The sequence below is a fragment of the Bufo bufo genome, chromosome 7, assembly GCF_905171765.1.
Source record: "Bufo bufo chromosome 7, aBufBuf1.1, whole genome shotgun sequence".
NCBI lineage: Eukaryota > Metazoa > Chordata > Amphibia > Anura > Bufonidae > Bufo > Bufo bufo.
Genome location: NC_053395.1, coordinates 214,615,006 through 214,687,094, shown reverse-complemented (window position 1 = coordinate 214,687,094; position 72,089 = coordinate 214,615,006). Strand labels below are relative to the sequence as shown.

The 72,089-nt window shown below is 46.6% G+C and overlaps 2 protein-coding genes across 3 annotated transcripts; both read left to right on the top strand.

Moving 5' to 3' along the window:
- Positions 1 to 16,556: 16,556 nt before the first annotated feature.
- Positions 16,557 to 39,835, top strand: LOC121008826 (histamine N-methyltransferase-like). Its single transcript, XM_040441524.1, has 7 exons — positions 16,557 to 16,693; positions 25,792 to 25,844; positions 26,531 to 26,638; positions 27,463 to 27,593; positions 29,323 to 29,437; positions 30,744 to 31,053; positions 39,640 to 39,835. The coding sequence occupies exons 1-7, from the start codon at positions 16,557 to 16,559 to the stop codon at positions 39,833 to 39,835; spliced, it is 1,050 nt and encodes a 349-aa protein (XP_040297458.1).
- Positions 36,155 to 63,723, top strand: LOC121008099 (histamine N-methyltransferase A-like). Of its 2 annotated transcripts, none has more exons than XM_040440445.1 (9): positions 36,155 to 36,440; positions 39,970 to 40,114; positions 43,093 to 43,145; positions 44,841 to 44,948; positions 45,092 to 45,222; positions 47,074 to 47,167; positions 47,649 to 50,504; positions 51,293 to 51,538; positions 62,734 to 63,723. In XM_040440445.1, exons 2-7 carry the CDS (start codon positions 39,978 to 39,980, stop codon positions 48,011 to 48,013), a joined length of 888 nt encoding a protein of 295 aa, XP_040296379.1. In that variant the 5' UTR covers positions 36,155 to 36,440; positions 39,970 to 39,977; the 3' UTR covers positions 48,014 to 50,504; positions 51,293 to 51,538; positions 62,734 to 63,723. The 2 variants fall into 2 exon arrangements, with proteins under 2 accessions (XP_040296379.1, XP_040296380.1); XM_040440446.1 differs by lacking the exon at positions 36,155 to 36,440 and adding an exon at positions 37,469 to 37,557.
- Positions 63,724 to 72,089: the final 8,366 nt, after the last annotated feature.

Sequence of the window (72,089 nt, the reverse complement as noted above, 5' to 3'; positions counted from 1 at the left end):
TGAAAAACAACGCTCATGTACACAGACCCATTTAAATGAATGGGTCAGGATTCAGTGCGGGTGCTATGCGTTCACGTCACGCATTGCACCCGCGCGGAAAACTCGCTCGTGTGAAAGGGACCTTAGGCAGTCTCCTGCTAATTAACACACCTGGGTTGAATGGGAAGAGAGCTGATACCTTACAAGCACTTGGTCTCAATCTGGTTTCTGAGAGCACATGGAGGGGTGAGCTTTTTACATCTGTTCACATTGTGCAGTGCTGCCTGGTGGCTGTTGCTGCTGTGCCTGTGGGGGGCTTAGCCTGAGAGCAGGGGTGTTGTTGGGCTGCGGGGTCTTTCTACTGGGACTAAAAAGCAGCCCTGGCACACCAACCCCATTAGCCCACATACAACATCAGGGCATCCCCCAAAATGCTTAAAAAGGAATCAAAACAATATCCTAAGGGTGGCTGCACATGACGCAGATTTGTGTGGAGAAAAACTGTATGAAATCTGCACCAAAACAACCCAACACTACTTATTGCGGTTTTGGTGCAGATTTTCTTTTTACGTTAACAGCCCTATTGAAGTCTACGGGGAAAACCAGTCTACACAGGTACGGAATCGCACAAACAATTGAAATTGGTGAGGGTTAATGGGCAGCTCTAGGGAAGTTATGGTACAGTTGAGGTAATGGATTTTTGAGTAGATCTAGGGTAGGGATCAGCAACCTCCGGTACGCCAGCTGCTGTGAAACTACAACTCCCAGCATGCACACTTACTCTGCTATTCTTGTAACTCCCATAGAAGTGAAAGGAGGATTCTGAGAGTTGTCGTTTTAAGAACAGCTGAAGTGTCAGAGGTTGCTGATCCCTGATCTAGGGGGTCTAGAATAGTGGAAAGGATAATGGCCAAATATCAGATTGTCTAAGGCAGAGGAGGGGTCGACAGGCAGAGCCTTGTTGGTCTTGGGCAGGCAAAAAGTTAAAGGGCTTGTCTCATTAGAGAAACTGGTGGCAAATCGCTAAGTCCCACCTCTGGAACCTGCACCTATCTTCAGAACGGGCCCCTGGAAGTTTCTCTATTCATTTCTATGGGAGTTCCAAAAATAGCTGAGCGAGCAGACTTGGCTATTATCTGGACGTCCACCACTCCATTACCATTTATGGGACTGCCAGAGAAAGCCGCGCCCGAGCTGCTCTCCATTGACTGTCCCATTTTGAAGACAGGTGTGGATCCCACCTCTGAAACCTGCACCTATCTGACATTGGTAACATACCCTAGTGATATGCCACCAATGCCTCAGATGAGACAACCCCTTTAAGGGGCAGATACTTAGTGGTCTAGAACAATGAAGGGGTTAATAAGAAGATCCCTGGTGGTCTCAGCAGTTAATGGGCAGATCCCTGTAGTTCTCTTCTTTAGCGCTCAGCAGGGGGTAGGTTTGTCCTCTCTTTGCACTGATCTTCCTGGCCTCTGTTGGAGGAGAACATGGCTGCAGAACTGCTTAAGTCCATACATATCCCTTCGGTCCTGAGGTGAGAGAAAATCTCCCATGAGCCATCAGTGCAGAGCATGCACAGACCTGTTCACTTGCATCCCTTCTCCTGCTGGGAGCTGATAAAGCGACTACACTGGGGGAGATTTAGCAAAACTGGTGTAAAGTAGAACTGGCTCAGTTGCCCCTAGCAACCGATCAGCTTCCTCATTTCATCTTCCAAAGGAGCTCTGAAAAGTGAAAGGAGGAATCTGATTGGTTGCTATGGGGAACTAAGCGAGTTCTACTTTACACCAGTTTTGATAAATCTCCCTTTGCCTGTACCACAAGCTTCAAGGAAAATTACCATCAATTATAGCATCAGAGCAGGCCACGCGGTGAGGGCTCATGCACATAACCGCATATTGGGCCTGCGTCCAATCCGCAATATTTGCAGATCTCACACAAACCCATTTGTTTCTTATGGCCTGCAAAAAAATTTAGACAGGACACGGATGTCATCCGTTTGCTGTCTGGATCCATGCCGTTCCGCCCACTGAGAAAACATGTCCTATTCTTGTCCATTTTGTGGGCAAGAATAGGCATTTCTACAGTATAGCCCGCAGAAAGTGCGGGTACACGGTCGGTATCCGTATTTTGCAATCAATGTTTTGCAGACCGCAAAACTGCAACAACTGTGTGCATGAGCCCCTATCAGGCAGTGCGGCCGACCGAGAATCTGCCCGGCAAGGCAGACCGGGTGCTGCAGTGGTAGCATTGTGCCGATTTAGAGTAGAAGCCACCTTGACGTGGTGAGTGGGACTATGCATTCAAAATATATACTAAGGCCTCTTGCACATGACCGTGTGTTCCCCGTGGCCGTATTGCGGCCTGCATACGGCAAATCCGCAATACACGGGACACTGGCCGTGTGCATTCCGCATCACGGATGCGGACCCATTTACTTCAATGGGTCCGCAAATCTAATAATGCGGAACGGAACCATGAAGCAGAAGCACTACGGAGTGCTTCTGTGGTGTTCCGTTCCATGCTTCTATTCCGCAAAAAGATAGAACTTGTCCTATCTTTTTGTGGAGCGGACGGATCGCGGACCCCTTTCAAATGAATGGTGTCGCGATCCACATGCGGCTGGCCCACAGTCGGTGCCCGTGCATTGCGGACTGCATTTTGTGCTCCGCTGCACGGGCAGCATACGTTCGTGTGCAAGAGGCATAAGGCGCACATTTATTAAGACCGGCGTTTTAGACTCCTGTCTTAATAAAGCCCTATAGCTGGAGGTGGATCCGCCAAAGTTATGAAGAGGCATCGGTGGATCAGGCAGTTGTAAATGTAAGACCGCTTCTGAACTGTCTTACACTTAGACCTTTTTCTACATCTGAAACAGGCATAGAAAATGGTAAATGAGGCAAGTGTGCCGGCCCTTCCCCACCCACACCACGCCCACAATTTTAGACCTGGTGTGAGCAGGGAAAAGTCGCAGATGGCAACACAACTAACCATTGCGCTGCCATCTGCGCCTGAAATACGCCTAAGGCTACTTTCACACTTGCGTTTGGGGTTCCGCTTGTGAGATCCGTTTGAGGGCTCTCACAAGCGGCCCCGAACTGATCCGTTCATCCCCAATGCATTCTGAATGGATAAGGATCCGTTCAGAATGCATCAGTTTGGCTCTGTTCCGCCTCCATTCCGCTCTGGAGGCGGACACCAAAACGCAGCTTGCAGCGTTTTGGTGTCCGCCTGGCCGTGCGGAGCCAAACGGATCCGTCCTGACTTACAATGCAAGTCAATGGGGACGGATCCGTTTGACGTTGACACAATATGGTGCAATTGCAAACGGATCCGTCCCCCATTGACTTTCAATGTAAAGTCAGGAGTCCCTATTAACCCCTTAAGGACCGGGCTCATTTTCACCTTAAGGACCAGGCCATTTTTTGCAAATCTGACCAGTGTCACTTTAAGTGCTCATAACTTTAAAACGCTTTGACTTATCCAGGCCATTCTGAGATTGTTTTTTCGTCACATATTGTACTTCATGACACTGGTAAAATGAAGTCAAAAAATTTTTTTTTTTTGCACAAAAAAATACCTAATTTACCAAAAATTTGAAAAAAATTAGCAAATTTCAAAGTTTCAGTTTCTCTACTTCTGTAATACATAGTAATACCCCAAAAAATTGTGATGACTTTACATTCCCCATATGTCTACTTCATGTTTGAATTGTTTTGGGAATGATATTTTATTTTTTGGGGATGTTATAAGGCTTAGAAGTTTAGAAGCAAATCTTGAAATTTTTCAGAAATTTACAAAAACTCAATTTTTAGCGACCAGTTCAGGTCTGAAGTCACTTTGCGAGGCTTACATAATAGAAACCACCCAAAAATGACCCCATCTAAGAAACTACACCCCTCAAGGTATTCAAAACTGATTTTTCATACATTGTTAACCCTTTAGGTGTTGCACAAGAGTTATTGGCAAATGGGGAGGAAATTTGAGAATTTCATATTTTTGTCAAATTTTTCATTTTAACCCATTTTTTCCACTAACAAAGCAAGGGTTAACAGCCAAACAAGATTGTATCTTTATTGCCCTGACTCTGCCGTTTACAGAAACACCCAATATGTGGCCGTAAACTACTGTACGGCCACACAGCGGGGCGTAGAGTGAAAGGTGCGCCGTTTGGTTTTTGGAAGGCTGATTTCTATAAACTGGTTTTTTGACACCATGTCCCATTTGAAGCCCCCTGATGCACCCCTAGAGGAGAAACTCCCTAAAAGTGACCCCATCTAAGAAACTACACCCCTCAAGGTATTCAAAACTGATTTTACATACGTCGTTAACCCTTTAGGTGTTGCACAAGAGTTATTGGCAAATGGGGATGAAATTTGAGAAATTCATTTTTTTGCCTAATTTTCAATTTTAACCCATTTTTTCCACTAACAAAGCAAGGGTTAACAGCCAAACAAGATTGTATCTTTATTGCCCTGACTCTGCCATTTACAGAAACACCCCATATGTGGCCGTAAACTACTGTACGGCCACACAGCGGGGCGTAGAGTGAAAGGTGCGCCGTTTGGTTTTTGGAAGCCAGATTTTGCTGGACTGGTTTTTTGACACCATGTCCCATTTGAAGCCCCCCTGATGCACCCCTAGAGTAGAAACTCCATAAAAGTGACCCCATCTAAGAAACTACACCCCTCAAGGTATTCAAAACTGATTTTACAAACTTTGTTAACCCTTTAGGTGTTGCACAAGATTTAATGGAAAATAGAGACACAATTTCAAAATTTCACATTTTTGGCAGATTTTCCATTTTAATTTTTTTTTCCAGTTACAAAGCAAGGGTTAACAGCCAAACAAAACTCAATATTTATGGCCCTTATTCTGTAGTTTACAGAAACACCCCATATGTGGTCGTAAACCGCTGTACGGGCACACGGCAGGGTGCAGAAGGAAAGGAATGCCATACGGTTTCTGGAAGGCAGATTTTGCTGGACTGTTTTTTTTTGACACCATGTCCCATTTGAAGACCCCCTGATGCACCCCTAGAGTAGAAACTCCAAAAAAGTGACTCCATTTTAGAAACTACGGGATAGGGTGGCAGTATTCTTGGTACTAGTTTAGGGTACATATGATTTTTGGTTGCTCTATATTACACTTTTTGTGCAGCAAGGTAACAAGAAATAGCTTTTTTGGCACGTTTTTTTTTTTGTTATTTACAACATTCATCTGACAGGTTAGATCATGGGGTAATTTTATAGAGCAGGTTGTCACGGACGCGGCGATACCTAATATGTATACATTATTTTTTATTTATGTAAGTTTTATACAATAACTTCATTTTTAAAACCAAAAAAATGTTTTAGTGTCTCCATATTCTAAGAGCCATAGTTTTTTCAGTTTTTGGGCGATTATCTTGAGTAGGGTCTCATTTTTTGCGGGATGAGATGACGGTTTGATTGGCACTATTTTGGGGTGCATATGACTTTTTGATCGCTTGCTATTACACTTTTTGTGACGTAAGATGGCAAAAAATGGCTTTTTTTAGACTGTTTGTTTTTATTTTTATTTTTTTACGGTGGTCATCTGAGGGGTTAGGTCATGTGATATTTTTATAGAGCCGGTCGATACAGACGCGGCGATACCTAATATGTATACTTTTTTTTTATTTATGTAAGTTTTACAGAATGAGTTCATTTTTAAAAAAAAAAAAATCATGTTTTAGTGTCTCCATAGTCTAAGAGCCATAGTTTTTTCAGCTTTTGGGCGATTATCTTGAGTAGGGTCTCATTTTTTGCGGGATGAGATGACGGTTTGATTGGTACTATTTTGGCGTACATGCGACTTTTTTGATCACTTTTATTACCTTTTTTGGAAAGTAAGGTGGGCAAAATTTCAATTTTCTCATAGTTTTTATTTTTTTATTTTTATGGCGTTCACCGTGCGGGGAAAGTAACATGACCATTTTATAGATCAGGTCGTTACGGACGCGGCGATACCTAATATGTGTAGTTTATTTTATTTTTTTAATTTTTATTCAGTGATAAATGTTTTTTTTTTTATCTTAACTTTTTTCACTTTTTTTTACATTTTTTTGACCCAGACCCACTTGGTTCTTGAAGATCCAGTGGGTCTGGTGTCTGTATAATACAGTACAGAACAATATATATTGTTCTGTACTGTATTTTACTTACACTGAACAGATCTATGCTTTCAGCACAGATCTGTTCAGCACCATGGACAGCAGGACGCCTGAGCAGGCGTCCTGTTGCCATGGGAACCCTCCCCGTCTGCTCAGAACTTCGCAGACGGGGAAGGGTAAGCACAGGGCTGAGGGGGGCTCTCTGGGGGCTCTCTCCCTCTCCATCGGGGGGCTGCAAAGGCACAGCAGCCCCCCGATGGAGAGGGAGGGAGCTCCCTGACCGATGACAGTTAACTTTTTCCATACAGCGGTCCGTACGGACCGCGGTATGGAAAGGGTTAAACGGCTGACATCTTCACACATGTCAGCCGTTTATACCAGGGTGCCAGCAATGTGCTGGCACCCTGGTACAACCACTAGAAGCCAACGATCGTTCATGGGGAGGCGGGCGGGGGATCGCGATCCCGCCTGCCGCACCGCCCGCCTCCCGCACCGCCCCCACCGCATGCGACACCCCCCCCGCACCACCCTCCGGCATAAAATCGTGCAGGGGTGCAGGGGGGGGTGAAAAATATTTATTTTAGCCACGCTAAAGTTTCTGATCGCCGCGGTCAGGGACCGCGGCGATCAGAAACTGCAAAAAGCGCAGCAAACCGCAGGTCTGAATTGACCTGCGGTTTGCTGCGATCGCCGATACGGGGGGGTCAAATGACCCCCCCTGGCGTTGTCACAGGATGCCGGCTGAAGGATTTCAGCCGAAATCCCGTTCCAATTAACCCCTGGGGCGCCGGAATACAGATTTTAAGTCAGGACGTACCGGTACGTCCTGGGTCCTTAAGGACTCGGGAAATAGGGCGTACCGGTACGTCCTAGGTCCTTAAGGGGTTAATATACCATCGGATCGGAGTTTTCTCCAATCCGATGGTATATTTTAGCTTGAAGCATCCCCATCACCATGGGAACGCCTCTATGTTAGAATATACCATCGGATTTGAGTTAGATAGTGAAAACTCAGATCCGACAGTATATTCTAACACAGAGGCGTTCCCATGGTGATGGGGATGCTTCAAGCTAAAATATACCATCGGATTGGAGAAAACTCCGATCCGGAGTGATTGGGACGCTTCAAGTTAGAATATACTAAGAACTGTGTACATAACGGCCCCCTGCTGCCTAGCAGCACCTGATCTCTTACAGGGGGCTGTGATCCGCACAATTAACCTCTCAGGTGCCACACCTGAGGGGTTAATTGTGTGTATCATAGCCCCCTGTAAGAGATCAAGTGCTGCCAGGCAGCAGGGCCCAGACCCCCCTCCCTCCCCAGTTTTAAATTCATTGGTGGCCAGTGCGGCCCCCCTCCCTCCCCAGTATTAAATTCATTGGTGGCCAGTGTGGCCCCCCCTCCCTCCCCAGTATTAAATTCATTGGTGGCCAGTGATGTTAAAACTTCCGACCACCGCAGTAGCTGGGCGTACTGCAGCGGTACATCAGAAGCTACGCCCTATGCGTGAGGAACATGACCTGTATGCCAGCAGCCCCGTTATGGAAGCCGAGTTGGAAGGCCAGAAGGTACGCTGCCTAGTTGATACAGGGTCAGAGTGCACCCATATGCCCCTGGAGTTCTTCGAAAGGCACTTCCGGCATATGATGGAGCCCAAAGATGGGAGCGTCATCAGGCTGACGGCTGCCGATAACAGAGAGATGGATGTCCGAGGGATAGTCTGGATGCGGGTCTGACTGTTTGGGCAAGACGTCGGCAAGAAAGGGGTCGTGCTGGTGGACCATTCGTCCCGGAAAGGAATAGACATGAATCTGGGCATGAATGTACTGAGAGACCTAGACCATCAACTCTATGCCAAGGAAGGGCCGAAGTATTGGCAACGGACCACCACACACCGGCCTACCCAGAAGGTCTTACAACAGATGGTGAGGAGCTGTAGCCTGCAAAAGAGCAACCTGTCTGGACGGGCCATTGGAGCCATGAGGGTGCTATGGAGGACTCAGTTGAAGATCCCACCTCGACAAGAGCGAATATTGATGACTCGCCCACTGGTAGCCTGGGCCCCCTCGCCATTGTGTAGGATGGATGTGTGCCTGTACGCTGCTGTAATGTTGAGGACTGTGAGTTAACCGTCCCCAGAAACACCCTGCTGGCCAAAGTTTGTGTCTGAAGGGGGTATCGCCCCCAGCAAGGTTGAGTCCGTTCAGAAGTGGCTCCGGCCAAGTACACTACGAGAGTAACGGCGTTCGTGGGACTGGCCGGCTACTACAGGAGGTTTATACCCAAATTCGCTCATCTGGTGGGCCCGTTAAATGAGTTGCTAAGAGGCACGGCTGGGGGCCCGAAGAAACGTCCCGTTGACTGGGGGCCCCGGCGAAAAAGGGGCCTTTGAAGCTGTGAAAGAGGCGCTGACCAGTGCCCCGATCCTGGCTTAAGCACGGTTTGATACCCCATTCTGCTGTATACTGACGGAAGCCTACATGGTCTGGGGCCGAACACTATCCCAAGTCCAGGATGGACGGGAGAGAGTCATCCCTAAGAGAGTCAGAACGCAACCCTGATAACTATAGCTCCTTTAAACTGGAACTACTGGCACTGGTGTGGGCCATGACCGAAAGGTTTGCGGAATATCTGACTGGTGCACAAGTGACCATGATGACGGACAACAACCTAGTGGCACACCTGGAGAATGCCAAGCTCGGTGCACTTGAGCAAAGATGGTTGGCCCGCCTCTCTAAGTACCAATACCGCATCAAGTTCCGGTCCAGTAGGGAGAACGGCAACGCCAATGCGCTCTCTCGAGTTCTAGTAGGACAGTCGACTCAGAGAGCCGATGAGGAGTTAGAGGACACTGAAACTCCTGACCTTGGTCGCTTACCTCTATTCTCGAAAGTGGCACATTCAAGTGGGGCAGCGTCTGGAATGACCCTGGTGCTGGGGAAAACGTTGGCTGATTGGGAGAGAGTCCAGAATGGCTGCCAGGATTTGTGGAAAGTGAAAGAATGGGTTCGGAGCAAGATCTGGCCTCGGCCAGAAGAACGAGCCCGTCTGACCCCAGAGGGTCAGAAGTTGTTGAGGCAGTGGGACAAGCTGACAATTACCCAGGACCTCCTGTGTCGGACCATATACTTACAGTCAGAGCTGCAGTACCGGCAACAGATTGTCTTTGGGACTGGAGGCTGCCAGGGAAGCTCATGAAAAGGGAGCTCATTTCGGTAGCTACAAATTTTCAAGTGGCTCCAACGGCTGGTATACTGTCCAGATATGGCCGACATGGTGGCCGCGGCATGTCTTAAGTGTCAATCCTGCGGGCTGAGTAAGAGTACTGAACAGCGGGCTCCTGTATAAACCATCCGCACCTCAGTGCCCCTAAAACTTCTGATAATTGATTATGTACAGATTGGATACTCTACCTCGGGACACTCATACTGTCTAGTCATGACAGATCACTTCACCAAGTATGCGGTGGCCGTGCCCACCAGTGACCAGACCGCAGAGTCGGCCGCTGAAGCTGTCTGTAAACACTTTATACAGGTGTTCGGGTGTCCACAGATGATACATTCTGACCAGAGCGCATGCTTTCAGGGTACTCTAATGAAGGAACTGTACCAGCTGTATGTGATTGAACGCTCCCGCACCTCTCTGTATCACCTACAAGGAAACAGGGCATGCGAACACTTCACTCGCACCTTGCTTCAGATGCTGCAGACTCTGGAAGACAGTCAAAAAGCCCAGTGGCCCGCGTACCTACCCGAATTGATGTGGGCCTAAAACAGGGTACACAGTACCACCGGATACTTTCCACATATGCTTATGTTTGGAAGAGCCGGACAGGAGATTGAAGACCTCCACATGCCCAACCCGATGGATCCCCCAACGAGAAGTACCACCGCATGGGTGCAGGAACACCGCCACTGGCTGAGAGCGGTCCACAAGGTTGTGGGGGAGCGCCTGGGACAGGTGGTAAACCCTAACCCAAGACCAGTGCAGAAAGATGGGTATGCCCCGGGTGATGGTCAAAGCCAAACTATGGTCTGGGAAGTTGGATGGACAGTGGGAGGCGGTTCCATACACGGTGAAGAGAAAGGTAGAACCCGCTATTCCGGTCTATGAGGTAGAGCCAGTAGGGACAGGGGGACCCTCACGAAACTTGCACCGTAGTATGTAGAGATGCTGCAATTTTAATGAGCCGGTGTGAGTGGAGGGGGTGCCTCTCCCCTTGTTTAATATGTGTCGGCCTCGACACATTCAGGACAAAACGAGATCTCCTGAAAAATATAAAGGGGAGAGCATGCAGGCAGGTATATTAATATAAATACAAAAAACAGTATGAAAATACACATTATTAAAACATATATTATGTGGATCACGACGCAAAAAGGGACACTGCTCGGCGTAATTTCTAAACTTGCTGGTGACAAAAATGGGCGTTGATCTCACAAATGGGGTACAAACTCCATGGCAAAGTCCAACCAAATCTTTAGAGTACACTGCGTGCAGAATTATTAGGCAAATGAGTATTTTGACCACATCATCCTCTTTATGCATGTTGTCTTACTCCAAGCTGTATAGGCTCGAAAGCCTACTACCAATTAAGCATATTAGGTGATGTGCATCTCTGTAATGAGAAGGGGTGTGGTCTAATAACATCAACACCCTATATCAGGTGTGCATAATTATTAGGCAACTTCCTTTCCTTTGGCAAAATGGGTCAAAAGAAGGACTTGACAGGCTCAGAAAAGTAAAAAATAGTGAGATATCTTGCAGAGGGATGCAGCACTCTTAAAATTGCAAAGCTTCTGAAGCGTGATCATTGAAAAATCAAGCGTTTCATTCAAAATAGTCAACAGGGTCGCAAGAAGCGTGTGGAAAAACCAAGGCGCAAAATAACTGCCCATGAACTGAGAAAAGTCAAGCGTGCAGCTGCCAAGATGCCACTTGCCACCAGTTTGGCCATATTTCAGAGCTGCAACATCACTGGAGTGCCCAAAAGCACAAGGTGTGCAATACTCAGAGACATGGCCAAGGTAAGAAAGGCTGAAAGACGACCACCACTGAACAAGACACACAAGCTGAAACGTCAAGACTGGGCCAAGAAATATCTCAAGACTGATTTTTCTAAGGTTTTATGGACTGATGAAATGAGAGTGAGTCTTGATGGGCCAGATGGATGGGCCCGTGGCTGGATTGGTAAAGGGCAGAGAGCTCCAGTCCGACTCAGACGCCAGCAAGGTGGAGGTGGAGTACTGGTTTGGGCTGGTATCATCAAAGATGAGCTTGTGGGGCCTTTTCGGGTTGAGGATGGAGTCAAGCTCAACTCCCAATCCTACTGCCAGTTTCTGGAAAACACCTTCTTCAAGCAGTGGTACAGGAAGAAGTCTGCATCCTTCAAGAAAAACATGATTTTCATGCAGGACAATGCTCCATCACACGCGTCCAAGTACTCCACAGCGTGGCTGGCAAGAAAGGGTATAAAAGAAGAAAATCTAATGACATGGCCTCCTTGTTCACCTGATCTGAACCCCATTGAGAACCTGTGATCCATCATCAAATGTGAGATTTACAAGGAGGGAAAACAGTACACCTCTCTGAACAGTGTCTGGGAGGCTGTGGTTGCTGCTGCACGCAATGTTGATGGTGAACAGATCAAAACACTGACAGAATCCATGGATGGCAGGCTTTTGAGTGTCCTTGCAAAGAAAGGTGGCTATATTGGTCACTGATTTGTTTTTGTTTTGTTTTTGAATGTCAGAAATGTATATTTGTGAATGTTGAGATGTTATATTGGTTTCACTGGTAAAAATAAATAATTTAAATGGGTATATATTTGTTTTTTGTTAAGTTGCCTAATAAGTATGCACAGTAATAGTCACCTGCACACACAGATATCCCCCTAAAATAGCTAAAACTAAAAACAAACTAAAAACTACTTCCAAAAATATTCAGCTTTGATATTAATGAGTTTTTTGGGTTCATTGAGAACATGGTTGTTGTTCAATAATAAAATTAATCCTCAAAAATACAACTTGCCTAATAATTCTGCACTCCCTGTATAAAACCTTTATAGTGCAATGTAACGGTTTCACTTGTCTGGGTACAGTGCTTGCACTGTGCCTTTAAAAATTCTCCTCCAACCTGGATGGCTCTCTGTATTTCTTCTTCCTTGGTTAGCTCTCTTAGGATGAGCCAGTCTGGATCCCTGCTGTAATGATTCAAATAAGTGCACACGACTTCCTTTGTTCGTTGAATCAGACAGAATGCTCTCCTTTTATTAAAAACCACACATCTTATATACCCCTGGACACAAACAGATAGAACATTGTAGCCACTCCCAGGTGCCTCTGAGTCTGAAGGATAAGGAAGTCAGAAATCTGAAGCTTCCCGATCTCTCAGATATGTGAGGCCGCTGGGGCGTGGGGAATACACAGAAATACAACACATTTCCCTTTAGGTGGACAAGTAACATGGTCCTGGGACAGGGGGACACAAGGGAGCACACAGGGCAAGTCAATGGGGGGGGGGGGGCAAAGGGCAACCAACAAAGTCTTAAAGTCACAGAGCTCCGTGACATGCAACATAGTAATTCAAGTGTAAAAGTCTGTTGATGTAAACATGGGTATTACTTAAAAACAGACACAGAAAACATTCTTCTGGGTACACAGCTTAAAATGTTATATAACCCAATGTCCTGAGTTGAAGTTCCCAGTCAACCTGAGAAGGGGGTAAAATTTGGCGCAAAAACAGGCGCAACTGGGATAAGCAATAATTGTCCGGCAGGGAGTCCTGAATTTTTTTTAAAGGGGCCAGTAGGTTTTGGAGTGGCCTTGTAACTACCACTTGCTTTGGGGAACTGGCATCAGTCCATACTGGACTCCTTTGTGACACAGTCAGTAGGGGATGGCCTACATGCCTACTCACAGGTAGGTGTCCTCTTCCTCCTGATCCTCAATGGGTCCAGGCCATAGAACTCGACCGTCAGGGGACAGGATTTGCACTGGGACTCCCCAAGGTGTAGGCTCGATCGCCTCAGCCAGGATTTCCTCCTGTGCATAGATCCTTGATCGGGTGTAACAGTCTCTCTGGAACATGTGCAGGCACGGTGTAGGCTGACTCCGCTGCACCACCTTGTGTTTCAGGCGCCGGCTCATGGGCAGCAGAGGCAAACTCTGGGTTTTAACACTCACGAAGGGCATTCATCCGCTGGTGTGCAGTGATCTGGCGTTGGCCCTCCAGGTAGGCCTGAAACCTTGCTTGCACCTCCATCTCGGCTATGTCTTTCGCCCGTCAGTGTAGATCAAAGGAGGGATAGGGATTGGCATCTCTTTCCAACACAGTCGGCTGCCAGAAGATGTTGGGGCCTATGACGGAAGATTCCTGTTGGTAGGTAGACCGGGCAGGCCCTGACAGGGATTCAGACGCGCTTTTCGCTTTTGCGGCATCATGCGCCCACTCCCAGTCCTCTGGTTCGGGTCACGGTCTGGAGACTGCAGTCGCATACGGACCTCGCAGGCCCTCGGCAGGAGTGAATTCCACCCTTTCTCCTTTTGCCAGATTATGCAGGCGGCCTGGCAGGTAACTCTGTTTCACGGACTGGCGATTTACATAAAAGTCTCTGCCAGTTTCATGATCCTTTATAAAGCCATAGCCCTTTTCCTTATCGAAGGACAGTACCGTCCCTGTTCTCCATTCTAGTCGGGGCAGGCTGTCCTCTGGGTGCTCAATTAACCTTTTTGTGAGCCCCTCAAAGTACATCTTGGTGTGATTTGTTTTCTTTATCGCAGCTTCGCGAATTTCAGCCATAAGAGCAGGCCATAAAGGGTTAGGTGGGGCAAACCCTCCTCGCGGTCGTGGTGACGGCGGTTCTCCTACAATAGGCTCATAGATGCCTTGGTGATAGTTCCAGGGTCCTTCACGCAGCCATGGGCAAGGGTAGGGCAGCAGTCCTTAACCTGGTGTGTATGCAGGCAGTGCACCCATCTCGCACGCTGGCCCAGGCTGTGTTGACATATCTGCTGGCACATCGTCTCTCTTCATGTCTGAAAACAGCAACTCCTCTAGCAGACTGATCCATTGATCACGCAGGCTCCACCTTTCCTCTGGCATGCCCCCTAGGTTCTGAAGCATAGGGGAGGCGGCGCCCATATGGCAATTCATGTTAAACAAACGGTGACGCAGCAAGAATACTTTTCCCGCACTTTTTAAAAAGGGGTGGCACCTGATTTTCCCGCCAAGCAGGGCGTTTTGCACAAAGATGGCGCAGTAGATTATACAAGAAGGCCTCTGCCGGCCATTTTGAGTTCAAGGGAAAAATCTATTCAGTCACAGCAAGCAGGGCTAGTGACACAAAAGTCTGCAATTTCATCAGTTTTAACGGTGCAATTTCAACGGTGCACATCCATGCACTTTTTAAGTAGTTTAAAAAGCTCTTTAGCCCAATAAAACGGTCAAACAAATGGGTCTGATTCACATAAGGCAGTCCACTATGGCGCACAGTTTTATTCTGTTTTCGCCGATTTTTGTAACACACCGGCCACAGGAGAACTTTACTGTAAGCAGGGTCTTGACAGCAATTTACATCAAGATATAAACAGTCTCTCATGTATATGGAGCTTGAATACTGTAAATCCCTTTTAACAGGCTTTATGTGTGGTCCTGTATCAGGCTCAAGTCTTGCTACAGTATGAAAGGTATCTTCTCACTGGTACTTAGCTCTTTGCCTTGTTCTAATCTCAGTAAAGGTGGTTTAGGTCCTTATCTTCTACACGCCTGTCTGTCTTTGAAGTAACGGTGAGGCTGCCGGAAGCTAATAAACCTTCACCTTGGTACAAAGGCGCCTAAAGCCTAGTCTAATGGCTATTGTCCTTCCTTTGTCTTTTACATAGAAATGATGAAGTCACCTGGCACTCCAGGACAATCCTTCCTTTGTCTTTTACATAGAAATGATGAAGTCACCTGGCACTCCAGGACAGTAGACGGTAGAAGAAGGTCCTACCTCTGCCTGTTTCTTAGCTTGACAACTGAGACAACGAATTGGCTTCTCTGGCCCGTGGAGCCCTAGAGAGAGCTGAGAGGAGGGGGGTTCTCTCCTTCCCCCTGCTCCTCACTCCAGCTACTCCAACCAACTAACCACCCACTAACTAGGCATGAAATGGGGTATATATAGACTATGGTGCTATCCCCATCTAGTGGTGGAATAAGTGTAGTGCACCTGACAGCCTGTTAACAGAGATTTTACTGCTAAATCACAGAAATATGCAAATAACATGAATATGACAAACTTTGCAGTGCCCACGTACACGAGTGCTGCCAAAGATAGGACATGTCTTATACAGGATTCACATGGCCAGCGCACATACATTGCGGACCGCTATTAGCAGTCCACAGCACGAGCACAGAGCCCTTACAGTCGTATTATTAAAATTAAGCCATGTACTGTAACAGTGTGCACCAGCCCCTGTAAATGTGGCAGATGACCTGGATTATGACCTTTGCCTAGATACAGGGTGTAGAAGTAGTAGCAGTCCAATCTTAAAGGGGTTGTTCAGTTAGGTTTGTGTTGAAGACCTAACCTCAGGATACATCAATAATATCAGATTGGCGGGGGTCCAACACCCACCAACACCCTCCCCCCCAGCAGTTAATTTTGAGGGGGAAGCAGCGCTCGCACGAACACCGCCTCCTCTTCCAACAGCTGATCGGCGGGAAGTCCTAGGAGTCAGACCTCTACCAATCTAATGTTGATGACCTATCCTCAGAATTAGTCCTCAATATGTACCCTCTGCACAGCACCTTTAATAAACCCAAAGGCTCAGGAAGACACCAGTTTTATAAATGGTACATGTTCGGTGGAGGATCTTCTTATAGATTTTGTATTGGCGCCTGGGAGCTATTAGTTAGACCTCTGGGCCTTTTTTGACACAGACTCTATGAGGGTCATTTATCATTTCAGATCATTTTCAATGCACTTTTAAGTCTGGTTTTGCATTGTGTGGTTGCACCAAATTTCTGAAATGACACACAGCAATAATATATATGGTTTGAGTGTAGACCGGGGGATGCCTGGTGTAGGTTGTCACTTTTGCAAAAGTCGCACATAGTAAATGAGCCATAATCCAGGTCTAATCTTACTTTTAGCTCTCAAACATAGACCACTTTTAAAAGTGGCGAGGAACACGAAATGTCGCAAAATTGACCAATTGTGAGGGTTGCCATGACTTGCAACTTTTGCGCCACAAAAATGGCATTTGATTTGATAAAGGTCTCCCTATATCTATACCCATGAAATGCTTGATTTAATGGAATGTTGCCTGTTTACAAGTGACATCTCATCACAGAGCTGCCCATCCCCTGGAGGAGAGATCAGACAGATACTTGTACTGAGGAGAAGAAACTCAAGAACAGCTCATTCACTGCTCTCCTTCTCGCTGCTCAGGAAGAAAGATGGAGACTGCAATGAGGAGCCTTCTGTCAGATAACAGCAGATACGTCGAGTCCTTCCGCCTCTTCCTTAAGAACTCCACCGATCACCAGTGCATGCAGCAGTTTATAGAGACCAGGCTGCCGGGCATCGTCTCCAGGTAAGTCACTCTCACTTTATAGACAGGCAAGTTCCATTATTCTTGCGGCGACCGGACACCCTAGGGGTGATGTGCCTGAGCGTACTAGTGATAAGGTGCCAAAGATAGTAGTACTCACAGTTAAGTTGTCCCTTGGGGCCGGCGTGCAGTGGATGGGAAGACAGCATGAAATCTTCTGGGGCACACTCGGTTGCAGGGAACGCCAGTCAGATGGAAGTTGAGGTGGCCTTGATGGTGGTGGTGTTTAGGGTGCTTTTGGTGGCTGGGCCCCTGGTTTGTGACACCAGCACTGATAGGTGCAAAAATTTGTGGTAGTAGTAATGATAATATAGAAAAGGAGACTAGAGCTTTTAACAAACTCCTAGTACTTTACTTTTCAATGTATGCAAAAGTCAATTACATCAATTCAGCTTTTACAGTGTTTCACATTAGTTCCCAGAAGTTGCATAAGGAATTGTCCTCTATGACAATCAGTCTTTCTCTTTCTCTCTCTTTCTCTCTCTCTCTCTCTCTCTCTCTCTCTCTCTCTTATTTCTCCAGGTTGGAGGGTAATTCTGTTTTTACTGTACTGTATAATCCTATACTTCAGTATCCTTTTCTAGGAATACTATATTCAGACAAATGGCCTTTTTGTCTTTAACTATGGTGGGTAGCTGGTAGCTGATAATCTCTCCACCTGATGCAAAGGAGTCTGGAGTCTGATAAACAGCTACCTTCATTTTTCGATATTCTCATGCCCTCTCTGAGTTGCCTGGAGATACTGGAGATATTCCCTTCTATGGGCTGGTAAATGAAACTAAGTATGGAGTTTTTATAACTCTGCAAAATGGCAGCTGAGGTTCAGCTTGTCCTCAGACATCACACAATAACCTTCTTCTTCCTGCACTGTGCACTGAGTGTAGGGTGGAGTTAACCCTGGGAGGCTTGTTAGAACCTACCCCTCCCTATGCAACTTTATGAGAACACATTTACAAGGACACAGTTTCAGGACACTGCATTCTGACCACCAGATAATATCTAGAGTAACCACTATATGCAGCATGGACAGCAGCTAGACGGGGTGGGGGTGACTCCATAAGGTTCTGGTAGGTTGTCACAAGTATCTGGAGCCAAGCTGACTGCAGAGCATCCCACAGCTGCTGGAGGGGACGTGGGGGATCGATAGAGAGAATATGACCATCCAGGTGGCCCGACAGATGCTCAATTGGGTTAAAGTCTGGAAAGGGGGCTAGGGAAGTACCTGGAAGTCTTGGTCATGTTCTTCCAACCAATATCGGACATTTCTAGCCGTGAGACATGTCGCCATGTCGCCTTGTCTTGCTGGAAGATCCTATCCACCCCAGGGACAACAATGAGCATGTATGGGTATACGTGATCTGCAAGGAGGGATTCTTACCCAAATCAGTTGAGAGTGCCTTCCACATGGATAACTGGCCCAGAGAATGCCATGAAAATCTTCCCATCCCCAAACCATGAAGCTGCCCCCACCAGCTTGTGCTCTTCCAGTAATGGGTGCAGGGTATTTGTTCTCTAATATTTCTCTCCTGATACTCCAACGTCCATCCGTTCCATGAAGCAGAAAATGTGACTCATCGGAAAAGACAACCCTTTACCAATCAGTGGAGGTCCAATTCTGATATTACCATGAAAAAGGAAGCCTTTTCTGTTGATGCAGCTTCGTTATCAGAGGTGCAGTGACCGTCCGTCTGCTCTGGATCCCCATACCCAGTAGGGTTCACTGAACTGTTGTGTTAGACACACGTCTGGTGGCCCCTATTCATTTTGGTGGTGAGATGCTCCACTGTAGCGTGTCAGTTCCACATCTCCATTGTTCAGTCCAGGGCTTGTTTACTTCCTTCCTGTTACGGGCATCATCACCCGATCCTCTTCAGCCAACCGCTGACTTCAACTACTATGTGTCTTTCGTGGACAGGGGTTGGCTGAGGAGGTGTCACGGCTGAGGATGGGGAAAACCCTCAGCCGTGCGATGACGGAAGATGGTGGTTGCTGCTTGACCAGGACGACAGAATTAGGTAGCAGGTCACCTCCTAATCTCATCCCTACTTCTGACCCTGTCTCCTAGCCGTATGAGCCGACCCTGATGGTGGGAGGGCTCATACACTGGAACCTGTAATTCCTACTAGCCCTCAGGGTGGCCCTGGACTAGGAGCAGGGTAAGACGACCTGTTCCTCCTGGATACGGAGGAACCGGAGTCTCACTGGCCAAGCTATAGCGAAAGGGGAACAGAAACAGACATATGGCAATGGCAGGTAAGTGCAACTAGTACCACACCTACCTGCCACAGACACCGAGCCTGGAACCCAAGTATAAGTGCTGCTGTCCACAACAACACAAGAGACAGAGCACTCACCACACAGGAACCCAGGAAACAATACGCTGCAATAAATAAGCATACCACAGACACATCTTCATAACATCAAACAAGAGTTTATGACTAGAGTTGAGCGAACACCTGGATGTTCGGCTTCGAGAAGTTCGGCCGAACTTCCCGGAAATGTTCGGGTTCGGGATCCGAACCCGACCCGAACTTCGTCCCGAACCCGAACCCCATTGAAGTCAATGGGGACCCGAACTTGTGGGCACTAAAAAGGCTGTAAAACAGCCCAGGAAAGAGCTAGAGGGCTGCAAAAGGCAGCAACATGTAGGTAAATCCCCTGCAAACAAATGTGGATAGGGAAATGAATTAAAATAAAAATAAAAAAAATAAAAATGAACCAATATCAATTGGACAGAGGTCCCATAGCAGAGAATCTGGCTTCACGTCAGCAGAGAATCAGTCTCTTCATGCCATAGCAAAGAATCTGGCTTCATGTCAGCAGAGAATCAGTCTCTTCATGCCATAGCAGAGAATCTGGCTTCATGTCAGCGCAGAATCAGTCTTCATGTCATAGCAGAGAATCAGGCTTCACATCACCCACCACTGGAACAGGCGACTGTCACACATTTAGGCCCCGGCACCCAGGCAGAGGAGAGAGGTCCCGTAACAGAGAATCTGGCCTGATGTCAGCACAGAATCTGTCTTCATGTCATAGCAGAGAATCAGGCTTCACGTCACCCACCACTGGAACAGGCCACTGTTACACATTTAGGCCCCGACACCCAGACAGAGGAGAGGTTCATTCAACTTTGGGTTGCCCCGCAATATAATGGTAAAATGAAATTAAAAATAGTATTGAATGAGGAAGTGCCCTGGAGTAGAATAATATATTGTTAAGGGGAGGTAGTTAATATCTAATCTGCACAAGGGATGGACAGGTCCTGTGGGATCCATGCCTGGTTCATTTTTATGAACGTCAGCTTGTCCACATTGGCTGTAGACAGGCGGCTGCGTTTGTCTGTAATGACGCCCCCTGCCGTGCTGAATACACGTTCAGACAAAACGCTGGCCGCCGGGCAGGCCAGCACCTCCAAGGCATAAAAGGCTAGCTCTGGCCACGTGGACAATTTGGAGACCCAGAAGTTGAATGGGGCCGAACCATCAGTCAGTACGTGGAGGGGTGTGCACAGGTACTGTTCCACCATGTTAGTGAAATGTTGCCTCCTGCTAACACGTTCCGTATCAGGTGGTGGTGCAGTTAGCTGTGGCGTGGTGACAAAACTTTTCCACATCTCTGCCATGCTAACCCTGCCCTCAGAGGAGCTGGCCGTGACACAGCTGCGTTGGCGACCTCTTGCTCCTCCTCTGCCTTCGCCTTGGGCTTCCACTGGTTCCCCTGACATTTGGGAATGCTCTCAGTAGTGCGTCTACCAACGTGCGCTTGTACTCGCGCATCTTCCTATCACGCTCCAGTGTAGGAAGTAAGGTGGGCACATTGTCTTTGTACCGGGGATCCAGCAGGGTGGCAACCCAGTATTCCGCACACGTTAAAATGTGGGCAACTCTGCTGTCGTTGCGCAGGCACTGCAGCATGTAGTCGCTCATGTGTGCCAGGCTGCCCAGAGGTAAGGACAAGCTGTCCTCTGTGGGAGGCGTATCGTCATCGTCCTGTGTTTCCCTCCAGCCACGCACCAGTGATGGGCCCGAGCTGCTTTGGGTGCCACCCCGCTGTGAACATGCTTCATCCTCATCCTCCTCCACCTCCTCCTCATCCTCGTCCTCCAGTAGTGGGCCCTGTCTGGCCACATTTGTACCTGGCCTCTGGTGTTGCAAAAAACCTCCCTCTGAGTCACTTTGAAGAGACTGGCCAGAAAGTGCTAAAAATGACCCCTCTTCCTCCTCTTCCTCCTGGGCCACCTCCTCTTCCAACATCGCCCTAAGTGTTTTCTCAAGGAGACATAGAAGTGGTATTGTAACGCTGATAACGGCGTCATCGCCACTGGCCATGTTGGTGGAGTACTCGAAACAGCGCAACAGGGCACACAGGTCTCGCATGGAGGCCCAGTCATTGGTGGTGAAGTGTGTCTGATCCGCAGTGCGACTGACCCGTGCATGCTGCAGCTGAAACTCCACTATGGCCTGCTGCTGCTCGCACAGTCTGTCCAGCATATGCAAGGTGGAGTTCCACCTGGTGGGTACGTCGCATATGAGGCGGTGAGCGGGAAGGCCGAAGTTACGCTGTAGCGCAGACAGGCGAGCAGCGGCAGGGTGTGAACGCCGGAAGCGCGAACAGATGGCCCGCACTTTATGCAGCAGCTCTGACATGTCGGGGTAGTTGCGAATGAACTTCTGCACCACCAAATTCAGCACATGCGCCAGGCAAGGGATGTGCGTCAAACCGGCTAGTCCCAGAGCTGCAACGAGATTTCGCCCATTATCGCATACCACCAGGCCGGGCTTGAGGCTCACCGGCAGCAACCACTCGTCGGTCTGTTGTTCTATACCCCGCCACATCTCCTGTGCGGTGTGGGGCCTGTTCCCAAACATATGAGTTTCAGAATGGCCTGCTGACGTTTACCCCGTGCTGTGCTGAAGTTGGTGGTGAAGGTGTGTGGCTGACTGGATGAGCAGGTGGAAGAAGAGGAGGAGGAAGCTGAGTAGGAGGAGGAGGAGGAGACAGGAGGCAAAGAATGTTGCCCTGCGATCCTTGGCGGCGGAAGGACGTGCGCCAAACAGCTCTCCGCCTGGGGCCCAGCCGCCACTACATTTACCCAGTGTGCAGTTAGGGAGATATAGCGTCCCTGGCCGTGCTTACTGGTCCACGTATCTGTGGTTAGGTGGACCTTGCCACAGATGGGGTTGCGCAGTGCACACTTTATTTTATCGGACACTTGTTTGTGCAGGGAAGGCACGGCTCTCTTGGAGAAGTAGTGGCGGCTGGGAACAACATACTGTGGGACAGCAAGTGACATGAGCTGTTTGAAGCTGTGTGTGTCCACCAGCCTAAATGACAGCATTTCATAGGCCAGTAGTTTAGAAATGCTGGCATTCAGGGCCAGGTGGGAATTTTACGCTTTCCCTCAAATGTTTGTGAGATGGAGAGCTGAACGCTGCCGTGTGACATGGTTGAGATGCTTGGTGACGCAGGTGGTGGTGTTGGTGGTACATCCCATGTTTGCTGGGCGGCAGGTGCCAACGTTCCTCCAGAGGCGGAGGAAGAGGCCGAGGCGGCGGAAGCAGCAGAAGAGGCCGAGGCAGCAGCAGCAGAAGAGGTAGCAGGGGGAGCCTGAGTGACTTCTTTGTTTTTAAGGTGTTTACTCCACTGCAGTTCATGCTTTGCATGCAGGTGCCTGGTCATGCAGGTTGTGCTAAGGTTCAGAACGTTAATGCCTCGCTTCAGGCTCTGATGGCACAGCGTGCAAACCACTCGAGTCTTGTCGTCAGCACATTGTTTGAAGAAGTGCCATGCCAGGGAACTCCTTGAAGCTGCCTTTGGGGTGCTCGGTCCCAGATGGCGGCGGTCAGTAGCAGTAGCAGGCGGAGTCTCTTGGCGGCGGGTGTTCTGATTTTGCCCACTGCTCCCTCTTTTGCTACGCTGTTGGCTCGGTCTCACCACTGCCTCTTCCTCCGAACTGTGAAAGTCAGTGGCACGACCTTCATTCCATGTGGGGTCTAGGACCTCATCGTCCCCTGCATCGTCTTCCACCCAGTCTTGATCCCTGACCTCCTGTTCAGTCTGCACACTGCAGAAAGACGCAGCAGTTGGCACCTGTGTTTCGTCATCATCAGAGACGTGCTGAGGTGGTATTCCCATGTCCTCATCAGCAGGAAAAATAAGTGGTTGTGCGTTAGTGCATTCTATCTCTTCCAACCCTGGGGAAGGGCTAGGTGGATGCCCTTGGGAAACCCTGGCAGCAGAGTCTTCAAACAGCATAAGAGACTGCTGCATAACTTGAGGCTCAGACAGTTTCCCTGATATGCATGGGGGTGATGTGACAGACCGATGGGCTTGGTTTTCATGCGCCATCTGTGCGCTTTCTGCAGAAGACTGGGTGGGAGATAATGTGAACGTGCTGGATCCACTGTCGGCCACCCAATTGACTAATGCCTGCACCTGCTCAGGCCTTACCATCCTTAGAACGGCATTGGGCCCCACCAAATATCGCTGTAAATTCTGCTGGCTACTGGGACCTGAGGTAGTTGGTTCACTAGGACATGTGGCTGTGGCAGAACGGCCACGTCCTCTCCCAGCACCAGAGGGTCCACTAACACCACCACGACCATGTCCACGTCCGCGTCCCTTACTAGATGTTTTCCTCATTGTTCCCGTTCACCACAATTTTGAGAATGGCAAATTTGGGAATGGTTTTTCAACCCAGAAAAAAAAGTGTGCTTTTACGGTCACTACAAATAACTTGACCAGCTAAAACAGTACAGATTTGGTTAAATAGAGATGTGAGGCCTGTTTTTTTTTTGCGCTGTGTGACAGGTATAGGTTTAATCACAGACTCAGACTTCTATCTGCACGCTAGCGTGTGTCTTAGGTTTTTCTGAATGACACTATCACTAGCTTCAATGTAAGATATTCTTTTTGGGATAGATTTCAAGTAGGCCTCAAATACCAGAAACTAGTTATTTTGAGAATGGCAAATTTGGGAATGGTTTTTCAACCCAGAAAAAAAAGTGTGCTTTTACGGTCACTACAAATAACTTGACCAGCTAAAACAGTACAGATTTGGTTGAATAGAAATGTCAGGTCTATTTTTTAGGCGCTGGGTGACAGGCTCAACTTGCCCCTGATGTAATATATGGCCAAAAAATAACCACACTGTTGATGGTTAAATGCACTTGGGTGACACAGGCTCAGCCTGCACCAGATGTAGTATATGGCCAAAAAATAATCAGACTGTCGATGGTTAAATGCACTTCGGTGACACAGGCTCAGCCTGCAGCTGATGTAGGATATAGCACAAAATAACCACACTATCGATGGTTAAATACACTTGGTGATAGCTTGTGCTGGCGCACCACAAGTCACAAAATGGCCGCCGATCACCCCAGAAAAAAAGTGATCTAAAAACGCTCTGGGCAGCCTCAAAAAAGTGAGCAAGTCAATAATAGCACTTCAATGATCCACAGCTGCAGATCGATCACAGAATGAAGTCTTTTGGAGGAGTTAATCTGCCTAATCTCGCCCTAACGTCGCAGCTGCAACCTCTCCCTATACTGATCATAGCAGAGTGACGTGCGGCGCTACGTGACCCAAGCTTATATAGAGGCTGGGTCACATGCTGCACTGGCCAATCACAGCCATGCCAATAGAAGGGAAGGCTGTGATGGCCTCTTGGGGCAAGTAGTATGACGCTTGTTGATTGGCTGCTTTGCAGCCTTTCAAAAAGCGCCAAGAAAGCGCCGAACACCGAACCCGAACCCGGACTTTTACGAAAATGTTCGGGTCCGTGTCACGGACACCCCAAAATTCGGTACGAACCCGAACTATACAGTTCGGGTTCGCTCATCCCTATTTATGACCACAAGGGTGGCCCTCACTGGCAGATGGTATAAGGGACCAGGAGGGTGCCTCCAGCTTACAAACAAGGCTGGAGTACCCCCCAGACTTCAGGTCTCAACTGAGGCTTTATAGCCCAAGTAGCCACACCCACACAGACACACCCAGTGTACACAAAGAAGGGAGTTAACCCTTCTCACACCAGGGAAGGGAAGACAGCCACTTAAAGGGAAACGCACACAAACACACTCACCTGTTACCGCCGGCAACGGCATGCGTGGCAACCATGTCCAGAGGAACAGCCAGCAGGCCGAGACACTGCCACCACATGCACACAACACCAGACGTTGCCGTGGACAACCACAAGTGAAGGGAGGTGTCACAGTGCATACAAACATAACCTCGTGCACAACAAACAGACATACAAAGTGCAAACGTACACACACACCCAACCAGGTGTAACCGCATGCACTTGACAGCAAGCTGCCTAGCAACAGCTCAGACTGCTATACTGCCAAGTACCAATCATGTTGCCAGCGGCAACCACACGTGAGGCAACATATAAACACAAATTGCCATAGGCAACCGCATGCATGGACAGTGAGCAGCCCAGCAACAAGCTCAGGCTGCTACACTGCCAAGAACACCATGTTGCCAGCGGCAACCGCACGTGAGGCAAAACACTCACAGCTGCGGTGAACAACCAAACAACCGCTGACAACTGCAAGCGGACTCTAAGAGTCACGACCATGACCATGGGTCGTGACAGGAGGATCAGGTCACCATGACCATGCCAGGGAGGAAGTAAACAAGCCCGGCATCATAAGATGGAGGCGAAGGAGCAAGTGCGGAGGACCAGAGTGGCGTGGGGCAGGTAAGGATGATCTTTTCGGTAGGAGAGGCAGGCTGCACACACCTGTTAGAAATTATGTATTCCCCAATAACCAATATAAACCTTTTCTTTATAGCTGACACTTACAGAAAATAAGTATAAACAGCTTAGACCATAGTGAATGGGACTGAGATGCAATACCAGACACAGCCACTACTAAAAGTATGGCGCTGTGTCTGGTACAATACGAAGGAGACGTAGTGCTTGCTGAATCAACTTCCTCAGACTTTTATCCCACTGATTTTAAATGGATGGCCTATCCTAACACTAGGTCTTTAGTTTTTCTAGTCCAGAATAACACAAGTTATGCCTCTAGGTATTCCTGGATTGTGTATATCAACCAGTATCTGTTTTCCAGTATAGGGGATGGAAAGACGAACATCAATGTCCTTGGAGTAGGAAGTGGATCAGGTAAGAGCAATGTTAGTGTCATAGAGTCATTGTAAAGTCTGTGTACGGGGCAGAAATCGGAAGACAACATGTAGTAGTGAATATAATGGTCAATGGACAAATGCAGTTACATGGGTTACCAGAAACTGCTGCAAGTGAAAATGTTGGCCCGCCTAAGCGCTAAAAACCTTTTACAAGAAAATCGGAACATAACTTGCACTTCCTAAACCTCAAAAAACCCAGAGGATACACTCTGTGCCTGGACCAAGCCGTAAACAGCATCTATATTGACAAAACTATATCGGTAATTGGTCAGCCTGTACCCATCAGAAGTGAATCCGACTGATCGGCAGGGTGATGTCACCACCACTAAGGATAGTCCAGAGGGGCAAACAATTCTCCTACACATTTTGAAGGTGCATCTCTCTTCATCAGGTGTCTTGTCCCAGCCCGGTTTAATTTTTGGCCCCGAGCTTGCCACCAATTACATCAGGTGCAAGGAGGGGCAGGAGCAGACATCACATACAGGTTAGTCTGACCACCAACTGATACGGTTTTGTCAATATAAGCGATGTTTGCAGCTGGAGTAGACATTCAGTGATTGCAATACTTTAATTTGCCTGCAGAGGCGCTTTTTTGTAAGAAGATATTACACGATAGACTTTACTGGTTTCTTAGAAACACTTTCTTGTAAATTCCATATTTAGGTGAAATAGACCTAAAAATCTTGTCCAAAATACAAGCTCGATATCCTGGAGTCTCCATCCATACTGATATTGTTGAGCCAAGCCCATTGCAGATCCTCAGCTATAAGGGTAAGTGTGTCCTTATTCTCTGTACTTTGCCCTCGTTTGGTGCCTGTCAAGGAGTCACTGTAGTACCCCAAACAAGTGGGTACTACAATTGTATATAGTTATGTATATATTCTTATGTGTTTTGTATGTTATGTCAGTTATTACCAGTAAGGATATGGTTGGCAAAGGTTGACAGGACCACGGCTAACCACCCTGTTCTCCTCTTGGTTGGAGTGGGCTGGTCCTGCTTCCTGCCAGGGTAAAGTTCCAGAGGAATCTGAGAGTGGAGAGGAAGCACACTGCTGAGCTCCTGCTCCTAAGAAGGATTCTCCAAACCGAATAACCGCTAAACACAGCCTGAAGTATATCATTGAGAAGACAGACAACAGACTGAACAGTTACAACCAGCATTAAAGACAAAGGTTAGGTGAGGGACTACAGCTAAGACACCCATTGTCTAGAATACTACTAGGCCAGTAATATATAGTGTTAAACTTTAGCCAATCAATCTGCCTCCATCATCCTTACTGGTGCAAGAGAGAAGATTGCACTTAAAATCAGGTGTTATTGAATGTATTTGAAGTTCTACATTGCAGTTATTAAGAGACCTTTATACATTTAATTCTCTCCTCATTCTTCACAATTACAATTCCACTAAACCAATCCCAAGGAAGCAATAGCTTGAGGGAGTACACTGTGACACATCATTAGGGCTACTACCACTCCCATTCTTTGCACCAACTCTTCCGGGGGTCGCTGAATCACTTTTGTGTGGACATTGGACAAAGCAAAACCTTCTCTGGCTGTTTTATGGCAGTAATCTGATTCTGCTCCATGTGTTGCAGAGCGCGTGGCCAAGACCCCGGGACTTGAAAATGTTCATTTTAACTGGATCAACAAAACAGCTTTTGAGTTTGAGCTTCAAGTGAAGGAAGAGACGTCAGAAAGAAAGTATGATTTCATCCATATGATACAGGTAAGTGAACCGTAGAGATCATGTATTCTGCACTGATGAGAGCCAATGAGACAAAAGCCGGGATGATTTGTATGATTACACTCACTTGTTTCCCATGGTTTATACAGCGCCTACATATTCTGCAGCGCTGTACACAGTGGGCGATCACCACATCAGCTCTTATATCCCTGGACATGACTTGTGCACATGTGCCAAATCCCTCCATTTTAAGGAACCAGTACATGGTAATTGCACCTGACCAGCCAATGCCTTAGTGCTCTAGGTTTCCTCGTCATGCCTTTTCTGAGCAATAATGAACTTTAGGCATGTGCGACGTGCCGCCCCCCCCCCCCCCCCCCCCCCGGGCTGATCATGTTCCAGGTTTTTAGAAATGCCGATGTGGCCTTATTAGTTGTTTTGTCATGGTGCTCCTACCTGGATACCGTTCCCCCCCCCCCCATGGTTAGGCTCCGTAGCAATAAAGGGGAGAGTAATAGTTGGTGGAGTAAGAGTCCAAACTTGGTAAAAGTTCAACAGCTTTACTTGAATAAACTTGCATCCAGACAATATTTGGTCTTTCTCTTGGCTCCAGCAGGTTTTGGGGTAAACTGGCAGGCAAGCTTAGATACCTTACTTTCTCTTTCTCTGCTGTGCTAGACTGGCTTCGTTCTGGTAGCTGGACTCTGACAGTTCTTATACCTTTTGAGGGGGGTACCTTTGGCTATTGACCCCCTCGTAATGCTCTGTATCTGTAAGGGGTCATGGAGGTGTTTCCCTTCGGAGACTCCTTATGCAGAAGGGGGGGGGGGGGCCATTTCCCCTCACTGCCCTATGACTTACTCGTCTGGTTCCAACTCTTGACTCAACTAACTGTAGCTTCCTGCAACCCCTCTCTTGCTAGGAAGCAGGACTAGCAGGACTATCTAAAGATCTCTTTGCCAGATACACTGCCACCTGCTGGTGAACCAGGCACATTACATGATTACATGTAATAACAATACATAAGTTACATAGCAATATTATTAATGCACAATATAGGAGAACCGGGAATAAATACACAGATGACATTATTGGTTAGCCATTTGGGACAGTATCATGGTGTAGGAATGGTAGTGTCCAATGTGGGGTACTACACATGAAAGTTTTTTTCTTTTTTTTTCTCTTCTGACATGTTCGTTTTAGTAACTACTCACATGCAATAACAATTCTGGAGCATCTATTCTTATGACTCTAGGTTGTGCGATTCTTTTATTATTCCTGCTAGAATTTTTGAATTGCTATCAGTTTTAAATGATGGTCCAGATGGGTGTTACCAGTTGGGGGGGTGTCCCAGTACAGTCTGAAACTATCCAATTAGTGCTGCCAGTGTCAGACTGTGCAGGGACACCCACCCCCCAACTGGTAACACCCAGCAGGACTTTCATTGCAAACTGCTAGCAATTCATAACTTCTAGCAGGAATAATAAAGGAACGGCACACCACAGAGTCATAAGAATAGATGCTCCAGAATTGTTATTGCATGGGAAATGCAAGTAGTAACTAAAAACAGAAATGTCAGGAGAAGTGATTGCTCAGTTTTGAAACCTCATGCGCACCTATATACTTGAGGTGCATTTATTTCAACAGGGCTATGCATACACAACAGTAGCAAAATAGAATACACAAAAGAAGACTGACGGCATCTACATGAAGAGTACACAAGTGAAAATATGTCCTCGGCATAGACGTCTATTGTTCTTTATGCTTCTAGATGCTGTACTACGTAGAAGATGTGCCAGCAACACTGACCTTCTTCAGGAGCCTATTGGCACCAAATGGAAAACTTCTTATAATACTTGTATCCGGTAAGAGATTTAAGAGGCCCTGTCACCTCCCCTGACATGTCTGTTCTAATAGCTTCATGCATTCCCCGTGTAATAACAGTTCTGGAGCATCTATTCTTATGGCTCTATGTTGTGCCATTCCTTTATAATTCATGCTAGAAGTTATGAATGAATTGCTAGCAGTCTGCAGTAAGGGTACAGAGGGGTGGTAACCAGTTGGGGGGGTGTACCTGCACAGTCTCACTCTATCCAATCAGTGCTGCCATTTTCAGTCTGTGCAGGGACACACCCCCAACTGGTTACCTCCCCTCTGTACCCTTACTGCAGACTGCTAGCAATTCATTCATAACTTCTGGTAGAAATAATAAAAAAAATGGCACAACATAGAACCATAAGAATAGATGTTCCACAATTGTTATTATATGGGGAATGCATGAAGCTATTAAGGCTACTTTCACACTGGCGTTTCTGGGTCTGCTTGTGAGATCCGTTTCAGGGATCTCACAAGCGGCCCAAAACAGATCAGTTCAAAATGCATCAATTTGACTACGTTTGGTCTCCGCTGTGTTTTTTAGACGGTCACTATAACACAGCTTGCAGCGTTTTGGTGACCGTCTGATGATGCAGAGCCAAACGGATCAGTCCTGACTTACAATGTAAGTCAATGGGGACTGATCTGTTTTTCACTGACACAATATGGTGCAATTGAAAACGGATCCGTCCCCCACTGACTTTCAATGTAAGTCAAGATGGATCCGTTTTGACTTAGACTTTTTTTTGAATGTATAATGCAAACGGATCCGTTTTGAACGGATACAAGCGTTTGCATTATCAGTGCGGATTCGTCTGTGCAGATACAAGATGGATCCGCACCAAACGCGAGTGTGAAAGTAGCCTAAAACAGGCATGTCAGGAGCGGGGAGAGGTCCTCTTTAAAACGTAACATTTTACTCCCCATCATCCAGAGGCGTCTCCAAGCATCTGTATTTGTGGAACAGCCGAAAGAGCAAAATGTGATGTAAAGAGCCTATTGGCAGATTATCTAGGTCTTGCCTCAGTATAATGTCCCATATGATCTGACCAGATTGAAGACGGATCATTTGGGCAAGACTCCCAGGCTTCATTACTGGAGAGCTAGACTTGAGATAGCTAGATCAAAACAGGAGGTTGATCCACAGATATCGGTACAGAAAGGAGTGACTGCCATGTGACAGCCGATTCATTCCTAAAGATCTGAAGGAGCGTCTGTCAAGTGATGGCCACTTGGAGCTTCTATTTAAGCAGATCCTACTGATCGGGCCTGGATTTATATCACATCATTTTATATAAGTTATGTCCCTTCCTCAAGTTCCATCCAACTTTTCTTTCTTCCCATCAGGAAACAGTGGATCTTCTATTATATGGAAGAAGTACGGACCACGTTTGCCCCGAAACAACCAGTGCCTCTCAGCGGACGACATTGCAGACATGCTGAGATCAGAGGGCACAAAGTATCAGAGCTATGAGCTGCCATCTTACAGTAACATCACGGAATGCTTCATCGATGGGAACAGGAACGGGGACTTGATGTTGGATTTTCTCACAGAGACTTATGATTTTAACAAAAATGCCTCTCCCGAGCTGAGAGAGGAAATAATTCAAGATCTCAAGTGCCCAAAGTACAGCTCTGTTAAAGAGGGAAAGATCATTTTAAATAATAGTCTTAGCGCTATAGTGGTGGGGAGTGGATAGATATGAGGAACAATGGGCGCGTCCATGCAACTGGTCTCAGGGATTGCAAAAATTCTCTAAATCTTGACAAATTTTTACTGTTTTTAGACGCGATGTTTAAAAATATTGCGGGTCACCCTTTTTGCTATTATGGGGACTGTTAATGTAGTGGAACAAGGTGGGAAGGCTTGGGGGTTCTCTACACCTCCATAGTCTATGCTTTTTCCTCATATTTAGTTTTTTTTGGGTCAAGGGCAAAACCTACAATCTCTCCCTCCATAATTTGCTCAATGCCCCTTCCGTAAGTCTCATACACATCCAATGCAGAGTGCCATATCCAAGCATAACCAGCCCTCTGTTTAAATATATGGGGCACTAGACACACAGAAGCGGCAACAGGACTCTTTTATTTAGGTAAGAGTCACAAAGATGGGTTCAACACCTAGTTTTTTGCATCTGTCCTACTAAAGGATTGTACCGTTTTATTAATCTTTTTTGTTTAGGACTCCCAGTGGCTTAAAAATAAACGCCCTACTGATTTCACCATGCTCCAGTCCCTGCTGCTCTTCAATTCCTGGTCCCAGTTTAATGCACCAGAAATACTTGGAAAAGCCAATCACGGGCTAAGGTGGTCCACCACAAGTGATCGGATAAGTCGATTCAGGACCAGGAATTGAAGAGCCTTCTGATATGTAAAATGGCAGGCAACATTTTAAGCGGTTCATGTTGGTTGAATCTCAAAAGTTTGGGATTTTCTGGCAACCAAAGTTTTTTTAAGGAAATTCGTAATGAATTTCATTAGTGTTGAATCAATTTGCTCATCTCTACCCAGCAACCGTTCTGAGCGCTGTTCAGCGGCGCCTCTACATGCTCGATGTCGGATCGGCAGCTGCCCCGTCTGCCATGCAGCAGCGCCTTTCCATGCCACATCTTTTTGCTGGACAACCCCTTTAAGAAAAACAACATTCCTGGTGAATGTCTTGTACAAGTCAAGGAACCAACCTTACCTAAGACAAAGACAATACAACCAGCCCCTTGAGACCTGAGACCCAGGTGCTGCTGACCTTAAGAATCTCAATGCTTATAATATGAGCTCTGGTAAAGCTGTTCCTGTTTTCCATAGTTCCGATTTTTAAATATTGCACCATCTTGTTAATGGGCCGGTTGTGCTAACAAGCTAAAAGGAATAACAGTGATATTTAGTAGAGACTCTGGGTCACGCCGCCATGTCAAGTGCACCTGCAAAGGCTGGTGCCTCGCTCCTCGCCACTTGTCTTGTTATTTCTTGTAAGGGCTTTTATTTTAGGTATATTCTGCTTTGATTAATGTATAATGTTTAATAAATGCGACAATGTAGAACAATAAACCTTGCTCTATACTTTTTTTTAACTTATGAAAACTTTTTGTAAAGTTTGAACTTTTTAAAGAGCCAGTTTCTTATTTTCGTTTTTTATGCATATGATGGCTTCCAGCTGGTCATCCTGCTTTTGACATTGGTTGAAACTTGAATAGATGGACATGCCAGTGCTTCAATCAGCCTGAAAAATTTAGTAAAACTCTCTGATGTCTCCTCTGATTTCTCAATTTTTTTTTTATTATAAACAGTAGAAAAATTTCAACAGGTTTTTGGAGCAAAAACAGGCGTAATTTTGAAAAATATACAGAACACTGCTATTGACACACTAAAATATGCTTTTTGCAATGCTCCGTTATAAACTGTAGAAGCTTTACTCCTTCGTTAGTCGTAGAACATGGGACTGACCATAGAGCCTACAGGGAAATTTCCCAGTGGGTGATATACAGCGGCCCGCCCAAGCACTCCTCTTGGCCGCCAGCTGGGTACATAAAGATCTGATGATCTCAGCATTGATTAATGTAGGAGCATCAGTCATTTATGTACCGCAGGTGCCCTCCTGTATTCAACTGTATTGCCTTTCTCAGGACGATGATACAATTTCATACTGTAGCATGGGCGGCAGTATGTTGTGCTGCACTGTGGTATCTGGTACTGCTGGGGCAGTATTTTGTTCAGCACTATGGTATTGCTAGCCCTGCCTACTTCTGTTGTCCCACCTTCTGTCAATGTGGACCAACCTCCAACATGGGGCCACTTTAAGTTACCAGTCCGCCCTGCGGGAAAATCACATCTTGTATTATATTCCAGAGCTGCACTCACTATTCTGCTGGTGCAGTCATTGTGTACACACATTACATTACTTATACTGTACTGATCCTGAGTTACATCCTGTATTATACTCCTGAGCTGCACTCACTATTCTGCTGGTGGAGTCACTGTGTACATACATTACTTATCCTATACTGATCCTGAGTTACATCCTGTATTATACTCAAGAGCTGCACTCACTATTCTGCTGGTGGAGTCACTGTGTACATACATTACTTATCCTGTTCTGATCCTGAGTTACATCCTGTATAATACTCCAGAGCTGCACTCACTATTCTGCTGGTGCAGTCACTATTTACATACATTACATTACTTATCCTGTACTGATCCCAAGTTACATCCTGTATAATACTCCAGAGCTGCACTCACTATTCTGCTGGTGGAGTCACTGTGTACATACATTACATTACTTATCCTGTATTGATCCTGAGTTACATCCTGTATTATACTCCTGAGCTGCACTCACTATTCTGCTGGTGCAGTCATTGTGTACATACATTACATTACTTATCCTGTACTGATCCTGAGTTACATCCTTTATTATACTCCAGATCTGTACTCACTATTCTGCTGGTGGAGTCACTGTGTACATACATTACATTACTTATCCTGTACTGATCCTGAGTTACATCCTTTATTATACTCCAGAGCTGTACTCACTATTCTGCTGGTGGAGTCACTGTGTACATACATTACTTATACTGTACTGATCCTGAGTTACATCCTGTATAATACTCCAGAGCTGCACTCACTATTCTGCTGGTGGAGTCACTGTGTACATACATTACTTATCCTGTACTGATCCTGAGTTACATCCTGTATAATACTCCAGAGCTGTACTCACTATTCTGCTGGTGGAGTCACTGTGTACATACATTACTGATCCTGAGTTACATCCTGTATTATACTCCAGAGCTGCACTCACTATTCTGCTGGTGGAGTCACTGTGTACATACATTACTTATCCTGTACTGATCCTGAGTTACATCCTGTATAATACTCCAGAGCTGCACTCACTATTCTGCTGGTGCAGTCACTATTTACATACATTACATTACTTATCCTGTACTGATCCTGAGTTACATCCTGTATAATACTCCAGAGCTGCACTCACTATTCTGCTGGTGCAGTCACTATGTACATGCATTACTTTATTTATCCTGTACTGATCCTGAGTTACATCCTGTATTATACTCCAGAGCTGCACTCACTATTCTGCTGGTGGAGTCACTGTGTATATACAGGGAGTGCAGAATTATTAGGCAAATGAGTATTTTGACCACATCATCCTCTTTATGCATGTTGTCTTACTCCAAGCTGTATAGGCTCGAAAGCCTACTACCAATTAAGCATATTAGGTGATGTGCATCTCTGTAATGAGAAGTGGTGTGGTCTAATGACATCAACACCCTTTATCAGGTGTGCATAATTATTAGGCAACTTCCTTTCCTTTGGCAAAATGGGTCAAAAGAAGGACTTGACAGGCTCAGAAAAGTCAAAAATAGTGAGATATCTTGCAGAGGGATGCAGCACTCTTAAAATTGCAAAGCTTCTGAAGCGTGATCATCGAACAATCAAGCGTTTCATTCAAAATAGTCAACAGGGTCGCAAGAAGCGTGTGGAAAAACCAAGGCGCAAAATAACTGCCCATGAACTGAGAAAAGTCAAGCGTGCAGCTGCCAAGATGCCACTTGCCACCAGTTTGGCCATATTTCAGAGCTGCAACATCACTGGAGTGCCCAAAAGCACAAGGTGTGCAATACTCAGAGACATGGCCAAGGTAAGAAAGGCTGAAAGACGACCACCACTGAACAAGACACACAAGCTGAAACGTCAAGACTGGGCCAAGAAATATCTCAAGACTGATTTTTCTAAGGTTTTATGGACTGATGAAATGAGAGTGAGTCTTGATGGGCCAGATGGATGGGCCCGTGGCTGGATTGGTAAAGGGCAGAGAGCTCCAGTCCGACTCAGACGCCAGCAAGGTGGAGGTGGAGTACTGGTTTGGGCTGGTATCATCAAAGATGAGCTTGTGGGGCCTTTTCGGGTTGAGGATGGAGTCAAGCTCAACTCCCAGTCCTACTGCCAGTTTCTGGAAGACACCTTCTTCAAGCAGTGGTACAGGAAGAAGTCTGCATCCTTCAAGAAAAACATGATTTTCATGCAGGACAATGCTCCATCACACACGTCCAAGTACTCCACAGCATGGCTGGCAAGAAAGGGTATAAAAGAAGAAAATCTAATGACATGGCCTCCTTGTTCACCTGATCTGAACCCCATTGAGAACCTGTGGTCCATCATCAAATGTGAGATTTACAAGGAGGGAAAACAGTACACCTCTCTGAACAGTGTCTGGGAGGCTGTGGTTGCTGCTGCACGCAATGTTGATGGTGAACAGATCAAAACACTGACAGAATCCATGGATGGCAGGCTTTTGAGTGTCCTTGCAAATAAAGGTGGCTATATTGGTCACTGATTTGTTTTTGTTTTGTTTTTGAATGTCAGAAATGTATATTTGTGAATGTTGAGATGTTATATTGGTTTCACTGGTAAAAATAAATTATTGAAATGGGTATATATTTGTTTTTTGTTAAGTTGCCTAATAATTATGCACAGTAATAGTCACCTGCACACACAGATATCCCCCTAAAATAGCTAAAACTAAAAACAAACTAAAAACTACTTCCAAAAATATTCAGCTTTGATATTAATGAGTTTTTTGGGTTCATTGAGAACATGGTTGTTGTTCAATAATAAAATTAATCCTCAAAAATACAACTTGCCTAATAATTCTGCACTCCCTGTACATTACATTACTTATCCTGTACTGATCCTGAGTTACATCTTGTATTATACTTCAGAGCTGCTCTCACTATTCTGCTGACTTCGCCTGCAGGCTGTGTGTCTGTACAGAGCTTACTTTAATCATTTACATTCTGGAAAGTGGCCCAGTTGAAAGATTCAAAGTTCTCTAACCTTCCACCAAGATGACTCTTGCTTTTGGAAAGCCTCACACATGATTAGAAGCCCCACCCCATGTCAATCAAAAGAGCAAATTCCCCCCTCATAGCAGAAGTGTTTGTGTAGTGGGGGCTGGGATCTCATCTGCAGGCTGGGAGAAGAGGATTAGGTTACGTGCAGTGGATCAATGTAAGCCCTCCTGCATTTGCGGATCCGCAATACACGGGCGCCGTTCTGTGGGCATTCCACATCACGGATGCGGACCCATTCACTTCAGTGGGTCCGCAAATCCGGAGATGCGGAACGGAAGCACGGAACAGAACCCTGCGGAAGCAGTACGGAGTGCTTCCCTGGGGTTTCGTCCTGTACTTCCGTTCCGCAAAAAAATAGAACATGCTCTATCTTTTTGCGGAACGGGCGGATCGCTGCCCCATGGTCGGTGTTCATGCATTGCGGCCCGCAATTTTCGGACAGCAGCACGGCCACAGGGCGCACACGTTCATGTGAAAGAGGGCTAAGGCTCTGCTCACATCTGACCTATATGTTTAGTTACCATATAGAAGTATAGGAACCAAAGTTTAATCCTTGGGCAATTCCTTTTGGGAAAAGGAGTCCGCTGACTGTCATGTCAGGGTGTCGTGGTACTAAGACCCCAGCGATCAAATGTGATGTAAGGGAGAACCTCACAGGAAGTGTTCAGTTTCCCTGCAGCGCCACCACTGGAGAAATGAAGCATTACACTCTTGTAGCTCCTCAAGGAAAAAAGTTCCGTATACTGTGTTAAAATGTCAAAATAAAATGAATATTGTAGTTAAAATGTCAAAATAAAATGAATATTGTAATTATCTGATAACACACCCCAAAATTTGTGGCTTCTTGATGCTATTTTTTGGCATAAAGGAAATGATAAATGATCCCTTCTATGTAATGACATCACGTGACCATAGTGGCAATGTGACATCAGCATTTTGGGTGAAAAGTCGCTGCTGCAAGTATCGATTGATCCCATGACCGGAGTATACCCCTCTAATGTTTAATCAATGAATGCAGGTCCATTAATCAGATCCTACAGAGGGACTAAGGGATTGGGGTCATTAGTAGGAACTGTCCCCCAAAAGAGTGACACTGGGAAGGAACTGCATGTAACGGCTATGTCTCTGTACACACAGATCCACACTGTGACATTGTTCTGGTGTCTCGCCCGCTGGAATCACTTCCTGGGCACTGGGCTGTAGAAGAATCTGTGGGAGGGGAAATTCAAGGCTGAGTCTACAGAAAGTTCACTTTCCTGTTCCAGCTGCTGGTGGTGAGTACATGACATAAGGAGAGCTGCAAACAAGTCTTCTGCTAAAGAACCAACACAATGTGCACAAGAGAGTGTCCCCAGGAGTGATCATAGTATACATCCTCTACTTCCACCCTCAGGCCCAGCTCCCCCCCCCCCCTTCGTCCTTCTTGTTTTTGACTGCAACCCTCCTCCTGCCTTCAGGGAAATTGAATACAAATGTGGAGCACGGACAGAAAATGCAGCCCTGGGCACAGACATTACATTGATTGGCAATTTAATATCTATGGTGGCTTCCAGAAGTACAGTTCTGTGGTGGAGTATGTGGAGTATTAGATCTATAGTGGCCTCCAGATAGTTTTGTGGTGCAGTATTTAGGGTGTCGCATCTATGGTTGCTTCTAGTTATGCTTTTCTTTGAGGAACTGTTTGGGTTGTCTATGGCGTCTTCCAGAAGTACAGTTCTTTGGTGGAGAACCTAGATTGTTATATCAATGGTGGCTTCCAGAAGTACACTTCTGTGGTGTATTATTTGTAGTATCATATCTATAGCGGTTTTCAGATGTACAGTTTTCTGGTAAAGTATTTGGGGTATTATTTCAATGCTGTTCTTTGAGGGACTGTTTGGGGTGTTCTGAGAACTGAAAGTCCTATTGTTGGCGATACATCAGCTTAAAGTAGCTACAATGTAAACTTTCTCATCTTAAAGGGGTTGTCCGGGTTCAGAGCTGAACCCGGACATAACCATATTTTCACCCCAGGCAGCTCCCCTGACTTGAGCATCGGAGCAGTTCATGCTCCGATGCTTTCCTTTGCCCAGGGCAAAGGCATTTCTTGGAGTTCCGGTGACGTACCGGGTTTCTCCATGGGGCTGCCAGGAAGCCCTGTGGCGTCACCGGCACTGATGGGCGGGATTTAGCACTGCCCTAACCAGTAAAACGGCTAGGGCAGCGCTAAAGCCCGCCCATCAGAGCCGGTGACGTCACCGAACACACTGCCGGGCGGAAGTGTATGCCATCCATTTTTTTTGCAGATCCATTGTAACAATGCCTAAAACGGACAAGAATAGGACATGTTCTATTTTTTTTTTTTGCGGGGCTGTGGAACGGACACACTGATGCGGACATTTTTTGCGGACCCATTGAAATGAATGTGTCCGCATCCTATCCGCAAAAAAAAACGGAACGGAAACAAACAATGTTCGTGTGCATGTAGCCTTAGGCTTAATTCACACGTCCGCAACGTGTTTTGCGGATCTGCAAAACACGGAGGGCAATATGCGTTCCACATTTTGCGGACCGCACATTGCCGGCACAAATAGAATATGCCTGTTCTTGTCCGCAATTGCGGAAAAGAATAGGACATGTTCTATTTTTTTTTGCGGAACGGAAGTGCGGATCCGCAATTCTGTGTCCGGGCAGCACAAGTGAATGGATCTGCGCTATCCTCATGATAGGCCATCACTATCTGACTGCTGGGGGTCTGACACCTCACACCCCTGCCGATCAGCTCTTTTGGGGGAGCTCCGGTGCTGGAAGTCAGTTCGTTGTACAGCGGATGGTTACTGTAGGAGCAGCCGTGTCCACCACATGATGGATGGATTGGTGGGGGTGCAGGGTGTCAGACCACTGCCGGTCAGATGATCATGGTCTATCCTGAGGCCCCGTCATCCGCAAAAAAGACTGTGGTATTATAAATGGCACATGATCAGTAGTGTTGAGCGCGAATATTCGAATCACGAATTTTAATTGCGACTATCGCCACTTCGAGAATTTGCGAATATTTTGAATATAGTGCTATATATTCGTATTCGCGAATAGTGTTGAATATTCTAATCGCGAATATATTACATTGACGATTTTCGCAATCAAGTAAACAATGACTGGGGATCACGAATTCTCGAATTTGCGAATTTATGGCGAATATTCGCCAATTCGAATATTGCCTATGACGCTCACCACTAATGATCAGTGGGGCCCCAGTTACAGATTTTTACATTAGGGCCCAGGAACGTCCGGTTACCCCGGGCGGACGAATTCTTTTTGTATGCTGGACCAGAGTTGTCTACTGTGTCTTACTGTATTACACTATATGTTATTGCCAGTCCAATAGAAGGAATCGAGGGAAGGCGTCGTACGGAGGACGGTTACACAGGGAAGGCGTCGTACGGAGGACGGTTACACAGGGAAGGCGTCGTACGGAGGACGGTTACACAGGGAAGGCGTCGTACGGAGGACGGTTACACAGGGAAGGCGTCGTACGGAGGACGGTTACACAGGGCGATGGATGCACAGACATAGGAGCTCAGTCGTAGTAGCAGGTGACATCTCCTCGCTGCAGCAATCCCCCTGAGGAGAGATCAGACAGGAACTTGTGCTGAGGCCAAGAAATACACAAGAACGCCTCGTTCACTGCTCTCCTCCTCGCTGCTCAGGAAGAAAGATGGAGACTGCAATGAGGAGCCTTCTGTCAGATAACAGCAGATACGTCGAGTCCTTCCGCCTCTTCCTCAAGAATTCCACTGAGCACCAGTGCATGCAGGAGTTTATAGAGACCAGGCTGCCGGGTGTCGTCTCCAGGTAAGTCACCCTCGTGTTATATTATATGTACGGTGATATATACCTAATACTAGAGGTGTCGTCCTAATACTGTCTCGTACAGCGTGTCTATGGTGGGATTCATACCTTTCAAAGATCTCTGTGGACACATTCCACATCAGAGACCCCCTCCCAAATAAGCTCCTTTGCTGTAATATATAATGTAACAGTTTGAAGGATTCTCCCAGGTCTTTAATATTGATGGCCTATTCTCTGAGACGCCTGCCAGTCAGCTGCAATACCATGCACAGCCACCACCTTAGGTATGGCGCTGTTCCCATGTAAACAAAGAGCCGTTTGATTTGATCCTACCATATATTTGATCGGGGCAGGCTGGGGAGCCAGCGGTAAGATGCCAGGCTCCCTGATGGACTGCATTGTAGTCAATGGGGTTAGTCAGACGCTGTCAGTTTCAGTTGTGCGCCAACTCAGACCATTCCTTCATTTTCATTTCTGAACAACAGAAGTCAACAGAGGTGATGCTCACAAAGCCTACAGTCATGTGAAAAAATTAGGACACCCTTTGAAAGCATGTGGTTTTTTGTAACATTTTTAATAAATGGTTATTTCATCTCCGTTTCAACAATACAGAGAGATTAAAGTAATCCGACTAAACAAAGAAAACTGAAGAAAAGTCTTTTCAAGATCTTCTGTAAATGTCATTCTACAAAAATGCCTATTCTAACTGAGGAAAAAGATAGGACACCCTTGCCCCTAATAGCGAGTGTTACCTCCTTTGGCTGAAATAACTGCAGTGAGACGGTTCTTGTAGCCATCTACCAGTCTTCGACATCGGTCTGAGGAAATTTTACCCCACTCCTCAATGCAGAACTTTTTCAGCTGTGAGATGTTTGAGGGGCTTCTTGCACGTACAGCCCTTTTCAAGTCACCCCACAGCATCTCAATGGGATTCAAATCTGGACTTTGACTTGGCCATTCCAGGACTCTCCATTTCTTCTTTTTCAGCCAATCTTTGGTTGATTTACTAGTATGTTTTGGGTCATTGTCATGTTGCATGGTCCAGTTCCGCTTCAGCTTTAATTTTCTAACTGATGGTCTCACATGTTCTTCAAGCACCTTCTCATACACAGTAGAATTCATCGTGGATTCTATGATGGTGAGCTGACCAGGTCCTGCTGCAGCAAAGCAGCCCCAAACCATGACACTTCCACCTCCATGCTTCACAGTTGGTATGAGGTTCTTTTCTTGGAATGCTGTGTTTGGTTTACGCCAAACATGTCCTCTGCTGTTGTGTCCAAATAATTAAATTTTGGACTCATCTGTCCAAAGAACATTATTCCAGAAGTCCTGGTCTTTGTCAACTTTATCGCTGGCAAATGTCAGTCTGGCCTCGATGTTTCTCTTGGAAAGCAAAGGTTTCCTCCTTGCACACCTCCCATGCAAGTTAAACTTGTACAGTCTCTTTCTGATTGTAGAGGCATGTACTTCTACATCAACAGTAGCCAGAGCCTGCTGTAGTTCTCGAGATGACACTTTAGGGTTTTTGGATACCTCTTTTAGCATCTTGCGGTCTGCTCTTGGGGTGAACTTGCTGGGGCGACCAGTCCTGGGCATGTTGGCAGTTGTTTTGAAAGCCCTCCACTTGTAGACTATCTTCCGGACAGTGGAATGGCTGATTTCAAAATCTTTTGAGATCTTTTTAAATCCCTTCCCAGACTCATAGGCTGCTACAATCTTTTTTCTGAAGTCCTCTGACAGCTCTTTTGCTCTCACCATGGTGCTCACTCTCACTTCAACAGTCAGGAGCACACCAAACTAAATGTCTGAGGTTTAAATAGGGCAAGCCTCATTCAACATGCAGAGTAACGATCTACTAATTATGTGCACCTGGTGTGATATACCTGTGTGAGATCTGAGCCAATTTAAGAGGGAATACATGTGAGGGTTGTCCTATCTTTTTCCTCAGTTAGAATAGGCATTTTTGTAGAATGACATTTACAGAAGATCTTGAAAAGACTTTTCTTCAGTTTTCTTTGTTTAGTTGGATTACTTTAATCTCTCTGTATTGTTGAAACGGAGATGAAATAACCATTTATTAAAAATGTTACAAAAAACCACATGCTTTCAAAGGGTGTCCTAATTTTTTCACATGACTGTAACTGCAAGTGATGCCTAAGGTAGTCTGAAACACACTCACTTGTCACTGGATCTGGCTCCCCCTCCCCAATACTTTACACTGCAGTCAGATTGTCTGTTCTGTATAAGATGATAGAATGGTAAGAAAGTAAAGCAAAGCAACAGTAAAAGTAAGGATTATCAGATGTGATTGGATGCAAACAGCACCCAATATCTCTGCTTCCGAAATTACTGTAAGACTCAAAGAAGATAGAGTTAAAGAGGTTTTCCAGGAGTTCAAAATTGATGAATCGCTTTAAGATGGGTGCGGTCCTTACACTTAAGGACTGCTTAGTGCCCTTCGAGAGAATGGGATTGAGCTGCAGTACCAGTGTATGAAGCTGTGACTAAAAAAACAATAAGGCCTCCTGCACACGAACGTGTGCGCCCCCCGTGGCCGTGCGGGCCGCAATGCATGAACACCGACCGCGGGGCAGCCGCAGCGGATCGCGGACCCATTTACTTTAATGGGTCCGAGATCCGGCCGTTCCGCAAAAAGATAGGGCATGTTCTATCTTTTTGCGGAACGGAAGTACGGGACAAAACCCCACGGAAGCACTCCGTAGTGCTTCCTTAGGGTTCCGCTCCGTGCTTCCGTTCCGCACCATTCCGCATCTCCGGATTTTGAAATGAATTGTTCACATCCATAATGCGAAATACACAAGGAACGGTGCCCGTGTATTGCTGGAGCACCGTGACCCCTTCAATCATCTGATCGCTGGTGGTGCTGAGAGTTTTATCCTAAGAATAGTCCTGAAAAAACTATTTACGCCTCTGGATATTTCTAGATTGTGTGTATCAAGCAGTATCTGTCTGTTTCTCAGCTTAGGAGATGGAAAGACGACCATCAATGTCCTCGGAGTAGGAAGTGGATCAGGTAAGAGTCAACCAATGTTAGAGCCACAAAGTCATTGTAAAGTCTTGTGTATGGGGTAGATATCATTATACTTTATGCAAAAGTCTCAAAGGGGTTTTCCAGGTTCAGAACATATCCCCATTTTCACCCCGGCAGCCCCCCTGACTTGAGCATCGGAGCAGTTCATGCTCCGATGCTCTCCTTTGCCCTGCGCTAAATCGCGTTCCGGTGACGTACCAGGGCTCTTCATGGGGCTGCCAGGAAGCCCGGTGATGTCACCGGCACTGATTGGTGGGCTTTAGCGCTGCCCTAGCCAGTAAAACAGCTAGGGCAGCGCTAAAGCCCGCCCATCAGAGCCGGTGATGTCACTGAACACACTGCTGGGCGGAAGCATCCGCCCGGCAATGTGTTGTGATAAACAAAAGAGACTGTGCCCTGTGCGATCTAGCGCAGGGCAAGGGAGCGCATTGGAGCATGAGATGCTCCGATGCTAGCCTCAGAGGGGCTGCCTGGGTGAAAATAAGGGTATGTCCGGGTTCAGCTCTGAACCCAGACAACCACTTTAAGTTGGGGGTCTTAATGGGGGCAGTGGTTTAAAAAAAGTGTAATTCCTTGACAGATCTCTGGAGACCAAAAGGGACCACAGTGGTTGTGAGAACCCCATGGCCCATCGGCTACTCATCAGCTTCTCTTAGCTTTACTCACGAAGGGCACCACAGCCACTCCTACCAAATGGTGGAAGTCTAAGCCCTGGACCCCAAGTGATACCCTCAATCATACAGCTCCACTTGAGCTATATATATTCATCAGTCAGCGAGATCTACCCATAGAGAGGACCGTCAGCATTTTTTCCTTTTGGAAATCATTGGGGATTGTGCAGGACTTCTATAAGAAGTCCTAGGGAGCCCTCCCTTCACATGCATCCTGGGCTTGTCTGAGCATGCATATGTTCTGACTGGGGAGAGGCAGATAAGCCACTGTCAGACCCCTCTGGCAGCAGCTTATAGGATCGGGCATGTTGAAAAACAGCTGCCCAGTACTTCTCTCTCAGGAAACTTTGAGATGCCTGCATACATATTAGATGTTTGGCCCAAGATCGTTGGGTTCAGTCAACATTAAAGGGGTTGTCTTGTTTTTTTTCCTAAATCTTCCCCCAGCCAGTGGTACCTGTGGAGAAATCCATAGTCACCTGTCCTGCTCCCCTCGCAGCATTCACTGGACATCCGGTTCCCGTCTGTCAACCTCTGCACAGATGGGGTCATATGTGACACTGCAGCCAATGACTGGCCTTAGCAGTGACGTGTGCCTAAGTGCCACATGGGGACACATCACCGCCACGACCAGTGATTGGCTTCAGTGGTGCATATGACCCTGTCCGTTGGGGACCAGAATATTGCTTAAAGGATGCAGGAAGCTAGAATGGTCGGGAGCAGAAGAGTATGAGCAGCTTGAAAAGTCCCTAAAGGCTGGACAACCCCTTTAAGGCAGTCTTTGTGTGGATTGCATAGACTGCAGTATCATTTTCTAGCGCCCCCTATGTTAGCTAAAGGAAGACGAGCATTGTAAATGATGAGTAGACATATAGTAATTGGAATAAGTACCGTGCCATACTTTGGTTTACCTGCGGAGGTGCTCGTTTTTTCTTGGATAAGAAGATATTACATGATAGACTTTACTGGTTTCTTAAAAACACTTTCTCGTAAATTCCATATTTAGGTGAAATAGACCTAAAAATCTTCTCCAAAATACAAGCTCGATATCCTGGAGTCCCCATCCATACTGACATTGTTGAGCCAAGCCCAGAGCAGATCCTCAGCTACAAGGGTAAGTGTGTCCTCCCTGCTCCTTATTCTCTGTACTTTGCCCTAATTTAGTGCTTGTCAAGGTGCCACTTTCCTGTGTACTTTGGGCAGAAGGAAACCCTTCCAGGCTGCTTTATGGCAGTAATCTGATTCAATGTGTTTCAGAGCGCGTGGCCAAGACCCCGGGACTTCAAAACATAAATTTTAACTGGATCAAGAAAACATCTTCTGAGTTTGAGCTTCAAGTAAAGGAGGAAAAGTCAGAAAGAAAGTATGATTTCATCCATATGATCCAGGTAATTGTTCTGTAGTGTGTGTGTGTGCTGATGAGCGCCAATGAGACGGATGCCGGGATGGTTTGGAGGACTGCACTCACTGGTGTACCATGGTGGTTTTTACAACTAGTGGATAATCAGGGGGGAGGGGGGGTGTAATGCAATGGAACTGAGATTAACAAAGTATAAACTGCTAGTGGTGCCGGGTCAATGGTTACACAACCGAGGTGGTGCCCCCTTTATATTGGATTCTGCAGCAGGGTATATGTTGAACTCTCATTAATACTGGGTGGCATCTCCCCTGACTCACAAGAAATGAAAGAGATTCCAAGACCGCTGCTCTAAGGTGGCCAAATTTATTCAAAACTAAAAAAAATAGTTAAAAAACACAGTACGTGCAAGAGGGTATAATAAAGTACACAGTGTCTCGAAGGCGGTCTACCCCTTTCTCAAGAACCAACTACTAGTGGTGTTTGATCAGTAATCACACACACAAGGTGGTGCCCCTGTTATTTTGGGTTCTGCAGCAGGGTATATATATATATATATATATCTCCTTGCTCTGGCATGGTAACAGTCATACAGATTCTGGATATCCTCCTGTGGTTTGTCATTCCAAGCTTTTTCTACTTGGACCCGTAGTTCAGCCAAGATGGTTGTCAGCTGCTGTGCATGGGAGATCTGATGCCCCATTCAGTCCCGAACATTCTCGATAAGGAAGAGATCTGGTGATCGAGCTGGCCAGGGGGGGCTGCTGGACACCCTGAAGAGCACGTAGTGTAGAGTGGACAGTGTGTGGTGGACATTATAGTTAAAAAAGGCAGTAGGACTGGTTCTACAATATCCTGGACATACCGAAGAGTGGCCAATGTTCCCTTTGAAGGAAAATACTGGAACAGCCATTGTAGCTAATGGCGCCCCACATCATGGCACCTGGTGGGGGTACTGTGTGTCTCCACACCATGCATGATGGCAGTAGGCGCTCTCCAGCCCTCCTGTGAACTATCATCCATCATCAGTTCGGAGGCAAAACCTCCTTACATCAATGAACACTATTGTTTGTCTGCTTTAGTAACTACTTGCATTCCTCATGTAATTATAATTATGGAGAATGTACAGATGTAGCAGAGTTAACACTCAAACTCTTAACTCAAATTTCTTAACTCATTGTGTTATCTTGAAACAAAAGCCATTGAAAAGCAATTGAAGGTGTTTGCTTAAGACAATTAGTTTAGATACGTCTCATAAAGCATGTGTGTTAACTCTACTACCTCTGTATTCTTATGACTCCATGTTGTGCTATTCCACTTATTATTCATGAAGGTCCAGTTTCCATATTTTTTTTTGGGGAGGGGGGGGGGATCCCTGCACAGCCTGACACTATCCAATCAGTGCTGCTGGTGTCAGACTGTGTAGGGACACCCCCCACCCAACTGGTAATACTTAACTGGACCTTCATTGCAGACTCCTGGCAATTTATTGATAACTTCCAGCAGTAATAATAAAGGAATGGCACAACACACAGTCATAAGAATAGATTTTCCAGAATTATTATCACATGGGGAATGCAAGGAGTTACTACAACATACATGTCAGGAGATGGGACAGTTCCTCATTAAAACCTCAGGCATGTAGGATCCATGCATACCACTGTTTCTTTATATGGCGGTATACAGTATATGGCACCATTTTTTATGCAGAATTCATTTAAAATATTCCCTGTCAGACCATATACTACCCAAGAAGTACTGCCAGTGTTTCTAGGTGAAAATACAATTTAATATACTATATGGCACCCAATATAGAACTGTACAGCAGTATTATGTCAGTAAGGTCCTCAACATAGACGTCTATTCTTCTTTATGCTTCCAGATGTTGTACTATGTAAAAGATGTGCCAGCAACACTGACCTTCTTCAGGAGCCTATTGGCACCAAATGGAAAACTCCTTATAATACTTGTATCCGGTAAGAGATTGAAAAGTATTGTTTTACTCCGCACCATCGAGAGGCACTTCCAATTGGAACATCCGAAAGAGCAAAATGTAACGTAAAGAGCCTATAGGCAGATTATCCATGTCTTGCCTGAGCATAAAATCCCCTATAATCTGGCCAGGATTATACGGGCAATGCAGCATGCTATGTCTATGGAAGGAGGAAATCAGCAGCTGCCAGACAACTCTAGTACCTCTTATCTCTAAGCTTGGAGTGTGATAGCTAGTCCAAAAAGTAGGACAATCCACAGGTATTAGAGTGGAGCGACTGCCATGTGACAGCCGATCCATTCCTGTAGATCTGAAGGAGTGGCTGTCAAGTGATAGCCACTTCCATCTTCTTGCCAAATAGCAGAGTCCACCTAGAGAGTGGACATGAAGGCCATAAAGGGCTTGCTTTCAAATAATTGCATTTTCTAATTTTCCATCCAACTTTTCTTTCTTCTTCCCGTCAGGAAATAGCGGGTGGTCTACCCTATGGAAGAAGTACGGATCCCGCTTGCCCCTAAACGATCTCTGCCTGTACGTCACGGCGGGCGACATTGCAGACATGCTGAGATCAGAGGGCGCCAAGCATCAGACTTATGAGCTGCCCTCTGACATGGACATCACAGAATGCTTCATCGATGGGGACAGGAACGGGGACTTGTTGTTGGATTTTCTCACAGAGACCTGTGAGTTTAACAAAAATGCCCCTCCCGAGCTGAGAGAGGAAATTATTCAAGATCTCAAGAGCTCAGGGTGCAGTTCTGTAAAAGATGGGAAGATCATTTTTAATAATAATCTCAGTGCTATAGTGGTGGAGAGTGGCTACGTATGAGGAAAACCAAGTGAATCCACGTGTCTGGTCCAAAAAAACTACAGAAATTGTCCAAATCTCAAATTTTTTTATGCCCCATTTACAAAAATCACCAGGTCATCCCTTTTGATATTACGGGGAACATTCGTGAAATTTAGGATCAAGGCAGGAAAAGCTTGGGTGTTATTGAGGCAGTTCCACAGTCTATGCTAAATTTTTCCTTATTTTTAGGGGGGGGGGGGGGGGGGTTGTGCAAAGGGAAAAACATACTACCTCTCCACACCACAATTTACTCAATCCTCGGCCGTTTCCCAAACCATACATTTCAAAAAGAGTGCAAGTATGACCAGTTTACGTCTATGGGGACAGATCACAGGACTCTTTCCAATAGATAAGAGTCCCAGGGGGATATGCTTTGATTGGCAGATTGAAATCCCCTTTAAAGGGGTTGTCCAGCATCTCTCTCAAAGCCCAGTGGACAGACACTGCACCACTCCAGGCAGCACAATTTCCAATCTGACATATTATGCATACTGTATGTCCTATCAAAGGGGTTGTCCAGCGGCATTCATTTATTTATTTTTTATATTGGACTCCCGGTGGCTTAAATGCTATCACTGACCTCCCTGACTTTGGTCCCCTCTGCTGTCCTTCACTTCTTGGTCCCGGCTTGACACCCTGGAATTGCCAAAAAAGGCCGGTCCCTGAAAGAGGCGGGTCACCACTATGGCCAGTGATTGGCTGAGTGGGCCTTTATTGGCATTCCCAGTGTATTAAGCTGGGACCAGTAAGTGAAGAGCAGCAGGGACTACAGCAGCATCAGAATGGCAGCAATGGGGGATTGAAGAGTAAATTTAGGCAACGGGGAATCATATAATAGAACACGTGCACCATACTCGCCGGGTGTCAGACGGTTTTCTCAGCCACCGCCCTGAGTGGTATGAAGCAGCGCCTTTGCATGCCCGATGTCGGATCGACAGCCGTCCCGTCAGCCATGCATCATTGTCTTTCTATGGCCAAGGTCTCGGCTGCACAACCCCCTTTAAGAAAAAAAACAATGTCCCTTGTGAATGTTTTGTACAATCTATAAGTCAAATGCCCAACCTTACCTAAGATGAAGACAATACAACCAGCCCCTAAGGGTTTTTAATGCCATCTGAAGTACCAGGTGATGTTGACCTCAAGAATCACAATCCTTACAATCTGAGCTCCGCTGAAGCTGCTTTTGTTTTTCCATATTTCTACTTTTTAAATAGTCCACCATCTTTCTTTTGTCTTGTTAATGAGTCACTCGGTTATTACGGGCCGTTTGTGCTAAAAAGCTAAAAGGAATAACAGCGATATTGAGTAGAGTCTCTGGGTCACGCCGCCATGTCAAGTGCTCCTGGAAAGGCTGGCGCCTCGCTCCTCGCCACTCGTTTTGTTGATTCTGGAGAGGACTTTTTATTTAAGATTTGTTTTTCTGTGAAAACTTCTAATTTTTAATAAATGTGACTAATGACCATAACAAGTTTAGATGAACGGACGGACGGTAAACTTCTTGTAAAACTTTTAAGAGTTAGAAACTTTTTTTTTTAAAGTGATCTAAACTGCACTAAACCCCCAGGCTGCCTATAGTAGTGGGGGATATGGCTAAAGGAACTTACCTATGAATGATGCTTGAAATGTGTGATTTTATATGAGCTTCATGTTCCTAAGGGCTCATGGACACGAAGCCATGTCTGTTCCGGTTTTTTTTTTTGCGGCCCGTATGCGGAACCAATTATTTCAATGGGGGCCGCAAAAAATGGAAATGACCGCAAGTCCGTTTGGTAAAAAAAATAGAACATGTCCTATTCTTGTCCATTTTGCAGACAAGGACAAAAAAAATGGATGTAACACGGATGTCACATGGATGTTGCCCCGATTTGTTTTGCGGACCCATGTTTTGCCGACCGCAAAATACATACGGTCGTGTGCATGAGCCTTTAAGCCTGGATTTCCAGGAACTCAGCTTGCTGTCACTGAATAGAAGCAAATAAAAACAAGTCCTTAGCACATCCTGCTTAATGTTTCGACAATCTTCTGTGATCTTAGCACAGTAATGCAGGGGTGGACACGCCATGTGTGCAACTTATGCAGCTGCACAAGGACCCGGTAGGTTAAAGAGCCCACTGTCACCTTAAAGAGGCTCTGTCATCCGGATCAACGTAACCCTACCAGGCATATAGCCTAGTAGGGTTGATGACACTGACAAAAACGATACCTTTCTTTCTGCTGGTGGTGGAGAAAAATTGAAATTTTTAAATATACAAAGGAAGTATTCGAGCACCAGGAGGCAGGCTTATGCAGTTCGAGCACCGCTCCAGCGACGCCCCTGGTTCTCCATAATGAAGCCCCTCTGCTGTAGTTCACACCACCTGCCTTTAGATGGACAGCGCTAGACCCTTTGGTCTAGCTCTGAGATCCTGTGCCCAGAATGGCGAGTGCACACAACATCTTCGGCTTCATTCCTTACTTGTGAAGATGCATAGTGCGTCAGGCCGTCACAGCATGGGTGAGCTGGCGTGGGATCTTAGCACTAGACCAAATGGTCTAGCACTGTCAATCTAAAGGTAGGCCCCATGAACTACAGCAGAGGGGCATCATTATGGAGTACCAGTGTGTCGCTGGAGCGGTGCCCGCAGGGTGCATCTAGCCTTTCTGCTGCCTGAGGCGAAAACTGAAATGCCGGGCTCAGGCAGCGCGATAATGATGACACCGGCCTCTGATAGGCTACAGGAACTAGGACTAAAGCCTATTAGAGGAAACGGTGGGTTAGGGAGACATCACTGCCGTCGTAGCATTTAACTGTATTGCTGTCCTGAGTGCCCGCCTCATGATGTTTGAATACTTTATTTGCATAATTGTAACATTTTATTTATCTCCACCACCGGACCACTGACTGCAGAAAGAAAGGTATCGTTTTTATCAGCGTCATTAACCCTACCAGGCTATACGCCTGGTGGGGTAGGGTTGGTACGTGTGAGAGAGCCTCTTTAAAATCAGCTTCCTACTATCTGTGGGATTGGTGATGCTTACCTCTAATGGTGCCCCCTGGGTTCTTTTGATTACCTCTCAGAACGTCCACCTAATATGTCCAGTGCTAGTGGTCACACATGCTCAGTAACTCACATCCTCCTGTACATCGATGACAGGGTGATCCCTGTTATTGTGCAACAATCTAATAAGAGTTGTTGCATTTGAAGCTCGTTCTTCTTCTAAAGAAATATCCACAGTCCAGCAATGGAGACTGATAACCACATTACCCTCTTAGGGTAGTGAGGACAGAACCTCCCACCGCCCCTTTTCCTGCTGTAGTGATCAATCCTGCTGGGTCCCTAGAAAAACACTTAGCTGCATTGTTGTCACCTGCCTGCAATGGTCCTGTTCATGCACAAAGTAAAGAGTTAACAATGTACTTTTGCTGTAATAACCTGCATATATATGTATTTGCACATATTGATAATAGACCATATCCACAGCCACCACTAGATGGTGCTAGTGTCATCTTCTGTATAAATAGATGTCACGACTGCTATCCCAGCAGCAGTCGTATCGCACCAGACGGAGGGGAAGGGGGACCCTTATCTACGGATGGGAATAGTATGGCCACCCCTGACTAACCCTAAGCTGGCACCTGTCTGCCCTGATACCCTAGACGGGGTGTGAACCCGTGCGGCGAGCTGGATGCCTAAACCCTCAGTCACCCTAACAAGCCTAGAGTGGGGAAAGGCCGATGGGAGCACTAGTCACCATCACTCATGTCTAGGAGAACAGCAGGGGAAGACAGCAACAAACAAACTATAGCAGAGATAGACTTATCCAGTCACGAGCAGAGAAGGCGATCCCAATCACGACAGTCCACGCCGGACAAGAGCTCCACAGCAACACCATCAAACGATCTCCTTCAATGGTCAGAATAGAACTGGAAGTAAGGACTATATCTGGCAAGTGAAACTGAAACTAATATAGTAGCTGGGAGTGGCAGACAGGACTCACCTGAGAAGGATGCCTACAAACTCCCAGTCAGGACAAAAAGGTTCACAAGGCAAAACCCAGATGACATACCCTGAACCACAGAGCAAACTCACAAGCTATCGCGAGTAGCAAGTCGCTGCGACCTTCTCCTCCCAGACCTGTCTGGATCAGTCACAGTCGTGACAATAGAGGAGTAGAGTTGAGTGAACCCGAACTGTAAAGTTCGGGTTCATACCGAACTTTAGGTTTTTTGGCACCCGGACCTGAACCCGAACCCGAACATTTACGTAAAAGTTCGGATTCGGTGTTCGGCGATTTTTATGGCGCTTTTTGAAAGGCTGCAAAGCAGCCAATCAACAAGCGTCATACTACTTGCCCAAAAAGGCTATCACAGCCATGCCTACTATTGGCATGGCTGTGATTGGCCAACTGCAGCATGTGACCCAGCCTCTATTTAAGCTGGAGTCACTTAGCGCCGCCCGTCACTCTGCTCGGATTAGTGTAGGGAGAGGCTGCAGCTGCTGTGAGGGAGAGATCAGGGAGAAATCTTATCAAGAACTGGTTTATGTACTCAGCGATCTACAGAAAAAGTGTTTTATGGAGGTGCAGCGTACTCAAGTTGTGTTTAATAGAGTTTCTGGATGTAGTAGTGCAATAGACACTAACCTGAGACGGCTGACTCTCTGCAAGGGCAGGTGATTGTAGAAAATGTTCGTGACGCCAGTGCCAAGTAAACGGTGGCACGCCGTTTGCGGACAGCAGGAATAAATGAGGAACCACGTGATGTTAAAACAGAACTCCAACTTTAGTAGTTATAAATATAGAGACATTCACGGAAGCGCAGTTCCTTTGCATACAGTCGATTTTTCAATACGGTTGATGCAGGCAATACAGATTGAGCAAGGTGACTACAGAGTGTTAAACACACAGGACTTGCAGTACAGGAGCTTGCACTCTATCTCTGACTGATCCTGGAACATAGCAAATCTTCTCCAAGGCCCAATAACCTAGCTCTGGCTTATATCCTTGGTTTTCTCTTTATAAAGTACCTCCTCTGTTATCTTGAGTACCTCTTGCTTCTCTGTGCTTTGCCTCTGTCTCTCTCTCTCTGCTTCCTCAGACTCTAGAAGCTCCTGAACAGTGGTCTTCCTGCTTCTGCATATATATATATTCAGGAGGGGAACCTTCTGCTTGGATTTGGAACCCGGTTACAGGGACTGCAATACCCTCTCCTGGTCCGCAGGCTTCAGGCCTGGACTTGTCTCTGACATAGTCTAAGCTCCAGCTTCAGACTACAGGCTGCAGCTTTAGACAGACACTTAGACTAGACTGACTTTCCCTCCCCTGACTGGGCCTTATATAAACTAGGGCTCCCTAGCTCCCTCTAGTGACTAAGAGCTGGAATGACACCCCTAGCAGGCCTGTACATGCAAGTTTCATAGTAACAGGGAAATACATAGCATTACATTACATGACATTTTATAAAACTGACATATACCAACTTCCCATAATTAAGGAGGGACGACAGCACATTAAGTGACACTTTTGTAGTGACGGGTATTACAGTCCCCGTACACTACATACCCCACTGCTTTAAGCTGAGTACGACCTCGTACTCCATCAGGGCTCGCCCAACTGGAATCTCTACCTGAAACAGAAAAAAGAGACATGCAGGCATACATACATGTAATTCATCTGCATTTACATTCATATCAGGTCCAATTGGCAAAAGTGAAGTGTGGTGACAAGGGGCGTCGTTCTCTTCTCTCAGGATAGTGAATGGAACTGGGGCGCTGACCTGGCACAGCGTAACATTATAACCAGGATAGTCCATGACAATGAATAAGTCCATAATAGAACAGCACAATAGATAAAACAGTATAAAAGTTCTTGGAGGCTCAAAGAACAAACATGAGTCCGTACCCAGGTTATTTTCCTATTAAATCACAGAGGCTCTCATGCGGTGGAGTCCATCTCTGGGCACATTTCCTTTTAAAAGAGCAAAAATCTCAGAGGCTCAGGTTCTTTTGAGTCTGTCTCCGGGCACGGTTCCTTAGTATGAAGTTGCACAATAAAAGGACAGCAAAGACAAGTGCTGTAATACCCCTGATCAACCTGAAAAGGGGGTGAAGGGTAAAAGGTGCAACTAAGGAACAGGCACAACTTGGTGTGGGGTAGCTAAAGCAGGCAGGAGGTCCTGAAAACAAACTTGGCCTTGTTGACTTTGTGATTTCAGTGGTCAACACCTACCACTGAGCCGTGGATGAACTGGCAGCCGCAACAAAGGACCAGGAAACGTAGGACTCCTGTCCTGGAAGGGTTAACACCATATTTCTTCAGTGAAATAAATCAAAGGCCTAGCAGGCTGATTCACAGTGGCATTTCATAACCACTCGGTTCCGCTGGCAAATACGGCCTGTAGTAGTCCTCTACAGGAGGATGGGCCCACATAACGGTGTTAGGGGGCAGCTGCAGAGTAAAGGGGCCCCTAATAGGTATTGGCCCCATGGGCCTAGGGGTAAACCCTTGGGTGGACCGTACCGGTCCCAGCATGATAATGGTGGGATGGAATGGAGCGGTTACCGCCGCCTCAAGCGGTCCGGTAGGCTCTGTGCAGCTACTCACAGCAACAGGAGGCCTTCTTTGGGGCACTGACGGAGCGGTGGCAGCAGAAGGTGGTCTACGGGTGGTGACAGGCACCCTTACCTCGTCCTTCTTTGGCGGCGTCTGGATCCTGGCGGTCGCGATCTTGCGCAGCTCCCGCAACTTCTCCTCCAGCCGGACAATCTGTTCACCGATGCTCCCTGTGTCAGAGTCGCTGTCATCTGCTGGCGCCGCCGGCGCAGGTACAGCCACCGATGGTGCGGACTCGGCCTCTGCAGGTTCTGGCGATGCGTCTGGTCTCCGACCCCTCCGGATGTTCTTAAAGGTATTTTGAAGTCCTTTTAAATTCTCCATCTCTTGTATGGTCTTCTCCCGACGAGGCAGCTCGGGGGAAGGATAGGGGCTCACCCATTTTTCCAACACGGTTGGCTGCCAGAAGACGTTAGGCCCAATGAAGGAGCTCCGCTCCTGGAAGGCGTGATGGGCCGGCTCTGGAGAGCGTTCCGGTTCCCGCTCGCAGCCAGAGTAGTCTTCTTCTTCTGCCTCCCAGTCCTCAGGTGTTCGCTTGGGACGGGTCACGGCAGTGGCATAAGGGCCTCTCAGGCTCTCGGCAGGGGTGAACTCCACTTCCTCTCCCTCGCGGAGGCTGTGCTGATAGGAAGGGAGGTAGTCTCTCTTGACAGACCTTCTATTCACATATAGGTCTCTACCAGTCAGGTAATCTTGGATGAACCCGTAGCCACGGGTTTTGTCAAAGGACACCACCACTCCCTTTCTCCTTTCCAGGCGGGGTTGGGTGTTGGTGTGTCGTTCATGAATTGTCTTGGTCAACTCTTCATAGTAGATCTTGGTCTTGGTATTCCGCTTTATTGCGGCTTCCCGGATCTCCGCCATTAGTGAGGACCATTTGAAAGAGGGCTGAAAGAAGTCTCTCCTCGAGCCATAGCAGGGCTCTGGTTCTTTCTCCCTTGGGCGGCAGGCGGGTTTCTCCAGTCCCGGAGAGTAGGCCGGTGGAGCCTCCTCTGGCTCTACACCAATATCAGTCATCTCTGGTATGTCAGGCGCGGACGCTGCAGCAACGCTCTGTTCACTTTCCAACATGCTCGATCCTTCTCTGGAGAGCGATAGGGTCGCGTCAATTAAATCAGCCAGCTCCTCCCACTGCACTGGGAGGCCGCCCCCCAGGTATTCCAGTATATGGAAGGCGGTGTCCATGCTGGCAGACATGCAAATGTCCAGATAAGCAGTGGCGCCTGACCTTGAACTCCTTCCCGCTTTTTCCTCAGAAAGGCGCCAATTTTTCCCGCCTTTTCGGGATGAAGATGACGCAGCAGCTATTTCAGCAGCCTCAGCGGCCATCTTTGGGTATAAACGCTGTCTATTCACTGACAGCAAGCAGGATCATAAAAAGTCCATAAAACCACACTCCAATGTGGCGATTTTCTTCCTCTTGGTAGCGCCATACTGCACAGCGCTTTTTAGAGGTTTTGGGTACACTTTGGGTAGGATTTTCAGTTCACAAAGTCCACTTTAAATAAACAGGCAATTTGTCACTTTGGTCACAGGGCAACTGTATAAGGCACAAAGTTCACGCTTCTTGCACTAGAAAGCGTGCGTATCCTGTTCGTGACGCCAAAAGAGAGGTGCAGCGTACTCAAGTTGTGTGTAATGGTGTTCCTGGGTGTAGTAGTGCAATAGACACTAACCTGAGATGGCTGACTCTCTGCAAGGGCAGGTGATTGTAGAAAATGTTCGTGACGCCAGTGCCAAGTAAACAGTGGCACGCCGTTTGCGGACAGCAGGAATAAATGAGGAACCACGTGATGTTAAAACAGAACTCCAACTTTAGTAGTTATAAATATAGAGACATTCACGGAAGCGCAGTTCCTTTGCATACAGTCGATTTTTCAATACGGTTGATGCAGGCAATACAGATTGAGCAAGGTGACTACAGAGTGTTAAACACACAGGACTTGCAGTACAGGAGCTTGCACTCTATCTCTGACTGATCCTGGAACATAGCAAATCTTCTCCAAGGCCCAATAACCTAGCTCTGGCTTATATCCTTGGTTTTCTCTTTATAAAGTACCTCCTCTGTTATCTTGAGTACCTCTTGCTTCTCTGTGCTTTGCCTCTGTCTCTCTCTCTCTGCTTCCTCAGACTCTAGAAGCTCCTGAACAGTGGTCTTCCTGCTTCTGCATATATATATATATTCAGGAGGGGAACCTTCTGCTTGGATTTGGAACCCGGTTACAGGGACTGCAATACCCTCTCCTGGTCCGCAGGCTTCAGGCCTGGACTTGTCTCTGACATAGTCTAAGCTCCAGCTTCAGACTACAGGCTGCAGCTTTAGACAGACACTTAGACTAGACTCACTTAGACTGACCTTCCTTTCCCTGACTGGGCCTTATATAACCTAGGGCTCCCTAGCTCCCTCTAGTGACTAAGAGCTGGAATGACACCCCTAGCAGGCCTGTACATGCAAGTTTCATAGTAACAGGGAAATACATAGCATTACATTACATGACATTTTATAAAACTGACATATACCAACTTCCCATAATTAAGGAGGGACGACAACACACCAAGTGACACTTTTGTAGTGACGGGTATTACAGTCCCCGTACACTACAGGGGCAGTGCACAATTTTTTTAAACCTGCCCTGAGCCAACTACTACTGAAAACAAACTTTTTTTTCTTCATTTCATCAATATCAATACCTGATCGGCAGCCATTTTATGCAACGATAGTGCACCAGCACAGGCTATCTGCAAGTCCAGAAATACAGCTTTGGCATACTGGGGTGAAAAAAGCCTCTAATATACTGCACATCTGTGATTACACGTGCATACGTCACTGTCACATTTAGGACAGAAATACGCCTTTTTGGTTACTGGTGTGAAAAAAGCCTCTGATATACTGCACATCTGGGATAAGACGTGCATAAGTGAGTGTCACATTTAGGCCACAAATACCGCTGTCATATAGAGTTTTAAAAAAAATAGAGTGCAATACCCTACATCAGGGTTTTTATTGGCGGTTAATTTTTTTTAACATACTTAACCACTTTTTACTTTGATTTTTAAACGCTAACTATCAGGCAAACATCTAATAAGGGACGCGGTCATGGTCGTGGTGGTGGTGTTGGTGGAGCCTCTGGTGCAGGGAGAAGACGTGGCCGTTCTGCCACAGCTACACGTCCTACTGAACCTACTACCTCAGGTCCCAGTAGCCGCCAGAATCTACAGCAATATTTGGTCGGGCCTAATGCCATTCTAAGGATGGTAAGGCTTGAGCAAGTACAGGCGCTAGTCAATTGGGTGGCCGACAATGGATCCAGCACGTTCATATTATCTCCCACCCAGTCTTCTGCAGAAAGCGCACAGATGGCGCCTGAAACCCATGCCCATCAGTCTGTCACATAACCCCCATATCAGGGAAACTGTCTGAGCCTCAAGTTATGTAGCAGTCTCTTATGCTGTTTGAAGACTCTGCTGGCAGGGTTTCCCAAGGGCATCCACCTAGCCCTTCCGCAGGGGTGGAAAACATAGAATGCACTGACGCACAACCACTTATGTTTCCTGATGAGGACATGGGAATACCACCTCAGCACGTCTCTGATGATGACGAAACACAGGTGCCAACTGCTGCGTCTTTCTGCAGTGTGCAGACCGAAAAGGAGGTCGGGGAGGAAGACTGGGTGGAAGACGATGCAGGGGACGATGAGGTCCTAGACCCCACATGGAATGAAGGTCGTGCCACTGACTTTCAGAGTTCGGAGGAAGAGGCAGTGGTGAGACCGAGCCAGCAGTGTAGCAAAAGCGGGAGCAGGGTGCAAAAGCAGAGCAGCCGTCGCCGAAACAGTTCGCCTGCTACTGGTCACCGCCACCAGAAACCGAGCACACCAAAGGCAGCTTCAAGTTCCCTGGCATGGCACTTCTTCACACAATGTTCTGACGACAAGACCTGAGTGGTTTGCATGCTGTGCCATCAGAGCCTGAAGCGAGGCATTAACGTTCTGAACCTTAGCACAACCTGCATGACCAGGCATCTACATGCAAGACACGGGCTGCAGTGGAGTAAGCACCTTCAAAACCAAGAAAGGGTTCAGGCCCCTCCTGCTTCCTCTTCTGCTGCTGCCTCGGCCTCTTCCTCTGCCTCTGGAGGAACATTGGCGCCTGCCGCCCAGCAAACAGAGGATGTGCCACCAACACCACCACCTCCGTCACCAAGCATCTCCACCATGTCACACGGCAGCGTTCAGCTCTCCATCTCACAAACCTTTGAGAGAAAGCGTAAATTCCCACCTAGCCACCCTCGATCCCTGACCCTGAATGCCAGCATTTCTAAACTACTGGCCTTTGAAATGCTGTCATTCAGGCTGGTGGAGACGGACAGCTTCAAACAGCTCATGTCGCTTGCTGTCCCACAGTACGTCGTTCCCAGCCACCACTACTTCTCCAGGAGAGCCGTGCCCTCCCTGCACAACCAAGTATCGGATAAAATCAAGTGTGCACTGCGCAACGCCATCTGTGGCAAGGTCCACCTAACCACAGATACGTGGATCAGTAAGCACGGCCAGGGACACTATATCTCCCTAACTGCACACTGGGTAAATGTAGTGGCGGCTGGGCCCCAGGCGGAGAGCTGTTTGGAGCATGTCCTTCCGCCGCTAAGGATCGCAGGGCATCATTCTTTGCCTCCTGTGTTGCCTCCTCTTCCTACTCGGCTTCCTCCTCCTCTTCTTCCACCTCCTCATCCGGTCAGCGACAGACCTTCACCACCAACTTCAGCACAGCCCGGGGTAAACGTCAGCAGGCCGTTCTGAAACTGATGTGTTTGGGGGACAGGCCCCACACCGCACAGGAGTTGTGGCGGGGTATAGAACAACAGACCGACGAGTGGTTGCTGCCAGTGGGCCTCAAGCCCGGCCTGGTGGTGTGCGATAATGGGCGAAATCTCGTAGCAGCTCTGGGACTAGCCGGTTTGACGCACATCCCTTGCCTGGCGCATGTGCTGAATTTGGTGGTGCAGAAATTCATTCACAACTACCCCGACATGTCAGAGCTGCTGCATAAAGTGCTAGCCGTCTGTGCGCACTTTCGGTGTTCTCACCCTGCTGCTGCTCGCCTGTCAACGCTGCAGCGTAACTTCGGCCTACAATACCACTTCTATGTCTCCTTGAGAAAACACTTAGGGTAATGATGGAAGAGGAGGTGGCCCAGGACGAGGAGGAGGAAGAGGGGTCATCTCTAACACTTTCAGGCCAGTCTTTTAGAAGTGGCTCAGAAAGCGGATTTTTGCAACAGCAGAGGCCAGGTACAAATTTGGCCAGCCAGGGCCCACTACTGGAGGACGAGGAGGATGAGGAGGATGGGGATGAAGCATGTTCACAGCGGGGTGGCATCCAACGCAGCTCGGGCCCATCACTGGTGCGTGGCTGGGGGGATACGGAGCACGCAGACGATACGTCTCCCACAGAGGACAGCTTGTCCTTACCTCTGGGCAGCCTGGCACAGATGAGCGACTACATGCTGCAGTGCCTGCGCAACGACTGCAGAGTTGCCCATATTTTAACGTGTGCTGAGTACTGGGTGGCCACCCTGCTGGATCCCCGTTACAAAGACAATGTGCCGTCCTTGATTCCCACACTGGAGCGTGATCGGAAGATGCGTGACTACAGGCGCACGCTGGTAGACGCGCTCCTGAGAGCATTCCCGACTGACGCCGGGGGACAAGTAGAAGCACAAGGCGAAGGCAGGGGAGGAGGAAGAGGGTGCCAATGCAGCTGTGTCACCGCCAGCACCTCAGAAGGCAGGGTTAGCATGGCCGACATGTGGAAAAGCTTTGTCACCTCGCCGCAACAACCGGCCCCAACTGCTGATATAGAGCGTGTTAGCAGGAGGCAGCATTTGAACAACATGGTGGAACAGTACCTGTGCACACGCCTACACGTACTGACTGATGGTTCTGCCCCATTCAACTACTGGGTCTCCAAATTGTCCACATGGCCAGAGCTTGCCCTGTATGCCTTGGAGGTGCTGGCCAGCCCTGCAGCCAGTGTACTCTCTGAACGTGTATTTAGCACGGCAGGAGGCGTCATTACAGACAGACGCAGCCGCCTGTCCAAAGCCAACGTGGACAAGCTCACGTTCATTAAAATGAACCAGGCTTGGATCCCACAAGACTTGTCTGTACCTTGTGCAGAATAGACATTTATACCACCTTCAAACATACATTCTTGTACTCAAGTCAAGTGCAATGATTCTTTGTTTTCTTTTTTTTTATTTGTCCCAATATTTTGGGGGCTACCTACCCCAATAAAAAATAAAAAAAAACATTGTTGGCTACCGGAACAGGTAGCCAACAATGTTTTTTTATATTTTTTATTGGGTAGGTAGCCCCCAAAATATTGCTGCCATTGCTGCCTCCACCTACAACACCACATTCACCGCCTCCTCAACCTCCGACTCCATATCCACCTCCTTCTCTGAGTTGCAGGTTAATAATTTGTAATTTTTAGTTATTTTATTTCATTTTAAGTTATTTCCCTATCCACATTTGTTTGCAGAGCAGTTGCCATGCTCTTAAGCACATTTTACTGCCTTTTGCATCCCTCTAGCCTTTTCAAGGACTATTTTAGAGCCATTTTATTTTTAAAAAGTGGCAATTTTAGTGCCCTAAATTGAAAAAATTCTTATTTTCAATTGTCGGGTGACATTTTACCATTTTTGGCGTATACAAACCCCTGCTGTGCCTGGGTGACAGGGGCCTAAATCTCTCAAAATCCTATGTTGTATTCCTGGGTGACATGAACCCCCTTTTGCCGTGAATGAACCCCTGCTGTGCCTGGGTGACAGGGGCCTAAATCTCTCAAAATCCTCTGTTCTATTGCTGGGTGACATGTACCCCCTTTTGCCGTGAATGAACCCCTGCTGTGCCTGGGTGACAGGGGCCTAAATCTCTCAAAATCCTCTGTTCTATTGCTGGGTGACATGTACCCCCTTTTGTTGTGAATGAACCCCTGCTCTGCATTGCTGACAGGGGCCTAAATCTCTCAAAATCCTCTGTTGTATTGCTGGGTGACATGAACCCCCTTTTGCCATGAATGAACCCATGCTGTGCCTGGGTGACAGGGGCCTAAATCTCTCCAAATCCTCTGTTCTATTGCTGGGTGACATGAAGCCCCTTTTGCCGTCAATGAACCTCTGCTGTGCATTGCTGACAGGGAACTAAATTTAGTGAAAACATCTGTTACTGATCTGAAGGTGCGCGACAACAAGCGAACGCTGCTGATGGCATTCCCACCTTACAGCGGGGGCACAGTGGAAGCACAAGGCGAAGGCAGAGGAGGAGGAAGAGGTCGCCAACGCAGCTGGGGCACCACCAGCACCTGAGAAGGCAAGGTTAGCATGGCCCCAATGTGGAAAAGCTTTGTCAGCCTTGGAGGTGCTGACCTGCCCTGCAGCCAGTGTATAGTGTGAACGTGTGTTTAGCACGGCAGAGAGCATTATCACAGGCCGCAGCCAATGTGGACAAGCTTACGTTTATTAAAATGAACCTAGATCCCACAGGCATAGATCCCACAGGACTTGTCCGTACCTTGTGCAGAATAGACATTTATACCAGCCTCAACCATCCATTCTTGTACTCAAGTGCACTTATTCTTATTTTTTTTTTTTTTTATATGTCCCAATATTTTGGGGGATACCCCAATTTAAAAATAAAAAATAACACAAATCAGTGTTGGCTACCTATTCCTCCTTCACCGCCACTTCCACCTACACCGAAACGTCAACCTACACCGCCACATCCACCGTCTCCTCAACCTCCTACTCCTAGAGCCAGATTGTTATTTTACATTTGTCTGTATTTTATGTTATTTTAAGTCATTTCCCTATCCACATTTGTTTGCAGAACAGTTGCCATGCTCTTAAGCACATTTTGATGCCTTTTTCAGCCCTCTAGCCCTTTCCAGGACTATTTTAGAGCAATTTTAGTGCCCAAAAGTTCGGGTCCCCATTGACTTCAATGGGGTTCGGGGTTCGGGGTTCGGGTCCCGAACTCGAACATTTTTTTCAAGTTTGGCCGAACCTGCCGAACCCGAACATCCAGGTGTCTGCTCAACTCTATAGAGGAGTAGACTGAGAGAACTAGTCAGTTAAAATGCAAAAATGTGGAGCTGACAGCATAGCTCGTCCTGGACCTGGTACCACCCAGCACATGGCCATAACATCACAGAAGCAGAACGGATTTAAGAGAGAGCGGTGTAGGGAAAGTCCAGCAGAGATAACTTGTCTGACAAGGACTTATTGACTCTAAGGTATCCATGTTTAGGAGAAAGCCTCTGGTGCCTGAGCATACCAAACCCCAGTTTGGCCCATTTGAAAATCCCCACATCCCAAGGTGGAGTTTGTGGACATGTATTGTATGTACAGCAACTTGTTCAAAGAATAAAGCAGAAGAGTTTGCCAGCCGCTGTGGAGAAACGCCCTGTCGGTTGCATTGCATTTATTTAAAAATCTACACCTCATATCTCCTGTTAATGTCAGAGACACCCTCTGGCCTAATAACTACCTGTGCAACTGTGAAACCTGTAACATCTGTGAAAGTGCATTCTGTGTACCAACTGCCGGTCCATGCATGCTAAGAACTTTGTGATCTGTTTGCATTGGAATTCTTCAGTAAAGAACTGTTCTGCTGCACAACTGCCTCCTCATTGCTTTCTCGACTACTTTTACACTGGAAAGTGTTGGCGTTATGAACATTAACCCTGGCTTGCACCTTTAAACCATCAGAACTGGAGTGTGACCTGAAGGGAAGAAAAGGTGCACCCTTCCCATCACTGCACTCCAGCTCAGGGAGCTTCAGAATCGTGAGAACAACTGCTACTACTATTACACCCATCCAGCCATTCACACACACTCCCCTGTGGCCTAGTCATTACATAAGTACTAGGGTGGCAGGGATATCAGCTGCCCAAAAACTAAAAGGATGCAGGAAGGGGATGTGTGGCCCCATCCTAAATGTTTATTATCCCTGTACAGTGATATTAACTTATTTATTATCCCTGTACTGTGACATCACTGTGTTTATTATCCCTGTACTGTGACATCACTGTGTTTATTATCCCTGTACTGTGACATCACTGTGTTTATTATCTCTGTACTGTGACATCACTGTGTTTATTATCCCTGTACTGTGACATCACTGTGTTTATTATCTCTGTACTGTGACATCACTGTGTATATTCTCCCTCTACTGTGACATCACTGTACCAAACAGACATTGGACACCTCCACACATAGATATTTTACAAAATTAGTAATTTATTAAAGATGATAAAGATGAAAATTTTTATTGAAGAATGATATCATACATATAGAGCAGCATAATTAAATACTAAAGTAAGCAGCAGATAAGAACAGACAGTAACGGACTGAAGGACCCAGAGGAGGGCCGAGGGGTCGGCCACAGCAAAGATTCTGGCTGAAAATAGAGTGAAAATAATAATAGTAATAAACAAGACTGCCAGCAAGAGGCAAGAAAACCGAGTTTAAGTAAACTTGTTTCAAAGAAACTAGGTACAAGGATCCACAAGCTGACAGTCAAAAGTAAACTGACAATAGAGAATAAAAGTGTATTACCAGATGCTGCGTGTTGGCCCCTTGGTCAAACCCTGCCCAAACCCGTTTCGCCTGTGAAGGCTGATCCCCGTACTGTGATATCACTGTTTATTATCCCCGTACTGTGACATCACTGTGTTTATTATCCCTGTACTGTAACATCACTGTGTTTATTATCCCTGTACTGTGACATCACTGTGTTTATTATCCCTGTACTGTGACATCACTGTGTGTATTATCTCTGTACTGTGACATCACTGTGTTTATTATCCCTGTACTGTGACATCACTGTGTGTATTATCCCTGTACTGTGACATCACTGTGTTTATTATCCCTGCACTGTGACATTACTGTGTTTATTATCCCTGTACTGTGACATCACTGTGTTTATTATCCCTGTACTGTGACATCACTGTGTTTATTATCCCCGTACTGTGACATCACTGTGTTTATTCTCCCTGTACTGTGACATCACTGTGTGTATTATCTCTGTACTGTGACATCACTGTGTTTATTATCTCTGTACTGTGACATCACTGTGTTTATTATCCCTGTACTGTGACATCACTGTGTGTATTATCCCTGTACTGTGACATCACTGTGTTTATTATCCCTGCACTGTGACATCACTGTGTTTATTATCCCTGTACTGTGACATCACTGTGTTTATTATCCCCGTACTGTGACATCACTGTGTTTATTCTCCCTGTACTGTGACATCACTGTGTGTATTATCTCTGTACTGTGACATCACTGTGTTTATTATCTCTGTACTGTGACATCACTGTGTTTATTATCCCTGTACTGTGACATCACTGTGTTTATTATCCCTGTACTGTGACATCACTGTGTTTATTATCCCCGTACTGTAACATCACTGTGTTTATTATCCCTGTACTGTGACATCACTGTGTGTATTATCTCTGTACTGTGACATGACTGTGTTTATTATCTCTGTACTGTGACATCACTGTGTTTATTCTCCCTGTACTGTGACATCACTGTGTGTATTATCTCTGTACTGTGACATCACTGTGTTTATTATCTCTGTACTGTGACATCACTGTGTTTATTATCCCTGTACTGTGACATCACTGTGTTTATTATCCCCGTACTGTGACATCACTGTGTTTATTATCCCCGTACTGTAACATCACTGTGTTTATTATCCCTGTACTGTGACATCACTGTGTGTATTATCTCTGTACTGTGACATCACTGTGTTTATTATCTCTGTACTGTGACATCACTGTGTTTATTATCCCTGTACTGTGACATCACTGTGTGTATTATCCCTGTACTGTGACATCACTGTGTTTATTATCCCTGCACTGTGACATCACTGTGTTTATTATCCCTGTACTGTGACATCACTGTGTTTATTATCCCTGTACTGTGACATCACTGTGTTTATTATCCCCGTACTGTGACATCACTGTGTTTATTCTCCCTGTACTGTGACATCACTGTGTGTATTATCTCTGTACTGTGACATCACTGTGTTTATTATCTCTGTACTGTGACATCACTGTGTTTATTATCCCTGTACTGTGACATCACTGTGTGTATTATCCCTGTACTGTGACATCACTGTGTTTATTATCTCTGTACTGTGACATCACTGTGTTTATTATCCCTGTACTGTGAAATCACTGTGTTTATTCTCCCTGTACTGTGACATCACTGTGTATATTATCCCTGTACTGTGACATCACTGTGTTTATTATCCCCGTACTGTGACATCACTGGGTTTATTATCCCTGTACTGTGACATCACTGTGTTTATTATCTCTGTACTGTGATATTACTGTGTTTATTATCCCTGTACTGTGACATCGCTGTGTTTATTATCCCTGTACTGTGACATCACTGTGTTTATTATTCCGATACTGTGACATCACTGTGTTTATTCTCTCTGTACTGTGACATCACTGTGTTTATTATCCCTGTACTGTGACATTACTGTTTATTATCCCTGTACTGTGACATCACTGTGTATATTATCCCTGTACTGTGACATCACTGTGTTTATTATCCCTGTACTGTGACATCACTGTGTTTATTATCTCTGTACTGTGATATCACTGTGTTTATTATCCCTGTACTGTGACATCGCTGTGTTTATTATCCCTGTACTGTGACATCACTGTGTTTATTATTCCGATACTGTGACATCACTGTGTTTATTCTCCCTGTACTGTGACATAAATGTGTTTATTATCCCTGTACTGTGACATCACTGTTTATTATCCCTGTACTGTGACATCACTGTGTTTATTATCCCTGTACTGTGACATCACTGTGTTTATTATTCCTGTACTGTGACATCACTGTGTTTATTCTCCCTGTACTGTGACATCACTGTTTTTATTATCCCTGTACTGTGACATCACTGTGTTTATTATCCCTGTACTGTGACATCACTGTTTATTATCCCTGTACTGTGACATCACTGTGTTTATTCTCCCTGTACTGTGACATCACTGTGTTTATTATGCCTGTACTGTGACATCACTGTGTTTATTATCCCTGTACTGTGACATCACTTTGTTTATTATCCCTGTACTGTGACATCACTGTGTTTATTCTCCCTGTACTGTGACATCACTGTGTTTATTATCCCTGTACTGTGACATCACTGTGTTTATTATCTCTGTACTGTGACATCACTGTGTTTATTATCCCTGTACTGTGACATCACTGTTTATTATCCCTGTACTGTGACATCACTGTGTTTATTCTCCCTGTACTGTGACATCACTGTGTTTATTATCCCTGTACTGTGACATCACTGTGTTTATTATCCCTGTACTGTGACATCACTTTGTTTATTATCCCTGTACTGTGACATCACTGTGTTTATTCTCCCTGTACTGTGACATCACTGTGTTTATTATCCCTGTACTGTGACATCACTGTTTATTATCCCTGTACTGTGACATCACTGTGTTTATTCTCCCTGTACTGTGACATCACTGTGTTTATTATCCCTGTACTGTGACATCACTGTGTTTATTATCCCTGTACTGTGACATCACTGTTTATTATCCCTGTACTGTGACATCACTGTGTTTATTCTCCCTGTACTGTGACATCACTGTGTTTATTATCCCTGTACTGTGACATCACTGTGTTTATTATCCCTGTACTGTGACATCACTTTGTTTATTATCCCTGTACTGTGACATCACTTTGTTTATTATCCCTGTACTGTGACATCGCTGTGTATTATCCCTGTACTGTGACATCACTGTGTTTATTATCTCTGTACTGTGACATCACTGTGTTTATTATCCCTGTACTGTGACATCACTGTGTTTATTATCCCTGTACTGTGACATCACTGTGAGTATTATCCCTGTACTGTGACATCACTGTGTTTATTATCCCTGTACTGTGACATCACTGTGTTTATTATCCCTGTACTGTGACATCACTTTGTTTATTATCCCTGTACTGTGACATCACTGTGAGTAGTATCCCTGGCTGTGTGCATATTCCCTGTGCATAAAAGAGACCAAAATAATCACAAGCTTCACTTACTGTTGAAGACAGTCATGGTGGAGAGCTAGGCAACCATCTTAATCTTCAGCGTGCAGCTGCTTAGATCCTTATAGAACAAGGCACAACCAATGGACAGGTCAGCTCCACTGAAGTGAATGAGGCTGGGCTGCAATAGCACACACATCCTGTAGACAGAGGCGGCGCTGTTTCTGCAAGAAAACAGCTGTGTTTTTCTAATCCAATACCTTTAAGATTGATTATAAATAATCATTCAATTTGATACAAGTCACACACACAGTAATTCTCATGATGTGCCACGCTTCAGACATATTGAAGAACAGCGTCCTGAATGGACAATGACAGCGGAAAGTAAAAGCTAAAGAATTGATACAAAACACAAATGGAAAGGCGAGGAAGAGATGATCCTTCCTTACCCTGATACTACATCAAAATGAGTTACCTCGCCACTCTGATTTTTCTTTGAGATAAAGGGCCTGCATGAAGAATGTGCATCTTGAAGGTGAAATTGATTTACAGGGGCTGTCAAAAACCCGGCTGAGCGCCCAGGAGCCCTTGTTAACAATGCACTGGTCGTTCCCTGAATAAAGCAAATAATTCAACCAATAGGGCCTTTTATTAAAGATATAACACCAGAGATGTGAGCATGTATCCCTAAATAAATAACATATGTAACATCCCAGAGTTATGTTACGAAACTCATTTACCCCGCTACAACCTGTTAAGTGTATCTGCATTGTCATCCTGTGTAATTTAACATCACACCCTCACTAATGTGCATATTCTAAGCCTTACATGTAATTTGCTGTAATTTTCATGTTCACCAGCAGGTGGCAGCAATGTGTTCAGCAGGGCCTTAGTAACAGTTTAGCATTTCTAGACTGGAATAGTACATTCCAGTTTAGCCCCCCCTCTTTGAGCAGAGTGCGCTCGTCCATGTCCTGCCTCATGGGGAGGGAAGGAAGTTAGAGTTAGTGTGCCAGCAACCCCGACTAGGGGAAGGCTGTGCTGGTAGGAGCTCCCAGTTCTAGGGATCCAAGCCAGAATCTTGTCTCGGCTGAGACAAAAGATCATCATTCCCAGCCTGAGCCTTCAGCCTCAGCTGGTGGAAAGCAAGCAGCCACCTCCAGAACTCCAGGAAGAACCATACCCTGTGAGCATAACTGTTAGTACCGTCCAGAGACCAGGAGAAGCCAAATTCCTCCTCAACTAGTCAGTCCCATACACAGCAGAAGACAGAGCAGAAGATAGTAATTCCTGCCATACTCTCCAGGCATATGATAGAAGCAGAAGACAGATTCCTGCCATACATTGCCAATACCTGCCATACCCAGGTAGGAGACACCGTTGACACTATTGTCACTATAACACAGAGACATTACACCACTCTGGCATTCCTAACCTGGTACGTGAGTTGCAACACCTTAAAGGGCCCTCAGACTGTACCCTGCGCACGCTGCAATTGGCGTCGCGAACAAAAACTATTAACTATCATTTACACCTGACCCAGTCATTGCATATTATAGCGTCAGTGTGCATAACCCCAATCCAGCTTACTGCATATTTTGGCGTCACAAACAGGATCGAGCTGTGTGCCCACATAACCGGATCCAATTGTGTGCCACAACAGAACCGGATCAAATTGCATGTTTCACAGTACTGCAAGTTCTGAGAGAATTGTACAAAAACCCTGAAAATTGACTTTATTGCCTTATTGCCGTGCCAAAAAGCGCTAAAACGTGCGCTCCAGCACTCCAAGGGTTAATTCGCCATATTCGCAAAATGGCGCTGCTTCTTCATGCCCAGAAGCGGGAAAAGACAGGAACGCCCTCTGAAGAGCGCGAAGATGCCGAATACGCCCCCCTAGAAGCGGGAAATCTAAAGCCTGCCCACCAAGAACTTTGCAATGCGAGCCAAGGGAGTGCAGACTCCTCCCTCTGGGCTCCACCCTCACTTCCTGAAAGCACCCCGACAGTGGAGTCAAGGAAGATGGCGCTCCCTCCTCCAAAATGGGATCAAATGGCGATCCAGGGAGAACTTGTATATGAGACCACCGTACCTGAGATCTGGGTCTCGCAGCTTATCAAGAGAGTTGACCCCTGCACGTTTGGAGCATCCTCAGACCCAGCACCTGCCGCAATCAAGGAAGAGACAGCCGCCGCTAGCCCAGCTGAGAAGGCCGCTGTTACCACTCCTGCGGAAGAAGACGCATTACGAGTCCAGTCCTCGGAGGCAGTGGATCCCTCCGCCACTACGGCTGACAGCATAGAAGGCAAGACATCCCCCAAGATGGCCGCCGATGCTGAACCTGCTCCCGCGGAGGATGCGGCTGACGTAGCTGCCCAAGCTTCGGACCAGCCTGCACCGCAGACGGCGATTGGACCCCGCGATGACCACCAGGAGGCACCGGAACCGGCCGCCCGGCCGCGACATCAGGTAGGAGCAGCCGCGCTCCCTGAGGCCCAGGCCCAGTCTGTAGTTGCCCCTGCATCGCTCCCTGAGGTTCCCGATACCTCCAACAGGCCTAGGCCTGCTCCGCCAAGGACACTTACTGGTGCGGCAGAGGTGGCCGGAGCTTCCACTCCGCCGCCCAGTGCCTCTACTACTGCAAAACCGGGATGTCTTAACCCCGAAGTGCCGTGGGAAATTACCGCCTATGCCCAGACGGCTTGGAAATACAAGTCTGCCATAGAAGAATGGGTAAAGCAGGTAGTAGATGACCCCCAGCCAGGAGACCCCAAACTCACCAGGCGGACAGGGACAGTCCTCTGGTTTTCAGTTGAGAGAGGAGTGGGATTTCTCCAAGACAGTCACTCTGGGTCTGAGATCTTTGTGGGCCGCTGCTCAGTCAAGCGACATTACCTTCCACAGGCCCGTCACAACCTGTACGCAGGGGACCAGGTAGAATACACCCCTATGCGTTCAGTCCAAGGACCCTTTGCTGCTGGTGTGACCCTGCTGGCTAAGCCATTAACGCCTGCAGTCGCCCCAGAGACCTGGCAGGAAGACCCAGGCTCTGCAGGGAAGGTCCGTTCTTTACAAGAGACCACAGATGGCAGGTTGCGTTTCAGAGAGCAACCCCAGCGAGCACCTGAACCACTTATTCCTGACCTGGCCGCACTACGGGTGGGCCAGATAAATAACTCTGTGCTGTCATTTAATCCTAGAGTGCAGCCATACGTTCTTCCATGGAAGCAGCCCCAGGCACCCTCTGTTAGCCTTCCAGAACCCCTTCAGCCGGCGGTATTAACCGCCTCTGCACCGGCTAGGGATCCCGGCTTGCAGCAGGTTACAGCTGCTTTCTCCAGGCTGTCAGCACAGCCAACTCAAAAAGCTACCACTAGAGGGCAGTGGCGTATCACTACTGCTGCAACCATGAGCTACCAGAGGCAAGAGCGCCCCCTGATGCGCTTTAGTAGCTCCAGCAGCGAGGAGGACATGGACGTCCTTCTCTAAAAATGCATCCTCTTCAACAAATAAGGAACTATATGGGAACCACGTCGTGGACTATTCCTGACGGGTGAGGACCCGTTGGCATTGTGTTTTAACGTTTTTATTTTCAGGTTGCCCTAGTTTGTCCTCACCCTGATGGTCATGAGCAGTAAGGACTCCCCCCATCAGCATTTAACCCCTCATGTCCAAGTTCATTGTTTTATCCCCTTTCTAAGGTTACTTGATAACCTTGTGGAACTATGGCTCTTCAGCTGCTATTTTATACCTCCCTGGATTACAATTAACTTTTATCCCTGTGGATTACAATTGACTTTTAAAGTTTCCAGAGGATTCTATTACTTCAAGCACTTCAAGTCAAAGAACTTAAGTTATTTTTGAGCCTATCCTTGCATTAATAAAATTGCACTCCTTTTACTAAAAATGTTTATTGCAACGTTAAAAGCTTGCACCCAAAGAAAAGACTCAAACGTGATACCTGAGCTCTTTGTGATTTCCTATTTAATATTTTTGCACTAATTACCAGTTTACAAGTTATGCAACGTTTAAGTATAACATGCCCATTGTGTGTATTCTCTCCTAGGTGCCGCAATGTGACCTTCCTGCACTATTTGTGACAATTGCACTTAACATTGCACTTAACCAAAAATGTAGCAACTTACTCAAGTATGCCTTATTTTACAGCTCATGTTCTCTCTTTATACGGACTGCCTTTCTACGGACTCTTAATACTAATGGCCTACATCTGGAGTTATCTATCCCGGGTACCCAGGGTAGGACCAAGTGGTAAGTCCTGGCAGGTATAGTAACTACACGGGTAACCCTGCTGCTTTGGGAATGGTTAGTAGTCATAGACCCCTCCTTCCCGCTTGTTATATGTTCAGGATTGCTCCCA

What these genes read in the sequence shown, in the direction of transcription:
- LOC121008826 (XM_040441524.1), top strand. Translation starts at nt 16,557, where the DNA reads ATGGAGACTGCAATGAGGAGCCTTCTGTCAGATAACAGCAGATACGTC. An exon ending in TGGAGTAGGAAGTGGATCAG is followed by an intron (nt 25,845 to 26,530) that starts GTAAGAGCAATG and finishes TTCCATATTTAG; the next exon opens with GTGAAATAGACCTAAAAATC. An exon ending in ATTTCATCCATATGATACAG is followed by an intron (nt 27,594 to 29,322) that starts GTAAGTGAACCG and finishes TTATGCTTCTAG; the next exon opens with ATGCTGTACTACGTAGAAGA.
- LOC121008099 (XM_040440445.1), top strand. Translation starts at nt 39,978, where the DNA reads ATGGAGACTGCAATGAGGAGCCTTCTGTCAGATAACAGCAGATACGTC. An exon ending in CTGCCGGGTGTCGTCTCCAG is followed by an intron (nt 40,115 to 43,092) that starts GTAAGTCACCCT and finishes TCTGTTTCTCAG; the next exon opens with CTTAGGAGATGGAAAGACGA. An exon ending in CCTTATAATACTTGTATCCG is followed by an intron (nt 47,168 to 47,648) that starts GTAAGAGATTGA and finishes TCTTCCCGTCAG; the next exon opens with GAAATAGCGGGTGGTCTACC.